This window comes from Diadema antillarum, unplaced genomic scaffold (genome assembly GCF_040938485.1).
Source record: "Diadema antillarum isolate AM-2024a unplaced genomic scaffold, OU_Dant_1.0 scf00000006, whole genome shotgun sequence".
Classification (NCBI taxonomy): Eukaryota; Metazoa; Echinodermata; class Echinoidea; order Diadematoida; family Diadematidae; genus Diadema; species Diadema antillarum.
In genome coordinates, this window is record NW_027270895.1 from 4,616,545 (window position 1) to 4,688,633 (window position 72,089).

General features: G+C 39.0%; 3 protein-coding genes across 3 annotated transcripts in view; 2 read left to right on the forward strand and 1 right to left on the reverse strand.

Annotated features, from left to right (window-relative positions):
- The window catches only part of LOC139715961 (galanin receptor type 1-like), a 2,408-nt gene extending 1,302 nt beyond the window's left edge, over positions 1–1,106 (reverse strand). The window contains exon 1 of the mRNA XM_071627513.1: positions 388–1,106. Coding sequence (XP_071483614.1) covers positions 388–1,106 — 719 coding nt within the window. The remainder of the gene's footprint in view (positions 1–387) is intronic.
- A 23,289-nt stretch (positions 1,107–24,395) lies between these two features.
- Positions 24,396–60,100, forward strand: LOC139715971 (R-spondin-2-like). Its single transcript, XM_071627525.1, has 5 exons — positions 24,396–24,477; positions 56,214–56,384; positions 58,503–58,652; positions 59,127–59,312; positions 59,895–60,100. Exons 1-5 carry the CDS (start codon positions 24,396–24,398, stop codon positions 60,098–60,100), a joined length of 795 nt encoding a protein of 264 aa, XP_071483626.1.
- Positions 60,101–66,242: 6,142 nt separating this feature from the next.
- The window catches only part of LOC139715981 (clotting factor C-like), a 7,937-nt gene continuing 2,090 nt past the window's right edge, over positions 66,243–72,089 (forward strand). The window contains exons 1-7 of the mRNA XM_071627535.1: positions 66,243–66,327; positions 67,159–67,338; positions 68,063–68,236; positions 69,554–69,811; positions 70,278–70,454; positions 71,332–71,625; positions 72,040–72,089. The exon at positions 72,040–72,089 is cut by the window's right edge and continues 106 nt beyond it. Coding sequence (XP_071483636.1) covers positions 66,243–66,327; positions 67,159–67,338; positions 68,063–68,236; positions 69,554–69,811; positions 70,278–70,454; positions 71,332–71,625; positions 72,040–72,089 — 1,218 coding nt within the window. The remainder of the gene's footprint in view (positions 66,328–67,158; positions 67,339–68,062; positions 68,237–69,553; positions 69,812–70,277; positions 70,455–71,331; positions 71,626–72,039) is intronic.

Genomic DNA, 72,089 nt, shown 5'->3' on the forward strand with positions numbered 1-72,089 from the left:
TCTTGAAAGCCAAATAGGGCAATATTACTTATCTTGGTGCAGGTGAAGAATTTCACAAGAGCTGCGCGGAATTGCGCGTTCCAAACCAAATACACGATGGGATTAGCGCAAGAGTTTAACAGGGCCAGCACCGTAAGCACACGATCAACTGGTCCATACAAAAAGTTGGAGTCAAGGACATGTAAGTTGTACAGGAAAAAAGCAGTGGAGTTCGGACCCCAGCACGCGATGTAGATAATGATTACGATGAGGAGCATTCCCAAAACTCGATTCATGGCCACAAGGTGTTTGAATGATGCAGTAGAGTGGTCGCCACTTTCACAGGTCCCTGTAAAACGTTTCGATTGCATGTAGAGAGCGCGAGCAGCTAAAAGCTGTGTTACTAACATTATCGAGGCCGGAATCAAGAAGTTGAAGACGAAAGTAACCATTGCAAGGGCGACCTGTCCAGCGTAAGTTGTATGCTCAACTTGGCAAGACCTTGACTCGTCGTCAACACCAGTTGCGAGTAGGAGATCAATGGGCATGATCGTGGCAACAAACCAAATGAGAACGAGGCCAAGATTTACGTGTTGGCGTCTCTTGTAGCGGTTCCAACGGATGGGGTGGACCACGGCGGCATATCGCTCCAGCGATGCGGCAGTCAGCGTGAAGATTGAACTCAAGATGTTTACCCAAAGGAAGAATGAGGTGAAAACAAAGCGGCAGTAGATCTCCCCAGTGGCTGTTTTCGGGACGCGAACAGCGACGGGGATTGGAAAATTAAAGACGGACGTGAGAAAATCCGCTGCAGCAAGATTCAAAACGAGAGTGTCGGCGGAACTTCTTCCCACACCGCGACGTAACAGGACCGCCACAACAAGCGCGTTCCCGCCGATACCGAGCACTGACAGGAATACCTGGATTCCAATTCGCAGCGACCACGTGATCGGCTGCCACACCCAATCAGCGACGGCATAAGGTGTCGTATTAGTTCCACTGCTGCCCTGTGTGTTAATGTCATCGTAAAGTGTTGTGTCGACCAAACCCTTTCCAGGCGTGTAAGATACAAACTCATTCTCGACTCCAAGAGACAATAAATCTGTTTGCAACTCTGAAACATACATTGTCCGTTGTACAGCGGCGGTTCCGAGTCGGTTCCGTGATGTGGTTGTTGAATTTTGTGCTGCAATACTAGCTTCCGGTGTAGTGGCTGTCTCTACTTTCGGAGAGTTGACGGATGTCAATTTTTGAGCAGATACCCTGCATTGAATTGCCATCAGGGTCACGAAAATGCAGAATGCATTTAGTGTAGCCATCATCTGCTTATTCTAGTTGACGACGATAAATCTGTTTCGTTTTATCTGTGGACACTAATTTTAATAAGGCAAGAAATTAGAAGGAGTACAAACAACTTGTTACCATTGTACATAATACACGAATAGATATTCAGAAAATACCAAAGATCAAAATTTTCAGTCACCAACTTTAAAAGAAGAAGAGTTCTTCCAAAGGAGGATCAATTTAATCTAACGTTTTTATTAATTGAAGGACTGGAATATCAAAATGGTGATCATACATGTGAGCACCGCTTGTCCTGCAAAGACCTAAACGATTTTTGTCACTGAGAAATAAAATCAATCCAAAATAACCTTGTGATGTTCATGGTAATCATAAAATATTTAGTATAGCAAAATAATATTATGGTCTGGCGTTAAGGTAATGATAATCAGAACATCGGTATGGTGAAAGACAATAGATCTACATGGATACCTATTACATCATGTTCAGATTTTCTCTATTGGGAAATGTCAGCGACACTTCGACTATAATTATGTATCGGAGATGTTAAATATATTAATGTTAAAAAAAAATGTTCCATTCTTTTGTATGGCCGTCATTGCCAGAAAACAGTGACGTATTTCACAGTACCGGTACCTACTTTGTATATTTTACTTTTTACAGTATAATCAGAAATTGTTTTCAGAGTAAGTCATTTATAACACGTATAAAAAAGGAAAAAAGAAAAGAGGGAAGATAATGAGCTACTGCTGCAACATTAAAATGTAGGTGTTGTTTTTCCGAAACATATTTTCAAATATATGAAGAATATTGTATTTCATATAAAACTCTATGAGCGTTCTGTATTTGCCCATTTTTTCTGTTTCATATTGATTTGAAAATTATTATCTGTGACTATTATCTGTTTGAGACAGTATTTCAGACATCTAGCTTAATATGTAAAGTAGGCACATCTATTTTATCTTTAATAAACATGGCATATTATCAAGGCAGGTTTAAAGTGAACATGAAATAAACACAGAAAGATGATAAAAATATCTGAAAGAAAATACCTTTGGAATCGAATTTTACAGATAAAGAGCGAGAAATCAATGGAACAGGTCGTGGAGATTAAGTTGAATACGTACCCTCAACAGAAAAGTCCAAGAAGGTACTGGTGTCTAAAATATACAGCGAACAGACAAATATCAATCTCTGGGAATCTTTGGCCCTCCACCAAACCTCAAAGATGTCCTAGAGAGTAGATGACCACCTGGAGCTTGTAATCTCTCTAATGCCAGATCTGGAAATCGAACCGTCTCTTATAAACGTCCTTAGCGTATTTTATGTTTATGTTTTAGTCTTTTTTTAAAGAGGGACTTTGCCAGGTAAATTGCTGCTAAAGGTTACTGGACATGCGACGATCAAAGCGAAAGAGATACTTCTTTTGAGATGCTATTGAATTCTCCACATGTTACGCGACTTTAGAGAAGAAGAAAATCTCAAAGTCTAAAATCAATTGAAACTCTCGTGTGCCTTTTAGTTTTATTTACGTATTTATTTTTTTTTCTTTGGTTAGCAAAACATTACAGAAACGATCAAATGAGTACCACGAAAACACCCAATAAAGCTATCATGAAGCGCCAATTATGTACAAAGCCAAAGATATCACTGAAAAGAAATATTTGTAAGACATAACAGTCGCTTGTTGGAGGGAGAGGGTAAATAAGGGACAATGCGACGATGGTCAAAATACTCAGTATTCCATGCGCTTATAACGTTGTAAAAGATGTTTGGAAGGTGGAATGCTTTTAACTCTGCGCCAAAGAATACTATAGAAATAGTTGCAGAGGTAGTAGTCATCGAGTAGACATGACCAAAAAAAAAAAAAAAAAACTACATCGATGATAACATGATACAAAGGAGACAACAAAAACACAAATGGTAACTTCAGCGTCAGAAAAACGAATCCAAGGGGGAAGTGAATCCGATTGCAAAAAAAAACAACAACAAACAACAACACAAGCGAACATATCTAGCAACAAATCTCAGTCGTAAAAATTATGAGGCTGTTTTTTAATGTTTTTAATGGTGATGATGGAGAGATAAAAGTGCTGTCATCTGTTGCAGCATTATTGGGTAATATATATATATATATATATATATATATATATGTATATATATATATATATATGTGTGTGTGTGTGTGTGAGTGTGTGTGTGTGTGTGTGTGTGTGTGTTCAAGGGAAAGACCACGCTATCGATAGTAGCACGGATTATTTCTGCTACATGTAATGGTGACATCACGGCCGCTCCGTACGTGCAAGGGTCTATAACTTCGTAACATCATACACATGGTTGTGGTATAGTCGTATTTTACATGCTTTCTCATCGAGCGTCTCTCCGTTCTTTACTCATATAGTATGGAAAAATATGATAGGGAACTATTTTGTCACCATGTATTCTATATATATATATATATATTTTTTTTTTAATGGTCCCCTCCGGTCCACGTCCAACAAAAGCATTCTGAAATGGATTATGATAATAGATATAAAGCAGAGTACCACATTAACTCCTTTTCTCTGTTGGTCCATTTGGGCCACTAAAATCTCTTCGAATTTGAAATTTTGGTAGCCCGAAAAAAAAAATGTAGTGGCAAGAAATACAAGGAAATATAAAAATTCATTTCGAATTTTAGATGTCCGATCGGGCCATTAAACCCCCCCCCCCCAAAAAAAAAAAAACAAACAAAAAAAAAACAACTGACGAACCAACATCACATTGTGTAATAGCGGTTCTGGCCACCGGGCACCACTAATATCGGGCCCTGTATAAAGAGTAATGTTTTATTATATCACAAAAAAAAAAGATAACACAGGTACTAGATTCTTAAGAGTAACAAATATTGATAATAATCTTATCTAGAATCATTATATCTAATATATAGCTTTACAAAAGCCAAAGGATAAAACATCTCTTGCCCCAAAGTGTCTCTAATGCATTATAACACCCAAGCGCTACCATATAATATTGCAAATGTATATGTTGTGATATATATATATATATATATATATATATATATATATGCATATATTGGTGGTAAATCCAAAAACTGAATATTACTTCTATCTTACAAAAGAAAGCTTTAAGCATTAATTTTGTAAGAATTCTACCTTTACAACACGTACTAATTCTGAATTTCACCAATTCAAAGTTCTCAGACTAGATTGATTGATTCATTGATTTTGATTTCATTTCTGAATTTCTTTTTTATACATAAATAAGATACAAAGTCAATTGAACGACTGATACCGATGCTTGTGTTAACAGAGACATTTATGTTTAATATACAATTAAAAAAACCTGCTACCTCAAGTTTTTAGCAATCATTTTGACTTGCAACAAAAACATTTTATATCACACTCGTACCAGCGGTAACATTCATTTAAATAACGCATGTACTCTATTGGCTCTCAGGTCTTAAAACTACTGTGGACTTGAGGCACAGAAGGCTCTCCTTGTCATTATGAAGTTTGATATTCACATCCCTCTGAAAACATTTTAAAAGACGACTATAGTTAATGATGATGGAAAAACATTGTTTTACCATGAATAATAATGTTCATTTGAAATGTTGAAATTCAGTGTAATATTTACGACTACAACAGAAACTCATTGTTTTGTTAATTATTGATGGTTGCTAAAATAAAGCATGATAATAAACATATTTTTTAAAGTTCAATCAAACCAAATAATTTGTGATTCCTGTTCCTTTTCCTTTCCCTGCGCTTGCACCTCATTCTTTTTTTTTTAGTGCAAATCCTTGAAAACAGCTCTGTAGTCCTTTTGTCATGAAGAAAGGCTGTTATCTCATTAAGCATCATTTTGTATGTCATAAAGGATAGAAAACTACAACAATTTACAGTATTTTCGATCAAATTTCTCAATTGTGTGTTTTTTTTTTTAGAAAAACTTATAACACCTTACAGACTTACTTATTACATTACTTATTACACCAAGATTTCTGTCTTATTGTTGTATTTCTGTTTGTTCAGTCTATTTTTGCAAAATAAAAGAAAGTTGCAGTAATAAATCGAAATTAGAATTGCAAGCATGATTTTTATTTGGCGACTTAATATAGACAAAGAGTGATAAGAATTATGACCCTTAAAAGAAAAGTCAGATCACTAAGTAAAACAAGACAGAAACACGAGAAAGCTATAATTGTATAGAACGCCAGAACAACGTTTTGCTTCTTCCCAATCTTGAGGTTAGAAACCAGTGCCCTTTTCACACCAAACATCATTGAATGATGTTTATAAATTTTATACAATTCCATTTTCAGTATATCTTATATCAATGTTTAAGTGACCTTGGCTTTTCTGTGGGTAATGGGAAAATAGCAAGCAAATAAACATTTGTGGCTTTAAATCACACCGTCTATAAAGCTATTAAGATTACAAAAAAAAATCCATCCGATCTTTACTTACGAAAACAAACAGATGAAAAGTGAGGTTTTCAATATATCAATTTGATGACATATGGAAAAAGACGCAAATGAATTTATCATTCACATTTTATTGACTAACCGTGAGGAGATTTTTTTTTGGTTCATATTTCAGGGAAATGGAGGCCGGTCAAGAATGAAAATAAAAGATAAAAGATATGAAATTAATTCTTTCACTTGGCGATGAAAATTGGACAACACTTTTTTTTCGCACTGTTTGCAATTTGATTCATTTAATTTCGTTTGTTAAGTTTCATCAGACAATCTCTATATTACATTAATGTATTATTATAACCATTAACAACAATAGCTCTTTATTACTATCATCATGGTGTATAAGCTATCAGCACTATCATTTTCATGGTTGGTTAGATACTATATTTCAAATGCCTGGAATCACGCACTGCCAACGACGATCTTGAAGAGCCTTTCCACGTAGTAACTCGAGTTGAAGTAAGGAGAATTTTCTTAAGAGTCGGTCTTGTGAGAGAAATCGAATAATTAAACGCTGGATAGATATCGCATTAAAGAGAGAGAGAGAGAGAGAGAGAGAGAGAGAGATAAAGAGGGTAATAAATGCAAGAGAACTTTAGCGATGAATTTCCACCGTCTTGGGTTGAATGGCAGAGGAAAGCACATTTCCCCCTTCGGAATCAGCATCCAACAAGTAATTCGCATTGCACATACAGGCATACACACCACACCACACACGCACACACACACAAACTCCTATACAAACACACGTACACACATACACACAGTGGATAATACAAATATTGTATGATACCACTACCGAGATATTGACTAATGGTGAAAAAACCCTCTTATACTGCAGATTCTCCCTGAATTTTTTCGCAGTATGCGTACAAATTTTTGTCTTTGAATCTTTGTTGTTATCTTTGAGTCTTTCTTGTTAAATTTGAGTCTTTCTTGTTAAATTTGTTTACCTTCTTTTTTTTCGTTCACGTTTTGTTTAGAATTATATAGGGTAAGCACAGTCTGTGATAACTGATTTATCGTGTATATGTAGACAGAAACGAAGTCATCAAGGGGCCCAGATTTATTTGTAGGTACCATCTTATTCGGTTGTGCGCACTTATTTTTCCTTTCTTAATTTCAGATTAACGAGCGTATTTCAATTTCGGAATAATATTTCTTCGGAAGAACGGAGAGTACCGGTAACAAACTTTCAGAATAACCAACCTTATTCATATCCAGAATTACGAACATTCAGGATAATTAACCTTCGAAATAACGCTACAGATGTTCGCATTAACGAACCCTATTCAATGCATTTTCGGATTAACGAACATGGAGGTAAATGGAATTCGTCCGTTTCGGATCGATGAACATTTGTCAGTGTTCGGAATTACAAACCGTAGTTCGTTTTCAGATTAAATAACCTTCGGAATAGCGAACATCACCCACTTTCCCCATCAGATTCCAAATCTGTTTTCCTCAGTTTCCTTCTATGAAAGTCACGTTCACGTGCTAGTTTTACGTTATCCACGGAACTCCACTTTTTTTTCTTCGAACTGAAATAGGGGCGTGTTTGTAGCTCAGTGGACTCAACAGAGATTTGACTTTTTTCCTTTAAGTCACACTGATCTGGAACAGCTTCTTTTCGTAATGAAAGCGTGAAATAAAGTACTCCTCTTATTGACTCAAAAACTTGAATTTTCTAATGTCACAATGCACAAGGAAGATGAACATCATCATGAAAACACAACAACAACAACAACAACAACAACAAAACCCGGAAAGAATGGTGTTATAAACATAACAGTATAGGCCTTTATTTTTGGTGTACATATCAATTTTCATATGTTATGACAATTATTTCTATGATATGAAAACGTAGTAATGATAATATCACGCATTCCTGGAGATAGATATCGACGTAAGTGGGCGGTATATTGAACCAGAAAATGTAACCAAATGCCATGTATTATTATACAAATGACGCACAGGTCTGAGTGCGTCAGTCGAAATTGTGTGCATAAGGTAACTATGGAATGCTTAATCCACGAGGCGAAGCCGAGTGGGTTTAGGCTAAATTCCATTCCGTCACGTGAGTCACGTGTGCGTGCATTAATTTTTACTATCATGCACGGCCTTGCAAAAAAGCGTAAAGTCACTGACGTCACAACGTTTACACTAGCAGTGCGCACTTAATCAGTTGTTACAAGTGCGTCGCGCGCTACCATACGCGCTGTCAATCCTGTAAACAACTTCTCGTTCGGGCTGCCAGCCGGCCTTTCTTGTGCACAACAATCATGTGGCGTACGTATACGCTTATACGTACAGTACTTACATGTGTGGGATTTCCGAGTGCGACGTGCGTAAATGTTTGGGACGAACATCCTCGGACGTCTTGACCCACAAAGGTACGTGAAAAACGCTGACAAATGCTGTTAGTTTTCGAATTTTCGACCCATTTTATAAAACAAATGATGCACAGGATTATTTCGTGGCGTTAGTGGAGGCGTAGCTCACTCTCGGGTATTTACAATGTAGTGCATGTTTCACAATTGTAAATACCCTCGAGTGCACTATACGCCTACACTAACGCACTCTATCCTGTGCATCATTTGTATAATGACGCACAGGTCTGAGTGCGTCAGTCGGAATTGTGTGCGTAAGGTAACTATGGAATGCTTTACCCACGAGGCGAAGCCGAGTGGGTTTAGGCTAAATTCCATTACCGCATGCACACTATATTCCGACTGACGCACGAAAAGACATGTGCGTCATGTGATTTATAGAATGGGTAATTTTCTTGTCAAAAACCCATTTTTCTATCGTGTTACCCGATGACAAAATTACTGGATGCATTTCCTTTTGGCTTGCCGTAAACGAGCATGCATCAGTTTTTACAGGACGCACGGCCAGCCATGCATCAGTATACAAATATTCAATGTTTATGAGTGCGACGGTTCCGAATATTACATGAGCGTGCAAGTTTAACCGTTCTATTCAACGACGCGAAGCGGAGTTGAATAGAACGGTTAAACTTGTACCGAATGTAATATTCGGTACCGTCGCACGAATGATAAACATTGAATATTTGTTTTTTACAACACATGATATCGAAATATTTAGGCATGGTTTACAGTTTGGACCAAAAATAGATATGCTTTAACCCTAAATAGGTAGATCGAGAACTACGTATGCGAAAGCCTACGCCTAACGTTAGGCCAACTAACTACGTAACGTACTGCCACTGGTAGGCCCCCGCCCCTAGGTCTTGAAAAAGGTCTAACTAAACCCTATATCGCTAGGTCTAGAGAGTTTGCTTACCTCTATTTAAAGCATATTGTATTTGATCACTTTCTTAGTATTTGCTGCTGCATTTCACTCATGATTAGCAATGCGCTGAGATCCTCATCAGAGACGAGAACAAAGCTCGGGTGAAAAGAGGTAGGTCTACGTAGCCATGATATGATAACGTAGTGGCATGGCCGTGCGACGTGCGTAGGTGACCGGTGGTGATGGTATGGTACACATGGTGGACTGGTGAACCGGTTGTTGCGTGCTGGCGCAGCGCAAACCCTACGGGTGCGCGTATGCATCAATGCCAGCTAGCTGTACGATACACAAGTTCAGTGTGTCCTAGGGTTAAAGCTATTGCACTGCCGGCTAGCTTGTACCGTTCAATAGTCGACTATTGCACTGCCATTGAGTGTGAGCGTTGGATAGCCGATTCCTCTGAATGTCATGTGACCAGCATTTATCCAATCAGATGGCAAGATTCCATACATGTGTTGTATAATAGTTACTGGACGCATGGCCAACCTGAGTGCTCGAACGCTTGCTTAGTGCGCAAACCTTTGTTACAAGTACGCGTACTCTTGCTACAAGTGCGCGATAACATGTTTACCACTGTGACTCAGCGTACGTAGCGTGCGGCCAGTAAAAATCAACACATAGCTCTCGACCAATCAGATCGCAGGATTCTCGCTACCCATTCTATAATATACAAATGATGCACAGGATAGAGTGCGTTAGTGTAGGCGTGCGAGTGCATGTTGCACTACATTGTAAATACCCGAGAGTGAGCTACGCCTCCACTAACGCCACGAAATAATCCTGTGCATCATTTGTTTTATAAAATGGGTCGAAAATTCGAAAACTAACAGCATTTGTCAGCATTTTTCACGTACCTTTGTGGGTCAAGACGTCCGAGGATGTTCGTCCCAAACATTTACGCACGTCGCACTCGGAAATCCCGCACATGTAAGTACTGTACGTATAAGCGTATACGTACGCCACATGATTGTTGTGCACAAGAAAGGCCGGCTGGCAGCCCGAACGAGAGGTTGTTTACAGGATTGACAGCGCGTATGGTAGCGCGCGACGCACTTGTAACAACTGATTAAGTGCGCACTGCTAGTGTAAACATTGTGACGTCAGTGACTTTACGCTTTTTTGCAAGGCCGTGCATGATAGTAAAAATTAATGCACGCACACGTGACTCATTTCAGCGCTTCCAATTGGCTACATTCTTGAACCCATTTTATAATATACAAATAGTGAATGGTCACGAGTGCGATGGTATACTAATGATGCACAGGAGTGTAACGCCACGAAATAATCATGTGCATCATTCGTTTTATAAAATGGGTCGAAAACTAACAGCATTATTCACGTACCTTTGTGGGTCAATACCAGTCAGCTACATGTAGCACTCGCTCAAAAGTCAAGATGTCCGAAGATGTTCGTCCCAAACATTTACGCACGTCGCACTCGGAAATCCCGCACATAAGTACTGTACGTACGTATAAGAGTATACGTACGCCACGTACTGTTATGCACAAGAAAGGCCGCCGGCTGTTGTGGCAGCCCGCAGCCCGAACTAGAAGTTGTTTACAGGATTGACAGCGCGTATAGTAGCGCGTGACGCATTTGTAACAACTGATTGAGTGCGCACTGCTAGTGTAAAACATTGTGACGTACGTCAGGCCAGGGAGGTGGAAGAGAGACTCTTCTTAGTGCATACCTGAAGAAAATAATGCACGCACACGTGACTCATTTCAGCGCTTCCAATTGGCTACATTCTTGAACCCATTTTATAATACAAGATTTCGCACGAGGTGAAAGATAGAGGCGCTCTATTCAACGAGGCGAAGCCGAGTTGAATAGTGCGCCTCATCTTTCACCGAGTGCGATATCTGGTTCCATCATTGCACGAGTAAAGACCATACACTATTTGTTTTATACAACACCTCGAACGTCAACAGATTTGGTACTCACAGATTTTGAACTTAACACAGAAATGGCAACCATTTTCCGTGAAAGACGAATGAGTAGCCTCACAGTCGCAGTCACCGTGTACATACGTATGCGAAACGAAGTTGTTTACAAAGATGAGTGACAAAAGTACGCGCTTGTAAGCGCGCTTGTGATTGTTGAGTGCGCGCGGCACATGTTTGCTTATTGTGACATCAGAGCCGTGCAATGGAACATTTTGCTCAAACAAAATTGCACGGCTGACAGCCAGAGCGTGCAATGGAACTTTTCACTAAATGTCACGTGATGGGCAATCGAATGTACAAACATGCATTTTATACCTTCAATTTGACATTGCATATAGGACATTTGCGAAAAAGCCCAACAACACCTAAATCAATCTACGAGAGGCTTGATTTGATCATTATGTGATGACCGTGATATCCACCCTCCCTCCAACTACGCACCCTTACCCCTTCTCCACCCCCCTCTTCTAGACATTACCATTCCCGAAGGACTCTTAACGGTGACTGATGGATGTAATACGTCGATCGACAGAAGGTGGTGAGTGATGCCTCTATTTCGGTGACGCATCGACTTCTTCGCGAGCGTGCATCCGGATGCGATTTGGCCCGGCCGGATCCTTTCAATTGTTATCACCGTGACGCCTGATTTTCCATCGAACACGGGACGTAATAACGCGTAATTTTGTCTATATCGCGATGGCTGGCAAAGATTGCGAACGTGCGGCTGGTGTTCGTGCGTAACGCGCGCTACATATGCGGTCAATCATATCAACTCCGGCCTGCATCAATACCATAGATATTCAAGACCAAATTTTACTGGAGTGCGTAATTGCCACCATCCCATCAGGAAGTGGTGATGGGTAGCGGTGATCGCCCTGATGGCCCTGATGACTTAATCTCCCATGATTCCCAGAACGACGTCGATAGAGATAATGGCTTGGCGAGGAGACGACTTCTGCTCTCTTCTGACGATGAAATGCGGAGATTTGTTCTGACAGCAGAGTGTATGAAATGATCTTTCGTCGACGTCGTGGTTTCGTTATCGCGTCATCGCTTTCGCTTTACATCAACAAACTCATCTTCAGCCAAACGTTGCCTAACGAGGAACAGAAGGATGCCCATCTGCTGTTATCAGCTTGGGGACGGAAATGTCAGATGAAGTACATACAACCAATTTACACTTGCATACAACACGTTTGTGTCCGCTACAACACAACGCACAACCTCACACACATTTACATATGTATATAAATTTTTATACATACAGGTCATAATCATACACACGTACACACACAGACAGACTTGTAGCACTTAAAATAATTCCAGGAAGCAGTTACCATAACAATGTGGTGAGCATTAAGATAAATTCATCCACGTTTGCCTATATAGGGGTCACAATGAAATAATCATGTATTAATAGTTGTGACTGTATGATTTCAAACAGTAATTGTTCACAAGAGGAGATTGATACACGCATGATGATCATGCAATGATTGAGTACATTATAAATCTAAATGAGATACATTCAAGCAGGGAATGAAGAAAGATGGATTGATAACTCATTCTATGAAGTATAATTATAGTTATCACATTTGGCCTTCATTGTATTTGCCTATTTCCTCCACACGGTAATTTCCCTCAATATACTGTCATAAACATGCTCATCGGTTTGAAGGGTATGATATTTTAATTGAAGTTTTTGAAACAAGGCAAGGTCTCAGAAGGAACCGCCACCCCCCCCCCCAAAAAAAATACTTTCACTGAAATCAGATGTAAAGCAAGACTGTGGAACAACTGTGCGAAACCGAGTTAGGTCCATTTGTCCCAACCACAAAATTTCCGAATGTGCAGTAGATATGGTGACATTGTAGTAGCATATACATTTGGTTTACACATAAACAAAATAATTAAAGGCAAAGCAAATATATAATTCTGTTGATATATCTTCTTGGCTGATAATCTGCAAAGTACGGCCCCTCCTTCCGTAAACGTTGTGTTGTTATTACTCTGTCAACGCAATTTATCTATGCGTATTAATCTATGGTGATTTTTGTTGATTTCACTTTAAAACTGGACGTTTTTATATGGATGAGAGGATTGTAAGTATATATCCGAATATTTGAAATGTTGGTCTCTTCTTTCCTTTATAACTTGTCTCTAATCTAACATTTGAATTTAACTCTGTCTGTTTCAAACCTATACCCCTCCCCTCTCTCATTTTATTCACATAGACTTTCTTTTTCTGGCAATATTCAAATGTGCGTAAGTATTCCTTACGTCCCTCTTACTAAAATGTGGTGTTGCGTCTATTTCTAATGTAATTTTCTATCTAAAATATTCCGCACAATCATAATAGGAATAAGATCGACTAGCGAATATATCTGGTTAAATTAAAAATAAGATTTTTTATTTTTTTAGGGGGATGTTTGTACCTTCATAGACATTATAAAGATATTAACCGCATGTGTCGATTGTTTTATGGAGGGGACATAACACTAATTTCCAAAGATAGGATGATGTCAGTTATCTTGTTGAAAGATGTGACTCAACTGTAATGATCAATCAGTTGATAACTTGGGTACTCTGTCTTTCAACAAAAGCAAGCTGTTGTTACTCAATTCCTAAATACAATCGCTTTCACCTTAATACATAGAGCATGATACGAGGTTTGCGAACAAAGTGCATTCCATCTTCCCATGACTCAACCGTTTTTGAATAGCTGTTGCCAATAGAAACCACGTGTGAAAAGGTGATGGAGGAGTTCTTACGAGAGAAGACACACTAATCCCATTATTTGACGTTCACATGGTTTTTCAATAGGCAAATTACTTGGGGGAATTTTCCGCAAGTTCATACCCTCCGTTAAAACATGGGTTAATGCATTCTGACACCCCCATGCGGATCGTTGGAAGGGCGTGGCACCGCGCTCCGCAATGGCGAAACTTTCTGTCGCGTGCATGCTTTTAATTACATGTACATTCGCAAGTCCCATGACCCAAAGGAATGCGATTGCCAAAGAAGAAGAGTGCAAGAGAATGAAGACATGCCATCCCTGATAAGCCGTCAAACAAAAACTGTACTTCCTTCCTCTGTGCTACTGTTGTTATTGTTTTTCTATTCAGAACATTCCAATCCCCACCCACCCCCCCCCCCTCACACACACACACACAAATCATGCAGTGATTATGGGTATTAAAATCCCAACACGGGGTTAAGCTGGCAGATCAGTCGTGTCAGACAAAAGAATTCAAAAACCTTGCAGGAGGTCACGCACCCATGAAAGATATCGACAACGGGCATGAAAACGTTGAACCATATGTTGTGGGTAGATCATATTCTTCACGAAAAATAATATTTCAATTACTTAATTATGAATATTTCGGAACAAGGTGATTTGTGATTTGTTCGATGTTGCACTTTGTAATTGTTAAAGTCGTCTTTAAAACCACTAGTAATTAAATGTTGAGTCTGTTTATGATCTACTCATTTTAAGGGGGAATTGCAATAGTTCATTTTTCGTTGTGGACAGAACGGTTTCAAAGCATTTGAAATTAAAGGACAAGTTCACCTTCATATACATGTGGATTGAGTGAATGCAGCAATATTAGTAGAACACATCGCCGAAAGTTTGAGGTAAAACAGACAATTCGTTCAAAAGGTATACATTCTTAGAGTTTCTGCTCAGCCACTGCTGGATGAGAAGACTACCACAGCTTATGATGTCACATTGTGTAAAACGATATAAGGAAAATATTAATTAAGAGTAAATAAAAAGTACACATTCCCTCGACTTGTCACCGACATGTGTTAAGGGAAATTATTGCCCCAGTCTTCCGGGAGAGGCAAGTCAAGTGCTCATTTATTATGCGAGAAAAGTGAAAATATGTTCAATTTTCTTCATACTTTCTTTATATCGTTCTGCACATGTGACATCACAAGCTGTAGTAGTCTTCGCATCCAGCGATGGTGCCACTGAAACTTGAAAAATTCACAACTTTTGAACGGATCCTCCAATCATTTTCCTCAAACTTCCATTCATGTGTTCTATTAATGTTGCTGCATTTTCTTTACTCACATGTATATTCATGTAGGTGAACAATATAGCTGATACAACTCGTTAATCTTTGAGATATTCTTTTTTTCTTAAAATAAAACATCAGCATGGCATCTTCCTTATTCTTTACAAAATGATACGGTTAATAATGTTCTCCCGTCATCAACTACAATTAATTAGTAATCAAACATGCTTGTGCGGATTATTCTTTACAAAGTGAAAGGGCTCGGGCTCATCCACTGTAACTTCATGGCACTTCGTGGTTTAACTTATATTATTGAGGGCGCCAGCTATTGGCTATGCACAGACTCTGCGGAGCGCAAAAGGTGCAAGTGAATTGGCAAAACTATATTGTTACATTGACTTCATTTCGTTGGGCAGCGGTGTGTGTGTGTGCTGGGGGAGGGGGAGGGGATGGAGGTTGTTAATGCTGACAATTATATGCTTACCCACTGAGGGTGGCTAGCTTCCATTCTTAGTGGCGTTTTTGATAACAGACGAGTTTCTGTGAAATTTATTAGCTTTGAAGAATGATTTCTTCTAAACCTGCAAAAGTTATTCTTCTCGCTCTGAGTCACTGGTGGACCTCTCAATTCTTTTTTTTTTCTCAACTGAAGCATAACTTTGTACTTTTTTTTTTTTGCCAGCATGCATTCTTTGGTTTATCTGCATCATTTGTCTTTTTCAAAGTCGAATGTTTATATTTATGATGTAATTCCAGATTTGTTATGTTATGTTTTGTTGGAAAAAGAAGAATGAAAATAAATGAATTGAATTGAATTGAGCTGGATAAGAGGGAATGTGTACTACAAAACAACAACAGCAACAACAACAACAACAACAACAACACAACACAACACAACACAACACAACAACAGCAACAAAACAACAACAACAGCAAAACGATAAAGCGGTATTCTGTAAAACAGTGCAAGATGTGCAAGGCTGAGATTCAACGCTATATTTTGGGCGTCCTCAAGACCTCTAGAAATTTGCACAAACTATTCATTACGATATTTGAAATTGGGATAGTGGGAATTAATTGTCTGTATGATAAAAAGATGTATGGGTATGTGAGAAAAACAAATGAAATCTGTCCTTTTTTTTTTTGAGGTGAAGGCTACCACTGGTCTGGTACAGGCCTTATAAGGTGAACCATCTTGCTTGTTCTGTTGTGTTGCACAATGACCCGTCCGTACAAGTGTCACGATAGGTATGTAAAGCTGCATGACTCATCTATATCATAAAGCTTCCATAAAAGGCTCATTTCTATTCAACACCACAACAATTTTTGTAGAAAGTAGGCGATGCATCTGCACATTTTTAAAACAACTGCAAACGTCCTCACAGCGGTCAAATTATTATTTGCTCTCTCTTTACTATTTCTCTCGCTCTCTCTCCCTTTCTCCCCTCCCTCCCCCTCCTTTCCTTCTTGCCTCGATCTCCAACACACTCACACACACACCCTCACACACTCATGTAATAAATGCATATAAATAAGGAGGCACACACTCACATACACACAACTCTGCACACAATTATCAACTCTTCATAGAAGCTTTTAAAGTCTCCATGTTTTCTCTTCTTAAACACGCAAATGCATACACACACACACACACACACACACAAACGGACACGCTCACACAGACCATCTCTCCTCTTCCTCTTTCCCTTTCTCTCTCTCTCCCTCTCTCTCTCCCCTCTCTGTATATTTCTTCTTTGAATCATGTGAGTCATCCAGTTTTATTACTCAGGTATTTGTGTGCCCTCAATAGGTCACCGTTGATGACTTTTCATAAGCTTTTTAGGGTTCACCTAGTTGCTAATCAAATTAAGTCACAGGTTTTCTGTTTTAAAGGGGGTATTGTGTCGATTTTTATGACTGTTTTTGGCCAGCTAGATTAAGGCACGGGCGACTAGATGGATAGACGTGTAAACGAAAAAAAAAGTCGGCAAGTAAAAGGAGCACGACGTGTTACAGACAGTTAATAAATAGATGTGTGGATATATTTGATTTAAAATGATAAACCTTACAAAAAAAAATCAATCATCAAATATAACCTGACGACGTCCTACGGTAATTCATCTGAAATCATATAGGAAAGTGAACAAGAAAGAAGATTACCACTTAAGTTGATACTGGTTTATCATGTCTTCTTTCCTAATTTGAGATTTGTTATGTTTGATGTTCTTGCAAACTATTACTCAAATTATCAAAAACGGTTATAATACGTGTGAGTACATTAATTCGTTGTGTGTTTCATTTTTGGAGGTGGACTTTTTGTTTATATTCATATTGACAGAACATGATAGATAATTTTACTGATAATATTCAAGTTTTATGCACACCTTTTGATAAAACAAAGAATTTCTGACCAAAAAAAAAAGACCCAAAACCCAAAAACAAAAATAAAACTTGCCGAATATTCTCTATCAAGAACTGATGCACGTTAACTGGATTCTAACAAATTAATTCAATTTTCAATTAAATTCAATCGCATCTTATTTCCATCTATTAAAGGGGATGGCTAGTAACTGATCAGTGGGAATCAGTGGGAATGCTGAGCGATGATTGTTCCAATCCTTGTGGGATTCATTTAAGAGTACATTATATATCTATTCTTGTGTGAAAATTATTTGCTTCAGAATGGTCTCATATTCAAGTGATGTGCAGTTTAATGATTCCAGGTAAGCGTTCCTGGTCAGTGACGGGGCATTAATCTGCACATTACTTGAATATGAGACCGTTCTGAAGCAAATAATTTTCACACAACAGTAGATATATAAAGTACTCTTAAATGAATCCCACAAAGATTGGAACAATCATCCCTCAGCATTCCCACTGATTCCCACTGATCGGTTACTAGCCATCCCCTTTAAAACACAGAAGGCAGTTCGTATAAATACAAAGTATACATTTGACAAAGTCATATTGTTTAATGATAAGTAAAAAGTGCGGTACTAACAATGGTTGGACCATATCTTGTTACTAGTTCCTCAGTAGAAACTTTTCCGTAAATTTGGAAACATTCGTAATTAAGCCTACCGGCATTTTCTGCTAGAGACTTGGGGAAAAAAGAATGTTAAACTTGAAGAAATTAAAATATGAAAACATGACAATTTTTCTTTAGTCTATCAATCATTTACCCGACTATTAATTCATGCGTTCACTCATTTATTCATATTCTATTCACATATGAATTCAGTTATTTAGTTATTCATAGATTTATTGAGTCATCTATTCACTTATTTACTCACTTGCTTGATTATGTATTCATTCTTTTATTCATTCATCTTCATTCATTTTCTGTCATTCATCATACAGCTGTGATTCGTTTATCAGTCTACTACATAATCATATCCATGAATCATTTAATTTGTTGCAACTAAAATAATACCATAGTTAACAGATGCTCATAAGATATACACACAGTAATGTCAGTATACGTGAAGACATGCCTATTTTGATGAAGTAAAAATAAATCTTGAGTCTAGACTCTGCGTGTCCATTGGGATTAGGAGTTAGTTATCCATGCAGATGCAGAAACCTCGTTTAGGAGTTAAGCAATTATTATTCTCGTTTTAGTTCTATCTTTGAATAGTAGATGGTTAAATGACGCCAATTGTCATGAGGATTGTGAACATTGTGTTTCGAGAGGAGTGGATTCATCTGAAATGAAAAGTCTTCTTTTTGCTTTATAAAGTTTTGAAGCATACATCAGCCCCTCAAGACGTATTTATAGTATATATAGACTATTCCATCGCATCTCCCTAACCGGGAAACCATTTAAGTGGGGCTAGCCTCCGTTAAATTACAACACTGATACACAAATAAAGCAGTTTCTTCTCGGATGACGCGGTGTCTTTTTCTAAGTTGACAAAATAAGCCTGGCTTCAATTAAGCTAAAATCTTCAAAGAACCTATTAGAATCGGTTTCCCTTTCTCTTTTCTGGGCAGACACTACTTAAGTTGCGCATTTTCTTTTTCCCCGGGAGTAAACCGTATAATGACGTTGAAAAAACACGGTATCAGTTCTTAGCCCTTTACAATTGCCATCATTACGTTAAATTTTATCTCCTTTTTCCTGGGATTGCAAGATACAAGCGTTTATACAGTTTAGCTGAAGAGAATGGCCGACCTTTTTTTCTTTTCTTTTTTGTCAGAACCTCCCACAAAACACTGCTTTTGTCGCACAAGAAGACGGGACAGATGTAAAGGAAAAAAGGGGAATGAGGTTGAAGAAGGCGGGCAATTTACACATGGCGCTTATACGGGGATTTATTTCATGACTTGGGATATCGCTCTTTGAGTGGGCTCATCCGCAATAGAAGCGGTTTTAGTGAGAGAATGCAGATCATTGTTGAGCTTGTCATTGGTAACCGGTGTGTAGAATCGGGCTTTTGTTGGGCGGAGAAAGAGGACTAGAGGAGGCTTAGGAACGACTGTTTGCGTTTCATTCGACTCTCGACGGGCAGAAATTTTCTTCTTTTTTTTCTTTTTCTTTTCAGACTTTCATCGAGCATTCAAGCTGAGATTCTATCATGAGGGAAATTTTAACATGCACCTATACACGAAGTCTTGCCATTTCTATCATGGTGCAATTTTGAAACTCTTGGAATTAAACAAACTTAGTATGAATTTTATAGATAACATTCAACATTCCTTACATGAACCAATAGTAATAATGAATAAAAATCACCGGAAGGTTGATGAAGGGTGGACGGGAAAGGGAGTAGGGAGAAAGGGGAAAAAAGCGGTTGACCAGAGGGTAGCACTACGGAGGTAAAAACTTTATCAATCAACTACTAAACCGTAGTTGTCCTGTAGGCGCAATGAGGTTTTAGGAATTATCTGTAGTTTTAGCACCGTTGATAACATCCGTGTTCATTCCGTTACATGACAGATGCCTTTACAATCTTGACAAGAAAATATACAGAATCAAAGTAAATTCATGAAAGAGAAACAAAAAGTATGGTTTCTTCATGTCTACCGCCAAGCCATTGCAAAAGGTTAATTTCCTCGCCGAGCCTATAAGGAGAAGTATAAGTTTGACACCTGCTCTTTGCAACAACCAACAACAAGTTCCGATGAGCTTTGATGAGACATTTAGAAAGGGTTGAGCGAGGTGGAAAGCGACGAGGCGGGGGGGGGGGGGGGAGGGGAGGTTCACAAAAGGGAATTACTCTTCTACTCATATAGAGCCTGACGAAGATTATGATACTGGCAACATAATCTTTTGAGCACCCTCATAACTGTCTGAAGAGACTGAAACTCGATTGGTGATATAGCCGAGCAATTACGAGATAATCTCGCAGAAATCGGAAAGGACATCCCAAGAGGTAATTTCAGGAGAGAAGAAGAAGACGAAGGGAAACATGAAGAAGAAACCAATGTAAGATAATTGATTGATTGTGTTCATCTATAAAATGTGGTTCTTCCAATGACTACGCTAGTAAATGTAGGGAAGGGAGTGTACGTTGCGGAGATGCATGAAACTTGCTAACTTTGAAGGTATTCCTGGTATTACAAAGGTATTACCATGTACTTATAGAAGGCTTACACGTTAATCGCAGCAACCAAAATTTAGAGTATATGGAGCGAGACCCTGGAACTAGTAAAGGGATCTCTTCAAACCACAGGCAATATGGAGGTAGTTTGATAGACAGATGGAGAGACAAGTACGAGATAGATAGAGAGATTGAGAGAGAGAGAGAAAGGGAGAGAGAGAGAGAGAAGCGTGAATGAATTCACAGAAGAATTGTTAATAGATAGATTAAAAGATATTAATAGAGACATAAGTGATAAAAATATAAAAGTGGGGAGGAAATCAAATCTTTGCTCACTTTGGGTCATCTTTATGGAAATCACTCCTCCAGTCGATTAAGAACATCAATTCAGCTGAGGTATTAATTAATTAATAATTTACCTCAAGAAGTATTTGTTTAACTTGGCCTACAATATGATTACCATTATCTTTATTCAATGTACTATATTGTTTCACTTTGTCCTTTTCTTTTGTGCATGTAATTCAAGTCTTACATAAGTTGAGCCATGCACGAACATGTAATCATGACATGGATTTGGCGCCTTATAAATTCCATATGCTGTCACTGTATTCGCAATAAAGAGAGAGTAATAGATAGCAAGATGAATAGAAACATGATAATCATACAGACGATAGAAGGATATGAAAGAGAAGAAGAGAGGTGGGATTAGAGAACAAGAGGGAGAGAAGGAGAGAGGGAGAGAAAGAGGGGGGGGGGGGTAGGAGGAGGTTAGAAGTTTGTCTTTACATAAGAGTCCAATTCTTGGCAGAGTCCTAACTTTCCAGCGACTCTTGTGACAGTCTTGATGTGGATAAGTCTTGATGGGAGTTGATGCCAACGACTTGCATCACTTGAGTCACACATCTTTGGAAGATAGAGGAAGAGGAGGGGTAAGGGGGATGGGGATAGGGGTAGTTTAGGATGGGGAACGGGAGGGCTTCAGACAAAATAGACTTCAGATACAGTAGCAGCCCGATTGGTATGAGCTACGATACTCCCCCCTCCCTCTCTCTTTTTAAGGGGGACCGAAAACACACAGACTAAAACACCCACCTTTGTTTAAAGGTCTTCATACCTCCTAAAGAACACGTTTGTCATTGCGTTCCTGAAAACATTTTAAAGTGTAAAGTTTATTGCAGGATATCTAAAGTGTTAAGATATAAAAACGAGACCCATAAATATATAGACTGGGTCAGGAACTGTTTGGTCTGTCCATCAAAGACTCATTATCCTTACATACATTTGTACAAGCGAATACAGTAGCAATCAGCGCTCCACTTTCGCACTCATGTTTTAAAGATCAAACCATTCAGATTACAAACGTGCACACGAAATAAAACAACAACAGCAAAATAGATATCGCTTGGGGAAAGTACTTCCGGAAAACGAGTGGCCGTAATACTAAGTTATGCATGGAGAAGCGCGTTTGAGAGGAACGTTATTCCAGTTTGAGTTTAGTCTTCTAAAAACATCTTTCAGTATCATCGAGCGAATGACACGTTTCCAAACGAGTTCTTCTCAAGTGTGTGAAAGTTCTCTGCTAATCATTTACCCCCTCCCCCTTCTCCTATCACCCTGTATGGAAGCGCGATGCCCGCGGGCGACTTAACTCATCGCCGCTCAGTCAGCGCCCGTTGACAGTCTCGGCAGCCTCACGACGCGCGGAATGGTCCTCAGAGAACCGGTTGAGGATGCATCGAAACTTAATAACACAATGTCTCATAACCCTTTAGGGCCAATGTATCATACATGACATTTTTTTTTTGCTTCGACCTCTTGCTCTAAGGAAAATGTCTGCCTTTCTTCTATGTGAGCGCGTCTGCTAGTAATGGTAACGTTAACTCATCAGCAATGCACTTGTTAATTGAAAGGAATCAGTCAGTTATACATAACTACACTCCGTACCTTTCATTAAGGACCAACGAGGTGCTCGGGGTTTAAAGAACTAAGCGTGTTTGGATTTTTGTCGTTATTTTCCCTCTCATCGCGTGTCGTTTGCTAATTTAGAAGTCGTGTAAGATGCGTGCGCACTTGTGCCTTCACTGAAGTGGGCGGGGTCGAGGGGTTATTTACAGGCTGCGTGCTCTCTTTTGCTTTGACATCATTCACGCGCTTGCGCTCGCCGCCGAGGCAGCAGACGACAACAAACCCGAAACTTTGCTCTCAATTAGGTGGGATAGAGGGCGAGAGACGGAAAGAGAAAGACTGGGGACGCAGGCTGCCGAGATTACAATGTCCGAACATGCACCCTGCCATGCTATCGCTGCAAGGATTTACTCACCATGCTCACGTCTGTCATGTGGAGAGGGAGATAGAAAGATTTAGCAATCAGTAACTTGGCAGGGAAAGGACTTTCGACGGACATATCTCTCTGGAGACAACATTTCATTTGGTATTTTTTTCGAGGGAAGTTGGCTCTCCCCACCGCCGATACATGAATCGACAGCTGGTTTTACTGCAATGTGACGCACTGGGTCTCAAGTACTGAAAATTGTGCCCGAAAATATCCCGATGGATGTACCACGTCACTGATCTGTCTGCAAGAAGAAGAAGAAGAAGCAAGTGATCAAAGTTCAGGTTCTTGGCTTGTAGTGGTAGCTGGTGTACCCATGGTAAATTTCACTCCTCATCCGGACTCCAGTTTAAACAAAAACAGCCAAACGAGCCTTCAGAGGAGCTGATAGGGCCATTCTTCTACCTCATTTCGTTCTCTCTCTTTTTATCCTCCCTTCATCTTAAAGTCACCGATTTCGTGGCTTACTACCATCTGTACTTATTTCCTTTCAATTTTCCCATGTTCTTTTTTTCCCCTTTTTGTCCTTCCTTCATTTACCATGAGGGTATAAAGGCTCTTGGCAGGCGTGGACTGAGTGTTTCGTGTCCTCTCAAGTGTATGGATTCAATCGAAGTTGATGGATGACGCTATCTCAACTCCAGTCCCAGCACCGAGTTTACCGCCTTTGGAGAATAAAGTTTCCGTGAAACAGATATTCCGAAACCCGACCAGCCGAACGACGTCAGCCAGTCGGTGAAACGTAAAGGAGAAAACGCGAGGCGTGTTTAATGTGCACTCAATGGCATCAGGGCAACAATTGAGCGTTTGTTTGCGAGGTGACTCTGTTATTTTTGTTTAATTTATTGATTTCTCCTTCTTTTCTTCAGAGGAGGGTATTTTATCACACCTCTTTGTCGGTCAAGTTTGTAACATGCCTGACCGTTTTGGATGTTAGAAACATCGACAGCCGAACACATCTGCAATCGCACGTTTTCCCCACAAATGTGTTCTTGCGGACCTGTATACGCTAAATATAGAGTGATTTACGCCCTGTTCAAGTTAAACTTCACTGATCCCCCATTCTTCAATGGGTTTGACTCTCCAGACACGTTTTCGCCAGGAGAAGATCGCTTTGTGAATGTGTAGGGGGGAGAGTAACGTCGTTATAGAGCGATGACTCCAGAGTTTTAAACCATTGAGGGCATTGACTGTATCTTCCCGTACGTTGAGTATCCCGCAGTTCACCTTCCAAATGATGAGCCAAGCTGATCTCAGAAACCTGGCGGGTGTTATCAGGACGCCAGGCAGCGGGTTAGGGAAGTCTTAGAAGTGTTCCACGTCAATGTTTACTCCAACTCTTGGGAAGCGAATGAAACAAAGAAAAAAAGAGAACGGTAAAAAACTACTACACAAACAGGGACCAGCCTGCCTTTGTATGATTTTTATCTCCTTCCGTGCTCCCCGCCGTGAAAAGGATACAGTTATCCAAGCAAGATGTTACCCGAAGGCTTCATCTTCGCTGTCACGTTACTATTGGGACTTATCGCATCACTCGAAGGGAGGCATAGAGGCAAAGGTAAGACGTTGCTATGGTTACCATGTTACTCCATTCCGTCCTTCTCCCTTCATCTTTCTTGTACCTGACTGTGTCCTTCATGTGTTAAATTACCCGGATATACCTTTACATAGGACCTAGAATATTACATAATTTCATGTGCCGTGCCCTGGGCTGCATTATATTCATTTATACGCCCTGTCCTGGGCAATGTATTGCTGTAATGATATTGTTATTTCTATTGTGTTGTTACGTCTTTCAATCTTTTCTTTTGTTGTTCGGTTAACATTGAGTAATTGATATAATGTACTCACTTTTGTATAATCTATCTCATAAAAAATACGAATATTTTTTTTCTCTCTCTCTTAATTCAACTCTCCCTACTAACACAGTCGTGAGAACACAACAAAAATTATTTGATGGGAAAACATCTCGTACATGAATCGGTGCTTACTTGTAAACATACACTATTCTCTATACTTTGAGGTACATTCAAAATGCCTGTACTTCTCAAGAATATAACTGCTAGAAACAAAAGTAATAACAACTTGCTTTTGGGACCCCTTACTACCTACCATCACAAAGGGTTTTCCTTAACATTTTGTAGTTCTATAAATGTTGAGACTTTAGGCTAATCAGCTGCCTTTTTTTATTACACATTGTTCTCCATCAAGCATGTAATGTGTGTTCTCCCTGGAATAACAATATCTTGCCTACCTTTGAGGTTTCATTCATTCCTCGCATGTAAGGAAAACTTGCCTAATTCCGTAAGGGGCATAGGTACATCAACAAAGACGGGTTGTTAAGTTCTCTTAGACATACCGATCACTCAATCGAGTAATGGTTGTTTGACTCAAAATTCTGTTTCAGACGAAAGACGGGACATTGTTGGCCACCGCGCATACCCTAGAAATTAGTTTTGCTTCGTGCTCCTCTGTATTTTAGTTCTAAACAGTGCCGGAGTTTCAGGTCCCACAAACATCTTTGCTGATTTACCAGGTTTTCACTATTCTGTTTACCACCACGACTCTCCTCTGTGACGTCATATGGGCTCCACGTCAAATACCGAGAGTGCGTGAAATTATGGCCTTTTGTTAAGGTGCGCGAAATCGTGGATCAAGCCATCGAGTGCGTGTGGAGTGCACATGTGTATGAGGCTATTTTCGTGCAGGTCGTTGACACATTGGTATATTCTGTGTGTGTATGATATCCTGCTATGACCATTAAGAAACGAAGCTATTCCACTCAGAATTCAAGTTTAATTCGTTGATTCAACCAGACAGAATAAGAGAAACTTAATTTGTAAAGAATATAAAATATGAAAGATGATAGAGAATTTGGGAGTTTATATGCTTTCACCACACAGCGATGTTCTTCACAATGAAATATGCAAATTAGAGGAGGTGACGACTTTCAACGCCTCATTCCTTGCTTTTAGTGAAATAAAACACAAGCGATTGCATCCCTATATTGACTCATATGTAGTAACAACAATAGTCATGATATTATGACGACTAGGGGATAGGATGGGAAGACAGAAGAGGTTGATGAAATAGTTGCTAGATCATCAACCAATACTGCAATTTTCTGGTATATGTTGTATGCCATTACAATTTTAAAGGCATTATTTACCATTTGCAGATGAAACAAAAACCCAATTTTAATGCTTCAAAATAGTTCTAAAATGTGAGTTCGGGATAGAAACAACCAATGTAAAAAAAAATGTTAATCAGTATAATCAATGTTAAGGGTTGTGAAATATACCAAATGTGAACAATAGCTATTATAGAATTGTTTCTACAATATAAACCGTCTATATGTTATGGTTTAAGGAGAAAAATAGTGATATCTCCTTATATTTTAGGCTTTATTGCGAATTGTTTATATGGTAAGATGTTTTGTGATACAACTGACCTACACATGTGCATCAAAATGTGATAACTTGAACATTCTTTAAATCACTGCTCCCTTGGTAAACAATACCTTTGATTAGAACAATAACTTTAATTAGAGAGATGTCAAGTGATGACATCGTTACCTTTAACCCTGTATGTTCTTCGAGAGCCGATTGACACACACACACACACACAAAAAAAACCCCATAGTATAGAGTTGTACACACTGACCAAAGTCTCTGGCGCTCAAAGGGTTAATACTGCATCTTTGGGACCAGCATAACTGCCTCACGAAGACGTTCTAGGATTGAAAGTTTCATTACTTCATGTCAAAGGTTAATGAGCGCGCAACCAGTCCTTTATTTGGATTTACTGATTATCTTATAGAGTCACCTTGAGCATGGGACTGAAACGCACTTTAAAAACGGTAAAATTCAGGGTCACCGGCTATTACAAAGAAACAAGTCCACGTGGATCGAGACAATGAATTCGAACTCTGTTATTTGATTAATGTTATGTCTGGATAGTACAAGGTTTGTCATAATGATCCGCCGAACGGAATGAAGCGGTGTTTTGATATGATTCTACTCTAATAGAAGACCAAGTCCTTGTAAAGATAGCGGTGCCCTTTTGATGTCATAAATTTAAACTTGGGTCTCCACACACGAATCTCCTACCTGTGCTTTCCTCAATGTCCTAATCATGCCTCTCCGCTACAGTTATTGATCTTGTAAACGCAATCCACGTGTTTCAGTTTTTTTTTTTAAAAGTACCATCCTTCTGTTCACAAATCGAACTGCTTCTGCTAAATTTCGATCTGTATGTGTGTGTGTGTGTGTGTGTGTGTGTGTGTGTGTGTGTATGTGTGTGTGTATACGTGAGAGAGAAAGAGAGAGAGTGTGTGTGTGTGTGTGTTTGTAGTATAGTGTATGTTGAGGAATGTTTGTGGACTATTCATGTGGAAGACTTTAAGGGAGATTAAAAGCAAATACTGTATATTGGTATCAACGAACACAGCGTTTCAGTTGAAAGAAAGTACGAGGTCGTCTGTCCCTCTGCCCCGAGCGGATCTCCAGCTCTATAAAGAGCGGTATGCCTTTTAATAAACAGACGACACATATACTCGTATACGCTCACGATAATCAATTAGCGACGATTGCTCCTCAGCACTAAGGGGTGATCGCGGGGAGGCTAATAGACTTCCTCACTTACTTTCACGCTGTCAGAAAGGCCTGACAAATTGATCTCAACTACCTGAATGCTATTCGACCAACCCATCTAGTAAGATATAGGCCTAGTTCGAAACTTATACAACCTTCACGTCTGTTACATCTAGATGTTACCTATCCTTTCTTTCTCTTCTTTATTGTCTGATTCCATCTATTGGAAAAATGTACATATTTCTGTCCGTACATACGAGTATATATTATATTAAACTGCAGTGTATATTGTATTATATCAAATTATATCATATCACATTGTCTTGTATTATATCATATCATTATCATATCATATGATATGATATGATCTTACATATATTATGTTATATTACATTATACTATGTATTATTATATCGAGTGTATATATATATATATATATATATATATATATAAATAGATCTACATATATATATATATACATATATATATATATGTATATATATATATATTATTTATCATTTGTATGATCTTACATTGCTGGTTTCACAAACGGATAGAAAATTAATAACTTAGAAAGGAATTCAGAGGGATGATATCAACACAACGCTTCTCCCTTTCGTTCGAAGCAATAACCCCCGGGACTCTGAACATATAGGGAGGTAAAGAAAGTAGATATATGAATATATCTATGTATACTGTTCAGGAGGTTCAGAGAGGATATACAAAACAGGCCCTCTAAACGAAAAACACCCATTGCCGCAGAAAATGGATACACCTCTTCCTTCCACTTCTGAAATGTGTCAGACAGAATGTTGATGAATAAGCGAAGCATGGTAAGCCAACCACATATACTCATATTAACTTCTACAAAGAACACTTCCGGTGAGAAGGAAAAGAGAAGAGTTTCTTTATCTTTTAAACTTCAGATGAAATTTTACCCCTTTTCTTCACTCCTTCTACAGTAATGGATTACATATCATCTGACTCTTGTTGTGTTTAACGCGTTCCCTTCGAGATTTCCAAATCCCAATAAACACTGAACGAGAACGCGCAATAAAGAAACTTCACAGAATACTATTAATTGCAAACAAATGTTGTCGAACAAGAAAAAAACCCAAAAAACAAACAAACAAACAAAAACACTGGCAATCTTGAGTCCATTGATTTGTTAGTCATCGCGAGTTTGCCACACCCGAATGCCACGCGAGGATTCTACAGAAGGGGGAAATGGGAAGCACAAATGTTATTCCCCCATTTTGGCTATGAACTTTAAAGATGCATTTTGTTAACGACTGTAAAGAGCGTGGTAACTCTTTAGTGTACAACAAAAAGAAAAAGGCAGTTGGAAGAAATCTACCGATTTAATATTTTCAGTATTAGGCTACGTAAATAAATAAAAAAAACGAGCGTAAACATAAATATCAGATTACGGTTTTGCATTACATTCTCATCACATTGCTTCCTAAATTTGCAGATGATTCAATTCAATTCAAGTCATCTATTTTTCTTTTTGAACAAAGCATAACATAGGGAATAGAAAATATACATGCAGACCGACAAATGTACAAAGTTATGATGAGAGGGGAAAAAAAGAACTGAGAGGTCCACTGAAAAACATGCTTGTATATTGTAAACCACTGAAAGAATTCTATGAGACTATGCTTCATTATTAAAGGGAACCCAAACCCAAAGAGCAATGTGGAATTAGTGAAAGCAGCAACATTAGTAGAACACATCAGTGAAAGTTTGAGGAAATTCGGACAATCGATGAAAAAGTTATTAACTTTTACAGTTTTGGCGTTGGAATTGCAGAATAAGGAGACAACCAGAGGTTATGACGTATGTGAGGACAATAAAACAAAGAAAATATAAAGGGAATTCCACAAAAATTTATTTTTCTAGCATAATGAAAAAGCACTTGACTAACCGCTTTCAGAAAGCAGGCGGAATAATTGCTACCCTTAACATATGTCAGTATCAACTTGATGGAATGTGTAATTTTCATGAAAAATGATTTCTTTTAATGGAATTCCCTTTTATACTGTTGTCCTTACATACGTCATAACCTCTAGTAGTCTCTTCATCCGGCAGTTCCAACAGCAAAATTATAAAAATTCATAACTCTTGCATGGATTGTCCGATTTCCTCAAACTTTTACTCATGTGTTCTACTGATTTTTCAGTGACACCAAATTTAGCGCATCAGGAGGTAAATAACTTGACAGTGTGGAGTGACACTCTACGACATATGGCTATAATCTCAATTAACAGGTTGAATGACACGTGCCATTATTGCGTGGCGGCAGATTACTCTGGTTTGACTGTTTAAGTAGGCATGGAATGTACAACTACAAGGTAACATACCAGTCTATTATCAACGGCGTTAAGAGATGCAAGATTTCTTTTCTCCTTTCTTCTTTTGGCAAAAAGGAGACCTTTATGGAGCGGCCTTTTCACTCTGACCACCCTTCCACCAGTTTTTATCTTTTGGGATAAGAACGGCGAGGTGTGAAATTCGCTCGTCTGAAATGTACTCGGGAAGGACGACGTCATTCTATAAACAAGATATAATCATGTAGTTACGTCTGAATTCAAATCGGTCGTAAGGATCCCAACCCACAAACACATCATGACGAGGGGGCAGAACAGAGGAGAACAGAACAAGACAAAAACCCAGTCATTCACCGAATTTCGTTCTTTACTCGTGCTGCTGCTACGACTGCCTCAGTGTAAGAAGATTTTTGTCGCAAAACGAGCTAACTCCATTCTGTTAAGTTGAGATATTTGTGATGAAAGCTGCTAAAAACAAAGAAAATAATAAGAGAAAATACAGAATATTATCAATCATAATTTCTAGAACAATACTTGTTACGTCACAAGTGAGATATTATTGGAAAGGTGAAAAATAAATTATTGCTCTCATTGATGATGGACTTACTTGGAACTGTTTAAAAAAGGGCGCTAGGCTAATTTTGCAATAAAACTCTTCAAAAACAAGAATTATGCAACAGAGAACGTTTTAAATCAAGAGAAAAAAAAATTACAAAGTATACGCCAGTCAGAGTAAAGGCGACCAATAGCGACAAAGCGTCAATTTGACTGTTAATAACTCCTTGGTTCAATCGACCCTGTGGCCGTCGACTGAATCACACATTGGTCAAATCTCTTACGTGACTGTGACGTCACAGATTCAATCTTAGAAACAACAATGGCAACAAAACAATCATCTGTGACTTATTTGACTGATTTGTAGTCATTTGCAGGATCATGCATCTCTCTGTCAGCAAAGTCAGGAGGATGTGTTGAAAATCTGTAGAAAAGTTACGAATGCGCACAAAGGTGAGCCAGTTAGTCCGGCGCAGTCACATGACCAGAACGAATAATGTCGAATTGCGACACTTTGAGCAGGGACGAATTTACGTCACTTCCTAACAGTCTCTCTCCGTGAAACAAGGTTAGATCCACCCCCATGTTTTTGCTTTGTTTTTGTTGTTGTTGTTGTTGTTGTTGTTCAACGCTTTCAAACCCACCACTGCAAAATGCCATTGACATTCTGTACACACATGTCGCCCACGGTAGCAACAGAGTTTAAATCATTCAAGTAATACACATCATTCAGGGCGTTAGTAAGAATTATCTATACCCGATGGCAACTTCGGAACAGTCGGAAACACTCGAGGATATAATCAAAGCCGAGTGTGTTTTTTAGACCGTTAAACTCTGGTCCGTTCAAAAGTTACTTCGACAGCTTCAGACCCGAAAGGGGGAGGGGGAGGTGGTATCATCTTGAGTTGCCCTTTCAGCATGAAAGATATCATTTACCATTTGCAGATGAAACAAATACCCAGCTTTGGTGCTTCAAAATAGTTCTAAAATGTTAGTCAGGTATAGAAACAACCAATGTAAAAATTTTAATCAGTGTACCGACGTAATCATTATTAAGTACTGGAGAATATACAAAATGTGAACAATAGTTATAACAGAATTGTGTCTATAATGTACCGTCTTCAGTTATGGTTTAATGAGCAAAGTATAGTGATATCTCCTTCTATTCTAGACTTTATTGCAAAAAATGTTTATATGGTAGGATGTTTTGTCATACAACTGACCTACACAGAATATGCATCAAATGTAATAACTCGAACATTTTCTAAAAATCACTGCTCCCAATGGTAAATAGTACCTTTAAGCCCTTACTTGCACCTTCTTCGGATTGTGTATAACCTGCTCCTCTAACACGATGGCTAATATCATATTGGACATATCCATAAGATGTGGATGACAATTTTTACGGTGTCACTGAACTGTCCAACGCCCATCCCCCTTTTTTTTCTGCATAGGCTCAACATTTCCTCTAACCCAGTAATCCAAGGAAGTGTTTATCTATGGTATGATAATGCATATTTCTTTTTATCAATTCTTACTTTTCATTTCTTTCTTTCCTTTCTACGAAATATGTAGGGCCTACATTGTATATGGCCTTTTCTATGCTGAAAAGAAATTTGATTAATGTATGAAATTATATTGAAGAAAATAAGATCAAACCCAAAAAATCGATTCTAGTGTTTCATATGGTATAGAATATGATATTATCTTTTATTCAAGCCATATTTCGGCCACATGCCATCTTTAGTTTTCGTTGCAGGGTTTTCATATCTCTCTAAATTAACAGATTTATAAGAAATCCTTGATTGGGTAGTTTAGAATATTAAAGTCATTATTTCTGTCCCAAATTGGCAATATCGTTTTATCCCTGAATTTTTGCAGATCTAGTCTTTCTCTCACATGCTTTATAGAATTTACATACAACTTACAGTTGCCAGTTTAATCAAGGACAAGCTAATAATCCCGGAAGCAAAATCAACCCAGTACACGATCGGTTGATAGTGGATGATGTACAAATTTCCTTGGACACATCCAGATCCACAGGGGGTAGATAAGAGTCCTGCAGGACGTGTCGCTTTAAATCTGGACCTGTTCTACACGCATGCCCTTGTGTTACCTCTGTATCAAAAACATGTTTCTTTAACACGATGGAAGTGTTTCGTGGACAGATCTGGGTCTGGCGATGTCGATAACAATCTTGACATCAATGACCATGTCCTTTCAATATTCAACGTCTCACTCCCACTCCTGTGATGCTTAACGTTTCATCAATGAGTTCGTCGGAGGTTTTCACCGACGAATTTGCTATCAGCCAATCAGACGCAAGGATTTCAGTAGCTTTTAACAGTTGTCAGTGTAAATCACTGACAAAAAGTTTCATGAAACGGTCCCCTGGACGACACGACCCCGTGCCTTTCCAGGCTCCCCTGAAATATTGTAACACCCCTCCTCATATCTGGAAAGACAGACATTGAAGAAAAAGAAATATAAACCATAGCACAACCTATTGATATGCCAAAGGGTTGGTGCTCCACGACTTGTTCGGTATCATGGTCGATGCTTGTCCTTTGAAGTGTTACTTGGGGCCTGATGTTATTCTGCAATAGACTTTGTAATCACTTGTATTTGTTTAGAAAAGTGAATCCTTGCAATGATAATCGTTTGGGAACAACCACTGGATATTGAATGAGACTTGTTTGGAATCTGTTTTTGCTGGATTTTGTTAACACAGCTCGTGCCCTTCCAATATGACGGGGGAAAATATGCGGATTCTTCGTACTTATCATGCTCACGATAAAGTTTGTTTTTCTCTTTTCTCGTGGGTAACACCTATGTGCAAAATGCCATGAGAAGAAAATGCATTGTTTACCTCATTCTTTGGCGTCAGGGGGACTTAAATGATGATGAACGACAAACACATCATAAAACGATTTTTTATGATTCCTAATGGGGCGTCATAAAGTTATTACTCGATATTAATCAGCTTCCATTCGAGGTCGTTCTCTCGCACTTCCCGCGAAATCAATAGATCGTCGCCCTTTGCAAAATATTTGAATTCCACAGTTTATGGATATGTTTTACACGACGGGCGACACAAAGAGCGCGATTAAAGGGATGGTACAGTTTCGATTGAGATGGGGCTTAAGGTTTTCAACGTTTTTGATGATGATTTTTTTGAGATAATGAGAAACCTGTTGTGAAATATGAAAGAGCATATAATTCTAATAGGAATTCAAAGTTTATTTGATGAAAATTAGTTTTGAAATGACCGAGAGATCTCGAACAAAGCGATCCGAATAAAAGGTGGGACCAAACTTTTATTAGGATCGTTTTGTTTTACTTTGTTTTTTGCATATCTCAGCCATTTCGTAACAGATTTTTATCAAATAAAGTTTTAATTCCTAATGGAATTGTATGCGCTTTAACATTTCATAAAGTGGTTTGTCATAAAGTGGTTTCTGAGTATCTCGCAAGAAGTTAAACGCTGAATCCTCACCTAAATCGATACTATACCAGATCCCTTTAATGGCGAGGTGTGTATCATATCAAACGAGAGTACGAGGATTTTGGCCTAGTGGTTTGCTGCTGTGCCATAGTTTACATTTCCACCGTCAGAACGGAAATGTATCGAGATGGTGTGCAAGACGAATCTAATAAACGGAGCCCACTCACCACCCCGAGAGTAAAGGCTGCCAGGGCGATCCGATGTGACAACCAGTTTCATTCCTTGTCACTCCCACTCGAGGTTAGAAAACACTGTTAACCGCATGTGTGCCGATTGGCTCAGAAAGCCCCATAGCGTTGTACACTCTGTCCAAAGTCCCTAGCAAAGAAGGGGTTAAACTCTTAGGTAAGAGAATTTTGATGTGCGACATCGTAGGGGGAGATGATTTGGCAAGAATACTTAAAGGGGCATTTCAGACGATGTTCATAATTTCACATCATACAGTACATAAATCAACAGCTAAATAAATAGATTTGTGGAATTTATTGTGGTTCTTCAACAGAGAAACAATACTATGAAAAACCTTAAACAAATTACACTGAACAAGGATGATGACATAGCAGGCTCACATATTTCAAAGATGTAGCCATGTAATTTCATTACAATACCGCTTGCTTGCGAGTTCACCTGTGTATAATCTATGCATGCCTTCTTCTTTTGTTCTGCTTCCCTGAGCCCAAACTCATGCATTCTTATGGTGAACCTGCCATGTCCTCATCCTTGTTCATTGCAATTTATTATAAATTTCAAAAATATTCTTATTCTTCATCCCAATTATCATAGATTCTGAAACTATGTCCTCAGTATAACTAATTTATAGTTGTTCAAATGTAAAAATCTGAAAATTATCCGGTGGGCTCCTTTAAGATCATTGTTACACAGCAAAGATTTTAGGGGTTGGGTTCTATAAGATGTGTCGCACTGTCACTAAACTCTACAGAGGTAACGCAATTGATAAAACATTGCAATGCACTCTGTTTGTGAAGTAGCTCAGTTTTCAAAAATGTAGATGAAGTCATTGGCAGGAATATTTTCTTTTTTTTTTCAACGTGTAGTTAACACGTCTGTGATTTCGCTGAAAAATATCAAGAGATGAACTTATTTTCTACGTAAAACAGAAAACACATGGTTTTAGAAGCGTCCCGCCCGACAGCAAAATTAGATAGCATCCAACCCAATCTGGCAATAATTTAAGAGGAGAACACTATAAAGATCTTAAAACATCTTTTAACAATCAAAATATATTCGCTCTCGACGTACAGAAATTGTTTTTTGTTGTCGAATTTCAATAATTGGGCCAAATTGGCTGAATAGCAGATCGCTGGTGGTTGCAATTTTTGGAAGAGTAATAATTATGGTGAGTAAGATGTAACACTGTGTAAGGAAATATGCATAGTCATGCAACCAAACCTTGAAATCTATACCTGCCCTACCATCTAAAACGCTGTAGATAGCCGTAAAGACTTATTAGCCCGTGCCTTGATTATACAATCAAGGTAATTTGGATTGTGGCTGCAACGTGCTGTTGATGTGCGCGTAGGCATGGTAGGCAAATATATACGCTCTTAATGTGACTCTCTGACGGTATGTTGATTCTTAATGTAATGAAAGCCATTCTTTCCTGTAATTCTTGAGAGTCATTTAAGCAGCGTGCTCAAACACATTAAAGTTCCGTATACATACATTCCCGAGCAATGTACTTTGAATTAAAAAAAAGCGAGCATCAGTTTCCAAACAGTTTCTGCACACTAACCAAACACAGGAGTCGAATGTTTGCGAGGGTTTCTTCTGTTATTTTCTCCCCCCTTACCAGTACTTTTAAACATTATTGTAGAAGAACGTACTGGGCGGGGCTGGGCGGATACAAGACTCATATTTGATTCCATGGCTAATTGACGATAATTCCGGAGAGAGGAAAACCGCTGATTTCTTTTGTGTTCGATGTTTGTCCTTGGTCATTGTCCGCGGAGTGTAGCGTGTAGCGGATTGGCACAGGCCGGCCGGAACGGCGTGACCGAAGGCTGCGAGTCCCCCGTGAGATCGCAGATTTCAGCTGATTTGAGATGACTATCATAGTAGGATAAGCCTGCGTCATCCTCGGCATCAAGAACACAGTGATAAAACTTCCATCAAAAATTTAGGGACATTTCGCGAAGGTGAAGCACTTCTTTTTACCCGTACAATATCAGGTCATGAGGTACATGTATAAGATTTTCATGTCAATAGTATAACCCATTTGTACTAATCTTCATTTACGCCTTGGTCCGCGAGAGACACGGAAGGAGCAATTTAAGAAATTTTCCGAGAAGCAAATGATAATATGACAGACGATGAAAAATTAGTAGCTAATGTAGGATTTTCAAAATGGTTTACGAGTACTCTATTCTATACTTTGACTCAACTTTTGCATAGAATTGAGTGTCGTATTGTGATAAGACATCGAGCAGTTTGTAACGCATCTCTGTTTGAAGTATTTTTTGATACATTGAAAAGAAAAGTTTATCAACGGCGTTCTATACATTTGCACGGTTCATTGAAGTCTGCCAAGTTTTAGTAAGAGAGGAAGGAGGGGGAAAGGTTCTATATATAACTATATAATTATAAGCATTATGTCGTGCAACAAAGTGCATCTCCACGCTCTTAATTTATTTTGGGACAACTGTGCGAAATTCGATGCTAATAATGCTAATTAGAGAGGAAATTTCCTAAATTTTGTTAGTTCCTGCTAGACAAAAGGTCGCAGCAGTCGTAAAATCTATTCCCCCGAATCATCGTGAAACTTGCATCTTGAGGGTGAGCATTTTGTGTCTCATATACCTCATATACAGAGAAGTAAAGTACCCAAAGCATGTAGGCTAATACAATATCCTGAATATCGCACGTAAAACTGTGTCAGATAAAAAGCACTTTGAGAAATGTACAGTTCATTTTTTTTTCTTTAAAATCTGTTCAAGGAAGGAGGATTATTATCTTTTTATACTACATGTATTTTGTACGAAATTGTGTGTTAACAAAATAGACTTTCAACTACCCCCGAACCTCGCAAAACAGTGGTTGAAGACGGTTAGTCACTTAAGCACATGAAACCTGGTGAAAGTAATTCGTAAACTTCTCGTTGGGAGAAAAAATAATTAAGATTTACTCCTTTGAAAAACCTTTAAACTAAAATAACAAGAAAATGAAGATTGCAATATGTTTTTAGAAATGCCGGGGTTTGCTGGTGTTAATTATAGTATGAGAACATCTTTACTTCAGCCTTTTCATTGTGATAGTGATCTATCTCTAAGACTATGGTAATGCCTAGACTTTTGATGGTAGTTTTTCTCCCAACGAGAAGTTTACGAACTACTTTCACGAGGTTCCATGTTATTAAGTGATGGAGTCGTCATAATGCAACAAAATGAACAATAATTGATAATCATCGATATGATTATGTTAAAAAAAAGTACAGGACGTGAGTATAAAGACACGTATAATGAAGCTGCATAATCACCAATCACAAAGTTGATCTGTCGTCATGTTTGAACACCCTATAATTCGTTTGTAACGTTAGAGTGATTGGCGTAATATAAGATTGATGCATAATGCTCGAGATCACAATCTTACGCAGGTGCTCGAATGGGAGGTGACCTTGAAATTGCGCCCTTTTTATTTGGTGCTCCCTCATGTGACAACAGAATACTTCGAGCCTCCGTCTGAATTGCTTCTTTGGTTGTATTCCTCTGTTCTTTTAGATGCTTTTAGATGCTGTGTGTCACTATCATCTTTTAGGGATGTAACTTCTTGTTTTTCAAGAGACAGTGACCTATTTTATAGCTTCTCGAAACATTTCCTAAAATCGGCCTATATTAGCCCAAATACGTACGTTGTTGTGCCCTCCTGCTTTTAGCCTTTGTTTCTGTTTGTAGAATAATATTTGCCTTTTTACAAAGCTTAATCGAGGCTGCAACTTTATTTTTTTGAACACACAACGAGGTAGGCCGATATCTCCCCCTTTCTCCAACAGAAATAGTGCATTAAGCCGGATAGGTCTAAGTGGTGATTGTCTTCCAATATGCACAAGCCACCTCAAGTGCCCCCAGCCCTGGAAGCGAATGACGTAAATGACGTAATGGACAGTATTTGCTAAAAGACAATTGACATTTCCTTCTGATTTGTTGAGACGTGAAGACTTTTCGTCGAGAGCTCACACGACCTTTTTCTCTATGCGCTCATTTTGACGTCATATCGAGTTTTTGGCTTGTCGGGGTTGACGTACTAGTCGGCCTACAGACGGGGGTGGGGGGGGGGGGGGGGTATGTAATCGATCTTGAGTAGTCTGAATAGGTGCTCCCAATCAATTTGTACCCTTGTCTTCTCAATCGGTTTCCGAACATCTATGAAACATGTTTAAAGTCTCTCTCCGCTCTTTCCGCTAACAGGCTAACAAAATGACTAGTTGATATCTGTATATTAAGTACTTGGCCATAATCTGTTCTTTTCATTGCTTTTCATTTCACGCAACCCTTCAATATATTCAATACAACACCATTTAGTTGTTTTAGATATAGCGAGTGTGTAAAATTCTATGCTTCCAGGATGACTTAGACAGTTTTCGTCAAACTTTGCGAATTGCAAACTCACTGGACTGAAATGACATGATATACATGCAAAATCAACTTTAACGTTAAGAAAAAAGACCATCGAGTTCGTTTGATTGTTTGTTTTCATTTTCCATTTGACAAGATGGCTGGACAGCCCATATTCAGATGCACTAGCTGGTCTTCCATGAGGTCAAGTTGTTAATACCACTAGTTCACCCAATTAGCCATCATTACTGATCAAAATGCCTATCGGCGCTATTCTCTGTGGAAATAATAAAATGTCTCCGGTCTCTGACACAAGGGTCAGAATATTTATGACGCTATTTGATACCTCATAACTTTGACCGGATTCATTTCCATGATATCAAACGGAGACGTAGCAGGATATAATGCAGAAGTCGTTGAAACCCTTTAGACTTTATAGACGATTATTTAAGAGCAAAGAGAATTGTGTGCATGCAACATGAGCCCGTTGCAGCGTTGCGAACTGCAAATTTTCGCAATATAATGATATTAGTCAAGGATATTGAAGGAGTCATCGAAAAGGGGAGAGAAAACTCGGTGAGTCTGGGCCACACCTTCCGCACACAGAACGCTGACTAGCTGAACTGTCGTTAAATGCCAAGTCATTATCATTGGCACTCCACCTGCGCCCTGTAACTACCTCCTTAGCCCCTCAACCTCTATCCCCTACCCTCTCCAAGACACACAGGCACACTTCATCACTTTCAACTAAATTTTGTTCACTTCACTTCAATTTAACTGAATTGAATTGAATTGAATTGAATTGAATTCAATTCAATTCAATTCAATTCAATTCAATCCAATTCAATTCAATTCAATTCAATTCAATCCAATCCAATCCAATCCAATCCAAGTTAATTCTATTTAATTTACTACAATTTAATCTAATTCAATATAGTTCGTTTTGCACATTTCCCCAAAAGAGAGAATAATTATTATTCTTAAAATATTTGTAACATTGCAGGGTGACATTATGTTAAACAGGAAAGGCGTACATAATCATAATCATATTCCCCTTATGTGCTCTACCATGTAAGGCGCGTGCCAAGATAGATACATAATGCCTCTATCCTCCATTCCCTTCCCCGTTCCTACATGAAACTTAAACGAGGACTCCCCCCCCCACCCATTCGCTGCTGCATGTTGATACAATTTTGTTCTCTGACGACAAAAAAAAAAAAAAAAAAAGATGTATCATCCATTAATGCTGTGAGGGAATAGCTTCAGTGCAGTTAACTGTAGGAACAAGAAGAAAGTGCGATCACATTTACTACGTGTAAGACAATATCGCACACAATCCGCAAGCAGCCGTTGTGTGTCTTCAGCAGCCACGGGCGATTTCCCGTTCAGGGGAGTGACGAGCGTTCACGAACGCTTCCAATCATGAGCTTGGGCGTCCGTAATTCACGGTCAACCCGCCGAGCGGGAGGAGGCAGGAGGGTGCATTGCATTGCCTTCCACGCCCATCATTCCGGGACGGTCCCGTGCCGTGGCTGCTAGCGTTGCGTTGCGTCAGGGTCGACCTCGAGACGACTCCCTTCTTTATTCATCTCGCTAATCATCAGGTTTTAATTTTTGCCACTTATTTTATAACTCCCACTATTCCTATCATTTTGGATCATCAAATCATTTCACACTGTATTCCTCTCCTTGAAAAAAAAATCCACAACCATGTTCAAGTAAGATTTGATAAGTACAATAAAATCAGAGTAATAGACGTTACACTAAAATTGTCCAAAAACAAGAAAGAAATATGGAATTGTGAATTTTCACATGTTTTCAGCCTATACAAATAAACTGAAAGAGGTTAAAGTTTCATTCCTTTGGAACAAGCAACACATTCAAAATGCTCAAAGTGTAGACAAATCTAAATCAATGCTCAAAACTCAATTATTCAATCGTAATTTATTTTTCTTATGTTATAAACATATCGCATTTTTCGTACCTGGTAATCGTATTCTGTATTTTAATTCAAAGTTTCTGATCTGCCTCAATGCGCTTAGAAACGTCGGTATTAATGACGATAAACATATCTGTAAAAGGAACCACGTGACTCGAACCTGTCATCTTCTGCAGTAGATGACAGGTTCGAGTCCCGAAGTACCCCCCCCCCCATCCCCGAAATGTTTGTTAGATTACAGATCAGCAGTTGCGATTTTAGAAAAATAATTTGCAGAGGGAAACAAATTGAAGAAAATTCACACAGCAGCCTTTACCCCTCTGATAAATATTCTATTGCTTTCATGAATGCCTTGTCAGCCTTGGATTATTTAACATAACAATATCGGAATTTCGGAGCTTGGGTATTTTGTTCCAAGTTCATCGTGTTATAGCCGGCAACCAGGGACAGCCTTGTGGTTGTATCGCTGCCCGGAAAGCAGGTTCGAGTCCCGTGTCCCGTCTCCTGAGTTCGAGTCCCGTCCCGTCCCAGGTTCGAGTCCCGTGGTTCTTTTTTTTTTCCCCGACATGCTTGTTAGAGTACAGATCAGCAGTTGCAATCTTACAAATGTAGAGGGAGACAAATAGAAGAAAATTCACACCTCAGCCTTCACCCCTCTGATTAATATTCTCTTGCTTAAACTATCTTAATCTTTATGTATTATTAGTATTGTCAGTATTATCGTCATCATCATCATCATATTGCCAACGGAGACGCTTTGATGTCCAAAAGAGCAAAGAATGGCTGACTTCTTACGTAGTCCTGATCACGTGTATTATTCAGCGCCTGGAGACTTGTAGGGGTGAGTTCTCGTGTGCTCCTGAACAAGCGTCCCATGACGACTACATTCGTCTGCAAAGGGGGGAAGGGGTCCGACACCGCCGTATGTCATTGCCAGCAAGAGGTTAGACAAACACGAAATGGGTGCTGTCCAATGCCCTTCTGGGGGCTGAGGGACGATGTAGGAAGAGTGCATGGGGAGGCTTAAATGAGACTAGCCCTCTTAGTTACATTAATTCACTTAATGCAAAGAAATTAAGATGTGATTAAAATACAGATGTATATGATTATGTAACGAAAATTGTTGAAATTGTACAAAATGATAATATTTATGAAATCGTGATAATGATGCAGTGTTAATGAAATTGCTAAAAATTGATGTAAGTGTAAAGTAATACATGTACCAAACAGAGAATAAATCAAATCAAATCAAATCAAATCAAATCAAATCAAATCAAATCAAATCAGTTCAGTTCAATTCAGTTCAATTCAATTCAATTCAATTCAAATCAAGCCACTGTGGCCATATAGCATGTCTCTCCCAGATATAATCTCCTCGACACTCCTCCTTGACACATCGGGTGCTGAGCGCAACCATGACATCTTTCTTGTGAAAAGCAAGGAATGCTCTCTTTCACCAGGACATTTCAAAAGTTGTCCTCAACAAATTGACATTAACATCATTAACACAAATCTTGAAGTCCGATGAGTTTTGTTTTAAAGATTTTTTTTTTTTTAAATAAAAAAAAATGCACTCATGTATGCGTATAGGTCATCATTTAAGTATCAACTCGATTCCGACTTTGAATACATCAAAAATAGCCTGGAATCATGCATTTTCATTTTTTATATATCGAAAGATTAAACCAAAAAAACAAAATGGTGAATTCATCAAGAGAATTTTCTGTTCTTTTCAAACGTCTGATAGCCTAGAAAACAATCACGAAGCGGGGAATTGCTGTACCATTTTGTTTTACACAGAAATCATATAAAAAGAATCGTCCCTTTTTTCGTAACCGAAAGTATTATTGGTCACATTTCATCTCTTCTTCAGACGATTTTCACTTTCTTTTATTAATGTTTTTAATCAAATATTTGTCGAAAGTTTACGTGTCCCTTCATATAATTCTAAACGTATAGGCTGGATTTTGATACGTTATGTTCAAGTAAGTCAAACACTTACATTTCGTATTCTATTAGAAGATGATCGTGTCTCAACAGGAGAAGACCGAGTAGGCGGGTCATATACGTTGATATAGGTTCTGATTGAGCAGAGACAAACAGGAGGCGGAAATATTAATATTCATGGTTCCCTCCGGGCATGGAGTGAGAAGGGCGCGGGCGGAACACCCCCCTGGGAGAAATGGGATACTCCCTTATTGCCTTAAATGGATACACGTTTTAAATGTGACTTTTGCGGATTTTTTAACCCCATGTGACTGGGGGCTTTTATTACTAATACGTAGTGATTGATCAAGCTGTGATTCAAATAATCAGTGCAACGAAAAACGGTAGGTCAAGACTTGTACCGTAGTTATGTTGATTCTAATCATGATCACTGCTTCATTGACCAATAATTAATGATGTAAGGGGCATGGTAATATATAATAACAATGTGTCTATGATATGATTCTATACGTAATCACTACTAATATCACGCCAGTTACCATGGCTACAAATCATCATCTTTGCTTCGATCGTCATCATCATTTGTATGTTTAGCATGTTCTTTTATCATTGCCGCATTCCTTAGGATTGCCTTCGAAGCAATAATAGTAACCACGGTAACATCATGAAAAGAGTTCTTAGAACGTGTATTTTTAAAGGTTTTTGCGTGTTATAAGTTTCGAAGCTATACTGAATTCGAGAGGCTCGTTGAGGTTTCTTCCTCTTCGACAGTCAAACCAGCAACCACATCAACAACAACAACAAAAGAAATTTCATGGCTGGAATCAAAGTAACAAGTCTGAATATGTTTGCCCAATATCGGACAGTTGAGAGCTGAGGGCAAGTGTGTGTTGAAAGTCATATTTTCAGCGGATATCGACGTAGTCATGTCTATTCTCATGCACGTATCTTGTTCATGATGCTGCTGCGCAGAGAACTCTTCACTTCTGGCATACGCCGAAGGACCAAATTATCATGTTTTTTTCGTCGTGAGTTTTGCAGAATGGAATCAAGTAACTTTGTCTGAGAGGGATGTAGTACCATGAATCACCCTTGACATTCTACTTTGGCAGATTCACGAACAACTCTCGGCGGTTCGCTGAAGAGAATGAGCCCTTGTCTGACATTTTAGGAACTTTGCAGAGTAGGAGTATTGCGCAAGGCAAACAATGACAAGGTTGAAGTACTCTCACGTGACTGCTATAACATTTTCGACGGGAACATGGACTGCGGGATTAAATTACGACAAAACAACATAATCGTGGTCCTCTCTTCTTTACTGCCATTTTCTCTCCCTCCTTTCTTTATAAATATGTATTGTTTGATCCAAAAAGTAACTCTATTAAATAAAAAGTTAACTCTATTTCGTTCATTTGAGATATTTGCAATTAAATTTTTTTAGAAAAAGGTGAAATGATAATTATACACTATGGGATATTTTGATCATAACTTCATGAATTTTTCTCGTTATGCAACAAGTGAGGTATCATAGGAAAGGTTTTAGTTTCTTCCAATGGATGATGTACATACCTAAGAATGCTCCTATGGTGCTTAACCATTTTGGCGATTAAAATCTTCGTATTATATATGTATATGTATATATATATATATATATATATATATATATATATATACATATATATACATATTATATATATATATATATATTTATATATATACATATTATATATACATATGTATATATATGTATATATATATGTGTATATATGTATATAAATATAAATATATATATATATATATATATATATATATATATATATGATAATTCATAACGTAGGACGAAACGAACAGATTGCAAGAGAACGTCACGGGTTTAAACTCCTACCTATAGTCTATTTATGCTATAGTTTTCTGTCCAGAACCCGCACGCGTACCTCGGTAAGATCTTAGAAAACATCTTTAAGGTCGAGGGAAGCACAGGAGTTAGTAAGCCTGGAGGATGGCATCTGCCCGACGGTTGCTTGTGTGTCTTATCAACGCGTCTCCGCGGACGCGGGATATCTAGTGGCCAGATTGGGCAACCGGAAGTGTCGCGGTGACGAAGTGTCATTGAGAACGCGCTAAAGAGCAAGGGTGCACTTCCGGTACGCTGAGTGATGCGCCGCAAAGCGTCTGGGCCCGGCGTTAAAGGCGACAGCCCTTCTTCTACGCCTATGCCCTCCCACTTGTTCAAGACATTCTATCCATAGAGGATGAGCTGGAAGTTCGAAATCTACGTCAAACTCTTTCGATCTAATTTCTCTCCATGTCAAAGCAGGAATACATTTTGATTAAACAATGCCCTTAATTTGATCCCCCCCCCCCCCAAACCCAATGATGATAACAAAGGTAAGAAATAAGCCAGAAGTAGAAGTATTTTGAGCAGATAAAAGTGTAATCTGAACATTGTTTGAAACATGCTAATAGCTTTAAGCCTACAAAATACGTATTCCTGTAAAGCGAACAGAACGCATAAAAAAATGAAATGAAAGACAGGGAAAAGAAATGAAGATCCGCGTCATTTCCTTTTAACAGAATCTTACCAAAGTTAGGTCGGAGAGCTGAAATTGTGTAACCTGCGCCACCACTCAAAATATTGTATTTGGATCATAATCACGGATATGGGATGAACTTTACTGCAATTTTCTACATCCCTCATCCTCAAACCTGCCAAGTTCATGTTGAGACATGCACATTTTTATTAGATTGTGAATCGGACAGCTACACCGGATGAGGTTTCCATTTTATGTTTCTTTGAGTGTTAATGGCAGGCGCCCTCTTTTCCTAACTCCTTCATACATTTATTGGCTTCTAAACAGATACGACATGTGTTAGCTTACTTCAACAACAACTCATTGAAAATTCACGACATTTAATAACTCCTATTTGTTTCTACTTTTTCTTTCTTTGACTTTCACAAAAAGTGCATGTCTATCTGTACGTGCACCCAATTGAAAAATATTCAGAGCATATTAAATTTATCTCTATGAGATTCATGAAAGCTCAATCTACCTCCAGTCTTCGTTCCCTTCATGGTTTACATCAAACTATTTCCTTCTTTTGTCAAGGCGGTTAAAGAGTGTTTTCATAGCTTCTTAATGATTATAATTCGTTTTGTGTGACTGAGACACTATTACTGTAGTTATGTCGTTTTCGTGGGCATCTATTCACCGAACGAGTGTGTTTAGCCAAATTTTTTTCAGTAGCTGACGTCGAATTAGTATGATTTTTTTTTCCTGAAGTATTCTTCATCTGATCCTTTGCATCTTATACACATGATCATTATACATGCAAATATTTTCTTTAAAATATATATATGTATAAAGTATGGGATGTATATGTCAATGCATATATATGTATACACACATAATCATTAATCATACATACATGTTTGTAGGTATACATGTGAGATATTACAATGTGTGTATGTGTGTGTATGTGCACATGTACTTAGAATTAGCGACGAAGCGTACGTTTACACTTCATTTGTGCCATTTATGATTCGAGAGACATAAGGCCATAATGATTCATAGTTTATTCTTGTCATTGTAACTCGTATCAACATCTTTAAACTAGTATGCCTGAGGGTGGTCAATAACTTCACCTTTTCAACATGTTCAAAGTAGCACGAACAGGTACTTTTGTCAGAACATGGAGAGCTCCTTGGTCAGAACAAGGACTCACAGTACCTCAGTTAAATGCATGTTAATCATGTTCATACATGTATCTGAGGGGGTTGTTTACCTCCACCCCTCCCCACCCTGGAAATGCCATGACTCTTTAATATGAGCAGACTGTAACTCTATTATCCCCTATTTGGTATATATTTCAACTATCCCTGAGTGGCTATTGTTCAATCGCGCGTGTCTGACGTCTCTCGCACTGTTCATGTGTAAATCGGACGTGTAGTAGATTAAATGCAAACAGCGGATGTTCCGACTGACAGGTGCGAGTGTACGTGGGTATTAGGAATGATACAAAGTGTCCCCTCCAATCAATTACGGCGCGGCGAAACGCGCCACGCAAGTGTGCGCGCAGAAAAACTGTGCAGCAGGTGGAAGTGCTGTACGCGGGATGACGGACGGACACGCAACGCGCGTGGCTAATCTTGCTTATTGCTCAATACAGCGAGCTGACTTTTACGACCACAAAGCCTCCGCCGACATTTTAGTCTCATCACTTGTGGATTTATCATTCATTATTACTATTATCATTCTCAATATCGTTCTGTTGTTGTTGCTTTTTGTCAAGAGTTTGGCACAAAAGCGGCTGCATGCGAAATCGCCAAAAACGGGCTGGAACAGAGATAACATAGATTATAAAATGGGTTCAAGAATGTAGCCAATTGGAAGCCCTAAATGAGTCACGTGTGCGTGCATTAATTTCTCACTAACATGCACGGCCTGACGTCACAATGTTTACACTAGTAGTACGCACTCAATCAGTTGTTACAAGTGCGTCGCGCGCTACTATACGCGCTGTCAATCCTGTAAACAACTTCTAGTTCGGGCTGCCGGCCGGGCTTTCTTGAGTGCATAACATGTGTAGCGTACGTACACTCTTATACGTACAGTACTTATATGTGCGGGATTTCCGAGTGCGACGTGCGAAAATGTTTGGGACGATCATCTTCGGACATCTTGACTCTTGAGCGAGTGCTACATGTAGCTGACTGGTATTGACCCACAAAGGTACGTGAAAAATGCTGTTAGTTTTCCACCCATTTTATAAAACAAATGATGCACAGGATTATTTCGTGGCGTAAGTGGAGATGCAGCTCACTCACGGGTATTTACAATGTAGTGCATGTTTCACAATTGTAAATACCCTCGAGTGCGCTACATCTCCACTAACGCACTCTATCCTGTGCATCATTTATATTCATAAAATGGGTTCAAAATGTAGCCAATAGGAAGCGCTGAAATGAGTCACGTGTGCTTTGGTTATTCTAGTCCCATCGCACTGCGTGTTAAATCCTATTGCCGATCGTCTGTGCGCGCGGCGGCTCCTTTGAATTGCATGCATACGCGCTGTCAATCCTGTAAACAACTTCTAGTTCGGGCTGCTGGCCGGCCGGCCTTTCTTCCCTTGTGCATAACATGTGTGGCGTACGTATACTGATACTCTTATACGTACAGTACAGTAGACCAAGCGTTGTGGGACCGGACGCGTACATGGAGTCACTTTGAAGGGTAAATCCAACGATTTAGCAGGTTAATTCTCACGCCGTTTTCAGAGTATGTTGTCTAGTAGGCCTATATGAGGAGTCTATATCAAGTCTTTAAGGTAAAGGGTGCATATTCTATGGAAAATAAGTAAGTTTTCATGCGGGAACTTAAGTGTCCGGAAACCCAACCCCCCATCATACTTATACTGTATGTGCGGGATTTCCGAGTGCGACGTGCGTAAATGTTTGGGACGAACATCTTCGGACGTCTTGACCCACAAAGGTACGTGAAAAACGCTGAAAAATGCTGGTAGTTTTCGAATTTTCGACCCATTTTATAAAACAAATGATGCACAGGATTATTTCGTGGCGTTAGTGGAGATGCAGCTCACTCTCGGGTATTTACAATGTAGTGCAACACGCACTCGGCTTCGCCTCGTGCATGTTTCACAATTGTAAATACCCTCGAGTGCGCTACGCCTCCACTAACGCACTCTATCCTGTGCATCATTTGTATAATTGATTATAGTTACAGTTATACATGTAGAAACGAATTATTTTGTGTCAGCATGCGGATGTGTTCACGGTGTCGGCTATTAGGAAATTAGATTTGTAAGTGTGACATATAAAAAGAGCGTCAACAAAGAATGGAAAAGTCAACGATATCAATCGCTTTAAAGGAAATTCGTTTCGAAATGTTTATTTCAATGTCTTTTACATGTCCAGTAGAAAGACAGTGATTCGAAGGATCACGTACACTTTTGGCGTACTCTCAGGCGTAGAGTTACTATTGAATAGAAAAGCGTACTAGTACTTTTCGTGTAATCAAGGCGAAATAATTGCACGCTTTCAAACTAATAACAGCGCGTGCTCAGTAGCAGTACAATGTGCGTTGCCAACTCACGTCGCTGTAGTGAATGCAGAGTGACGGTCTGATAGAAGGATCTGCATGGATATGGGGATAATACGCCGTCATGCAATACGGTAAACCCGATAATTATTTGCATAATAGATCTGTAATAATAACATGCCTTATTCACCCAATATAGCCCCTTCACTGTCGACTGTCAGTTGTCACCGCTCCACCAATGACCCTAGCAATCTATCACCCTAGTCTTGCCATGAATATCCATTTTTATATCCTGCATCATAAAATTCTCGAACTAGGGTTAGCCGTGAACTTCTCCTGTGACTTGAAATAATTTCACCATTAAATAAAGTGGATGTGGCGTGACGTCAGACCTCAATATATTCTTTTGCCATACCAATATTCTGACGGTGATTGGCACGGTTATTTTTTTTTCTTCGGTCTTGCACCTCTCAGAATATAGTCCTATGCAAGTCGCCTCAGAATCCACAATTAATTTGATTTAGGTGTATCAATAGATTAATACACCTGGGGCCTGTTTCATAAAGATTGAGCGTAAGTCATACAAAATGCAATCAACCGCAAAGTGCATTTCATATACAACTTTGCGACTGATCGCAAGTAACGCTCAATCTACTGAAAGTTACCTTGATTTCTTGAATTCAAGCGTAAGTGTCTTTATGAAACAGGACTTACGCTCAATATCGAACTTACGCTCGATTGAACGAGTTACGCTCAATAAATCGAGAGTAAGATCAATCGCGATTCTTTATCAAACAGGCTCCTGGATGGAGAGGACAAAAGTGAGTGAGAACATAATTATAAACATGTTGTCCAAGAACTTTTAAGTTCTTGGCGAAATTCGTACTCTGGGGCTCCGATTGAAAATTAAGGGGTTTATCCACTGTGTTGCAGTGACCCCACTGTTAAACTGCATTGAAACGAAAATTTGATTCACATCTAATCATCTAAGTATCTCTAATCAGGGCTTCAACATGTGCATATTCACAGAAAACAAATTTGCCTTTCGTCCTCGTTTCGAAGTCGAGTGTATAATTACACAAACCAAAAGCGTGTGGATGACTGCGATGATGTGGAGTTGTCGTTATTCAGAAGTTAGAAGAGAAAACAAATGCAAAGACCATGAAGAACGAATATACCATTCATTTGGCTTTTGAAAGTCTTCGTCCAACAAATATATGAGTTATTCCCGGGAGTAAAAACAAGTCCTTCCTTCCGGCTATCCGGGGAAAACAGACAAGACAACCAGATTTTAGATTCTTACAACAAAGTCAGACTGTATAATGAAGAAAAAAAATCTTGCAATTTGTCATTCCCTTTCAATACCGAATTATTCTCCTTCTTCACTTTTTCGCCTTCTCCAGTTCGCGCTCCTCATATTTTTTTTCCTTATCCGTCCTCCTCCTCTTTCTCCTCCTACTCTTTTCTGTTCTCCTGCAATCCAATTCTCTTTATATTATTTTCTCTCTCTATCTCTTCTTATAGAAGATGAAACTAATTATGGCTGGAGGATGCACGTGGCAAATGGGAACAGAATAGGGTATATATAGCTTCAAACATTACGAATGCAATCGACGGATAATCATAATTAAAGGTAGATACGCTGGATGGTGATGCAACTGTGATACGGTAAGCCAAGCGAAACGAGCTGTAAGCGGAGAAGTCCATCGGGGAGTGATCGGGAGGCTTCCCGAATCCCTCCAAGGAGAGCGAGGGGCGAGGCTATGTGGGTAAACGTCCGTCGGTGCTTATTCTCTGGCGGGTTTGGATACACCCCTCTCCTTGTACAACGTTACGAAAGAAACCTTCAGTCCCCTCGCCAATAACGGAAACCTTTCGACAACAAAGCGCGTCAGAAGTAATGTGAATAAAGGAGGGATCTAAGTGGCCCTCGATTTCGCCCTCTTCTCCCCCCGTCTGCACTTTTTCGATTGAGATGAATCGGGCTTCCGAAGCAGCACGCTGCAAAAGAGTGCTTCTTAACTTTGACAGCAAGTAATGATAAATGTACCCTGCTAACAATGATGAACATTGTGCGCCATCTCTATGATCCGAGACCTCTCGAACTGTTGTTTTCTTCTCACATGATAATGTCGTTTAATTCAATAATGACTCGAAAGTTGGTAGCCCTTCAAGAAAAAGCTTTGCAGCCTGAAGAGTGATCACCTGAGAATTCATTGCCAGAAGGGTTCATTCGTATGACGCCAAATTGAAAATAGGTGCAAGTTGCACACACCGAAAATGCGCTCGCCTATCAGTTCATTTTGCTCAGTTCATTATTATTTCCACATCTCAATAAAAGAATCACATGTTGACAAATGACAAACATGAGACACATAGGAAATATAAAATATATAAAAAATGCACATTATTACATAAAAGACATAAAAATAACAAAGTAATGAGTGTGGAGGAGGCTACATAGGCCATTGGCCTTTCGAGGTAGCTCTCCCAATCAAACAAAATTATCAGTTATCACAATATACAAATAACAATAAACAAGTACAAAATTCAAAAAGGCAATGTAGAATGTAGTAATTTCAAGTGGATGGCTAGCAGTGATGGGGAGCTCATCAGAATGAGATTGAAACATTTATTTCCAATAATATAAAAGTAAAACTACATATATATATTGCATAAAACATCATCATCAAAGAACGAGCATCCCACACACACTGCCAAACCTACCACTTGAATTATTCATTCTATACGTTTATCAGGCTTTTAATAAATAGTCCCTATATCTACGTTTAAAAGACTTTAAGGTAGGTGATTGTCGTATTTCTAAAGGCATTTCATTCCACAATTTTGGTCCGGTATATTTTATAGTTTTACGAGAGACAGCACATTTCAATAACAGTAAATGAATGTTTTGAGAGAATCTAGTATCATAATTATGAAATGATGCATTATACAAAAAGATTTGATTAAATACAGGTGGTAAAAGATCATGATAGAACATGTATATAAAGGATCCAGTTTGCAATTCATGAACTTGTTCGAGCGTTTAATTCTGGTCCGTCATATCATCTTCGACAATCTTGTAAAATTTTTCTTTCATTGGCGTTTTTGCGCGTGCGCACTGGGCGTGTGAATATATAACAACATCCAAATGTGAGTTCTGAAACCTGTAGGTCATAGTTTACAATGTATAGATAGTATACTTCCCGAAGATTTGTCAGTTTTCAGATGAAATAATGCATTGATATGACAGCTCCAACAGTAAGATCAACATTGATGACAACGCGGTGCAAACATGATGACAATGTTCATTCAATTGCCACTATTAAACTGAAAAGAAAAGGTGGCTAGATGTTCGAGTGGATAAGTCTCATTCTCACCGGAGGAAATTATTCTTCGTGTACAAAAAACAAGAAAAAATCTAGGAATAGTGATTCTCATTATCAATATTTACAGAATTCGAATTAAAAACACGAAGATTTGATTCTTTTGATTTGCAACTTTTGGCAGAAGAAAAACTTCGGTATGTAAAACGGACCATATATGTATTATATCAATGTAGGCCTATATGGAAACTCAGTGCTTTTGGACAAATCGTATTCCTTTACTATTGTGATAAGCTTGATTGCTATAGATAACGCATTATTAGTATTTGATAAGAAAACCGAGTTTACGTCATATCGATTGGAGTTACCTTTGTATCAGAACTTTCCCTGTAAATACAAGGATTTCGTTTAATGATGTTGATGAATACACGTACAAGTTCCATGTCATATTATTACATATAATTTGATAATCGTGTGCAGCGCACATGGCGCAAGGAAATTTGTAACAAGTGAGCGAATCGTCAACGCCCACTCCGCCCTGTAACATTGTGAAATAAATGTTCACCGTGTGTGCGTGTGTGTATGTGTGTGTGTGTGTGTGTGTGTGTGTGTGAGTGTGGAAGTGTTTAAAAATGTGTGTGTGTGCGTGCGTGCGTGTGTGTGTGTGTGTGTGTGTGTGTGCAGGGCGATATTTCAGAAATCGTGTTGGGTGTGTTTGTATTGCGTCACTGTCGCTCGGGGGGAGGGCCAAAAGTCCCCCTTTCCGGCGCGGAAGATTGTTATGTAGCGTCTGTCTGGACTCGTCACTGACAGATTGTACCAAAGAGATCTTAGATACCCTTGAACTCCAAGACATGAGTATATCTTGTGATTCAACGTCACTGGCCGACATTTTGTATAAATACTCGTCCTCCATTGGCTAAATTTTACGTCCGGCCCTGGCATACTGCTTACCATTGAGATAAAGCAAATTCCATTGAAATTTCTCGTTTCAAATAATTATACATGTGTATATAAAAACGAAACAAATATACTAATGATGGCCTGGGATACGAAAATGAAAACAATGAGATTTGAAGCCATTAAATGAATTCACGCACAAATATATGTAATCTCCCTCTCTTTCTCTCTCTATCCGTAATTTTGATGTGGCAAATAGAAAGATAGAGAGAAATATTGAGCATTTAGTTGCACAACTATAACAGATAATAGCTCATAATACCTTGCTGAGTATGTCATGCCTAGTATCAAGGGAATTTCCTTTCTTTACTTTGTTTGTTTGTTCTGTAGGGTTTCATGTGATTCATAAGACTTCATGGTTCTGATGCCTAAGCTGCATTTATTCTAAACTTCTACTAAAATTACTCTATTTCCTTATCAACGGGTATCGCCCTTGAGATGAAACACCGATAAAAGACAGAATGTCGTGAGTTTCTTTATGACTTGAATAGCCTGCACCAATCATGTTATTACCGGATAAGTGTAAGACGGATTGAAAGTTGAGGCCTGTCCCATTCTTACTTCTAAAAAGTACGCCGATTAGCCTTTCCAGTTTGGATTAGTTCATGGGTTGTAATTGCCGCTTTTGAGTGTCTTCTTTCCAGAGACTTTGTGCTAATAGAACAGTGTGTTTTTGTGGCACAGCTTGAAGAGGATAAGCTCGTACCTATCACTATCATTCCACTTGTATACTCATCCGGTGACGGGGAGTGGGGGGATAAGGATGAAAATGAGACTGTATGAACGGTTTTCCTCTTCTCTTTTGAAAGGAAGACTCGATCCTCGTCTTTCCGAATTTCGTAGGCGTTCTGATGATACAGAAGTAAATAAAAACGGCATCATTATGGTCAATGTTATATTATTTTCACCATTCCCATCATCACCATCACCATCACCATCACCATCACCATCACCATCACCATCACCATCACCATCACCATCACCATCACCATCACCATCACCATCACCATCACCATCACCATCACCATCACCATCACCATCACCATCACCATCACCATCACCATCACTATCACCATCACCATCACCATCACCATCACCATCACCATCACCACCACCATCACCATCACCATCACCATCACCATCACCATCACCATCACCATCACCATCACCATCACCATCACCATCACCATCACCACCACCATCACCATCACCATCACCATCACCATCACCATCACCATTGCCACTACCACCACCACCACCATCACCATCACCTCCACCATTACCACCAAGATCGTGACCCCACCACTATCACCGTACTGTCACCATCACTACTACCATCATCGTCACCACACCACCACCACCGTCATCACTACCATCACCACCATCACCATCGCCATCGCCATCGCCATCACCATCACCACCAACATCACCACCAACATCACCATCACCATCACCACCAACATCACCATTGCCACCACCACCACCACCACCATCACCATCACCTCCACCATTACCACCAAGATCGTGACCCCACCACTATCACCGTACTGTCACCATCACTACTACCATCATCGTCACCACACCACCACCACCATCACCATCACCACCATCACCATCGCCATCGCCATCGCCATCACCATCACAACCACCATCAAATATCGAGAAATCGTGTCGTGTTTTTTCTTCTTTCGTCATTTCTTTTATCTCTCTTTTATTCTTCTCCTCCATTCTTGTCTTCATTTTCTTTTCTTACCCACCTATTCGTTTTCGTTATCTTCCTCTTCCTCTTTTGGTTGACTCATTATCTTCATCTTTTTGTTCTTGTCTTCGCTTTCGCCAATTTTCTTCCCCCTCGTTTTTTTTTTCTTGTCCGTGTTTAGTGGTGCAGTTGTGGTTCTGTTTCTCCTCCTGTACCCTCTTGTGCCGAACAGCTTAAGAATAAAAATTATACCCGTAACCGAAATGGGACTGGTATATAATAACAATGTGTCCCTCGGAACAACGAAGTCTGTGAATGTTTCCTATTCTTGTGAAAAAAACAAACATCTCGGGAGGTCGGTACAGATTCGGCCATCGCCGTGAACCATTCGGCGGAAATCGTCAAAAGGGTTGTTGACAAAACTCGTCCAAATCGACCCACAGCTCTTTTTGAGATGTTAAACCCCTGCCTTGATTTGACGGAGGTGCCCCTTCCAACTCCCCCAAAATAAAAAAGAAAACAGGAAATGCTGTAAGATGTGATTGTCCTTTAAACCCACGAGACTAGCATTTTGTGTGAGTGTGCCTATGTGTGTGTGCGCGAAAGTGCGTGTGCGTAATTTTTTCCATGAATGATAAACATCAATGCTTCCCTGTTAACAAAATATCATTCCCGTTTTCTGCAGCAGATTTGTCTGTCGTTAATAATATCGCCTTTATCATCTGTCAAGGTGATATGATGAATACAGGTGGAACTAACTCAGCGTAGCCTGCGCAAACAGTTGCCCGCCAAAATCATAACCTCGACTGGCCTGCTTGACGCCCGGAGGGGCAGAACTGGTCAAAGCGAAGCTGACGTCACGTCTTTATTTTTATCTCGTCTTGTCGCCTTCTCGAGACATTCCACAACACCATCGCAATGTGAATATGACGAGGAGATAACAATATATTAATCGGGCCTATATGCGTCACCTCGCAGTCATTCTTCCATTGTTGGTCGAATAGACGGGAAAATGGGACAGAAGACTAATAATAAAACTGTATTTGACGAGTCTCCCGCCATTTTAGTCGTGTTCCATCGTTCATTCACGGGCAGACAACATTTTCAGCACCAGGTCGACAATCCAGAACATTTAATCGTATCCTTACGTGTTTCCATATGCTCCTTGCCTCTTTCCCACTTCCCGGCCCTTTATAAACTTGCTCTCCCCCTCCCTCCCTCTCTCTCGCTCTCTCCCCCTCTCTCACGCAGTCTCTTTGCCTGACATGTGCTTACAGTGAATACTTCGTGTTTTTTTTTTCATCTCGTAACCCCCTTGGCTCTTTTATAATAATTACTATGTTGTTCTTATTCCTGTTGAAGAATCCAGTCTTCACTCATTATCTTTCATGGCGTAATTTCTGTTTATTTACGATGTCTTAACAAAATAATGATATGTTCACGAGAAGAAAGAGGAGGAAAAAAAAGGAACAATGAGAAAAAGGAAAATTAAAACATTGCTATTATCATGTTGTTGTTATTGTTACTAACAAGGAAAAGTGTACGAAAGTCGGCACAATCCCAAGGCACATTTTCATCAGACCAGGAGGGGAGGGGGCTCTTGACGCGCGGCAACGTTGCCCATTCTTCCGATGCAGCGCTTAAGTTTCATTCTTAGCTTCAGAGATTGGGCAGTGTCTTATCCCGGTCAAGCATATTTTCATATTGTCAAATATTTTTGTCATGTTGATTTTGTTGACATTATTTTCTGTAGCTCGATATAGAAATCTCATGTTGATACATTTTTTTTTTCATCTCTCTCCTTCTACCTTATGCAGGATGCCCTCTTGGATGCAGTTCATGTTCCACCTTTAACGGCTGCCTCACGTGCAAGCCGCGATTCCACTTTCTCCTCCACCGCAGCGGTATGAAACAGATCGGGCTGTGCACCCATACCTGCCCCGTCGACTTCTACGCCAACAGCGCCGGCGGCTACTCACGATGCTCTCGTAAGTTATCAAGCACTGTCTTCGTGAAACCTCAATCCCTATAACAGGTCTATTTACCAGTGCACCCACCTGCATAGGTATATTTTCCTTTTAACACAACATTGTGTACAAGGTGCTTAACCCTTCGGCAACTGAAAATTCTGTACATAATGGCCTCTGGTTCCCTGGATGGTACCGCAATTTTTGCTCTCATTTCGACAACTTTCTACATGATCAACGATGATGTAAGATAGCTCACTGCATGTTCATTTTTGTCTATTATGAATTATGTTTATTTGACAGCCTGCCAATACTTCTTTCAAGAAATTGGTGTGCCTCAGAATTAATTCTGACATACTTTTGTTGACTTTTGACCTCTTTCAAAACTATGAATTTTGTACTGAGATGTCCCGATATGTTTGGATTAATGAATCATTAGAGTTTGAAGATTTGAGAGTACGATGGGATTTTGTGAAGTATAAAGAAGGGTAAGGCATTAAAAAACGGACGGGTGGTTTCGGGTATTTCATTGATTAATGGGTTAGGAGAGTATTTTCCTCTATTCTAATTTGATCCATTCTTTAATGATAACCACTGTTTCTGACAATCACCAAGCATGTTTGAAAATTGCCCGACATGACAAACTATTCATGCAGGTTAGCTGGATTCCAAAAGTTAAAATCCAACCATCCATCCATGTCAACATTTCATTTCATTTCATTTCATTTCGTTTATTTCATTTCCAACAATGTCAAACATTTTCATACACAAAATAACACAATATCAATACAATACAATACAAGAACAAGAACATTTATTGGTGATGAATCCATAAAAAAGTATTATTTGATGCATAGGGGCGAAATTTTGCAGTTGATAAGAACAACAATATTCTTATAAGAGTTGGAAAATAAATAATAAGTACATTTTACATGTAGCATGTGTACATGCATATGATAAACACGGAATGTCGGCGAACCTATTCAAAGTGGCCTCCTGTCTATTAAAGGTCACGATTTTCGTTTCCCTTAGGTGACCGCTACAGACAGGTTTGACTGTAGATTGATATTTGCAGTGCCTTAGAATGTTTCACGAATATCATTTTCTCGGAATAGTTTACGGAACGTACTGCTGCTTGCTAGCTTAAAGCAAAAATGCAAATTGTTTGCAAGCATATCTGAATCGACATCATAAATCGTTTGAAGGGGGTGGGGGGAGGGAGGGACTCTTCTTGGATTAAAGTCAATGGAAAGATTTAACTCGAAGAACAAGAACAACCACAATTTCCCAAAATCGTCACAACACAAAAGGCGCCACCTTGAGTCGTCACGGAGGTCAGCGCACTTGGCGGCGGCATCGGCTAAATGAAAGCGTGCCATGATTCTGACACGTAATTGGGACTTTTACAACCTCGCAACCCCTCTTCCCCTTCCCACAACAAATTGTAAAGAATATACCTGCTTTCTAAAGTCTCAGCTAATCGGGACTGAAATGCAGTGACCGAAGGAAATCGCATGAGTCACCCTCCTGTCGCGTTGGGACTCCGAAGGTGGCAAATTCCATTTAGCAAAACGTCAAAGACGTCTCTGAACATTTTATCGCGACTCATCGCGGCTTTAAGCGTGAGAATGAAAAGGCCAATTATGGTGATCATTTTCAGCCAGTGGTTAATCTTGAGGTTAACTTTCCTGGACACCCAACATTAAATCTTACGACCCATTCATTACCAACAGATCATTAAATGGATTATAAGTGAAAAACCCAAACCTACACAGCAAACATTGCAACATTAAATTTATTGACAATGAATTGTAGTTACAGATCATGAAACGATATCTATGACAACTCAATCAGACCTGCTGTCTTTTTGGAACGGACTTGATCTGCAAATAACAGTCCGTATCTTTCTTCCTCTTGTTTCTTTAAGTGCCAAAGGATCACACTGATGAGTGTGTGACATTTGCTGTACGGCGAACGTGTGCCGAAATTCTGTATCAATATACGTCACAATTCGGCCATGTTAATTCAATATGCCCCTCAAATCTTTCGTTGTCTTCAAGAGTGCATATAAAAGGTTGTCTTCTAACTCTAGGTGTTACTTCGTCTCTATTTTTCTGTTTGTTTATTTCTTCCTCGCAGGGTGCAGAATCGACAACTGTGAGACCTGCGTCAGTCGAAACTTCTGCGCGCGCTGCCGGCCGCCGTTCGTGGGCGTCTACGGGAAATGCATGTTACAGTGCCCGGAAGACATGTACGCCGACGAACGCACTGGCCGTTGTGAGGTCAAAGGTGGGGATCACAGCAGTCGTCTCTTGACCTGTATCGTGTAGCTTGGACGGCCTATATAATCTTTACTCTTTTAGGAAAAAAAAACAGATTTGTATCAAAGTATCACAATTCATTTTTTAAAGGCAACTTGGGCAGTTTTTTAGTTATAGTCTATTACGAGATTTTTGTAAGAATTCACCTCGGTAGAGCATCCCTCATACAAAAAAAAAAACCCACAAATAAATGATTTGTTCATGAATTGATATGAAAGTCCATTGGTCTGGAGGTCATCAGTAAATATGCAGATTTGAGGAAATATGCAAATGTGGATATGAATATGAAACGCTGTCTCTGTATATCTTGAAATTTTCTCAGCCATATCATCGTCATCATTGTAATGATAATTGTAACCTTCCTTCTCCTTTTTTCCTCCTCCTCCTCCTCCTCCTCATCCCTCCTCCTCTCCTCATTAATATTCTATTGTCTTTGCATCAGTTGATTGTGAGGTCACGTCTTGGTCTCCATGGGGACAGTGCGCGAAGAAGGGCCAAACGTGCGGCCACAAGTGGGGCAAGCGGCAGAGACAGCGAGAGGTGGTTGTGAGTGCCACCCCGGGCGGCCAGCCGTGCCCCGAGCTGGTCGAGAGCGAAAGGTGCCGAATGAGTCAGCGATACTGCCCGGGTGAGGGCGACATTTCGTTATGACGACTTGTTTTGTGCTCTGCGACATCTTGTGCCAAAGATAGCAATAATGAAACTGGAATTATTGCAACTTGATAGATATAACATTACAAAACAACGATAACAACAGTTTAGATACTGCTGCTACTAGTACTATGATAACAACAGTGATGTAAATATCAATAACGATGATGAAAATGACACAGATGATAATGAACATTTTTGTTCTTTAATTGTCAGAAGTTTGGCAAGAATGAAACGTAATTTGACAGTCCTTATCAAGAATAGCTGACAGCTCAAGATTCTGTTAAGGTCGAGTGTGCGCAGGGGGGGGGGGGAGGGGGTTATCATCAGAACTTTATGTGCACCCCCTCCCCCTTTGAAAATTTTGTTAGAAAATATTATTGAAAACTAATCATTGGCCTATACTAATTACAGTCAATCACAAAATGTATGTGAGTGTCTACAGGTAAACACAGCAGGAAAATGATGAGTTAAATCTTGTGTAAGAAAAAAGAGCAAACATTCTTATTAGAGTTTATAATTCGATTGTTTATATTTGCATATTTGTCTGTTTTTTCAGGCAAAAAGCCGCGGCGGTCAAAAAACGGCAAAAAGAACAAAGAGAAGGAAAAGGGCCAAAGAGAGAACGGAAAGGCAGACAGGGAGAGCAAGAAATCCCAACGAACTGACAATGAGAGATCCGCGAGGAAAGAGCGAAGAAGAGAGAAGAAGAAAAAGGAGGCTTTCGTTCTCGAAACACCGCTTCATCTTGATAGAACGATTTGAAAAATCAAGCGTGTCGTTCTTCTTCTGATGTTGATGATTTGTAAGTTGTCGTCTAGCAAGCGCGATGTGCCTCCATGCTTGAATTGCTGTTGCGCGACGGGTGTGTCCCAATTTTGACAGATCTGTACGCATCGTTGCTGGTGTGAGGTGCTGTCACTATTTTCTTCCCAATGACACGTCCAGACGCCACATAAAACGGGAAACCTGTGGACATAGACAAGGACAACATCTGTATGAACAGGGAGTACGTGTGGGAACCTGTCACCTCTGAAAGTGTGGTGCATGAGATACGTGGAGGCTCCAAGTTTGTTATATGCTCGACGACAGGTGGCGCTAGAGCATTTCGTCAAAAAGAGCTGCTTGCGCAGACGATCAACCAGACTCTGCCGTCCTATGATAATGACGGTGAAAGGGTCCATTATGAGAGTGCTGCCGTGGTAGAGCCGATGTCTCGGACCGCGCCTCGAACAAAAATCCGGAACGAACATCAGTGACTTTTGATGCTTCAAGGTGCATATTTTGGGATCGTCACGGACGACGTAAAAATGTGTATAAAAATCCTCGTTTTTCTATCATTCTGATTCCTGCCAGATACTCTCTTTATGAGACATGACTATGTTTCTACCCACGATGGGATGCCTCTGGTAATCCAGGTGTCCTTGTGAAACTAATTCATTGCGTTCCGGAAATCTGATGGTTACCGTGCAAGCTTATGAAGATTGAAGAATCTCAAAGGAAGAGGGTTAATGTCAGGGTCCTTTCATGGCGAGCAATATACTAATGAGCTTATGAGGTTTACCTTAGTATATAATATATCAAATAAAAAAACCTTCATAGGTCAAATTATCTGTAATAATTATCATTAAAGCAAATCAAATTTACACATAACGTTTCTGCGAAAAAAAACCCCCTCATATCTTACTCTGAACTGTGCGGATTGAAATTTCTCTGTTGCCAAATAAAGACTTTCCTGATTGCATACATGCGACACAGCGTTCCAAACACTTGCACGCTTGCATGTACTTCATCCATCCATACGTCTGATCAATGTTGCCATAATAAATGATATGAGAATCATATGAAAATATGATATTTTTCTTTATGCGTAGCATGTGATAAAGCTAAGCTAAAAAGTGATGTCAGGAAAAGTATTGATACAATTCATGTGCTCCCATCCAGTTGCTTCCATTCTTATTCTTTTGTGGAACGACGTGCCTTATGGTTTGGTGAAGAGACTTGTTGTCACTACTGTTAACAAGAACTTTCTTGAAAGAAAAGATATTATTCAGAGGGGTGAAAGGTTCAAGTGTGAGTTTCTTAAATTTGTCTCCCTCGTCCACAGTTAAGAAACTCACACCTGAACCTTCACCCCTCTGAATAATATCTTTCTTTATGTAGAAGGAAACAAATCGATGAAAAAAAAAAACACCTGAAGAAATCTCTTGTGGCATAAAACTGGTACAGAGAATTTAACAATTATTATTAGTATGTGCCTGTTCAAAAAAAAATTCTTGAGGGAACTACAATCGATAGGCGTGTACCTATTTGATATTTGTATGTCATAATCGTCAGACAATGATCCTTTGCTGTGTGCGCAGCATATTCAAATTGTGCACATGACAAGTGAAGAGAATTAGAGTAATAAATACTACCGAGGGTTATTCTGAAATCATTTCTTTCTTCGGAAAAGTTTCTCGTTATCAACATGTTTCTATTCAGTCCCTGCCATTTTGATGGCCAACTCAAAGAGAAATAATATATCCTTTAAAATAGCTATAAAGGTAACTTCGGCGAACTAGCGACATTACAGAAGGGCATAACGATAAACATTTACGCTTATTATGAAATAGTGCTGTCACAACTCTATTTTTAAAGCTGGGAGCACATTCTAATGTTGCCTATCCACGCCATGCACGCACTAACTTTGCAAATCAATAAACAGAACTCCAATAGGACAGTCATTTGCCTGAGGCTCTACAGCAGCAGCTACGCACATACAGAAATGCAAATAATAAAGGGAACTTAATGTAACCTTTGCGTTAGTCATTGCCGTGTCTTGGTGAGTTGCCTTATGTTTGCAAGGGTTATTGAACCTTGAAATGATTTCCATATGACAAGCACCAACAGAATCAAAACAGGAACTGTAAGGATCTGCAGGGTGCACGTCACAAGCCCGACACCCACGAGTCATACAGCCCACGAGTTCGAGTTGGAAAACAGGTCCATGAGTAATACATTTCACAAGTCGTACAGTCCATGAGTTATACAGCTCACGAGTCATACAGCCGATTAGTTCGACACTAAGCCAACAAGGCCCACGAGGCCGACACATTAGGCCCCGTGTTGTATCTGTCGAACTCGTGGGCTTTTTTTTTTAACCTAGTGTCGAACTCGTTGGGCTGTATGACTCGTGAGCTGTGTGACTCATGGACCTGTGTTCAATGTCGAACTCGTGGGCTGTATGACTCGTGGGTGTCAGTCTTGTTGGATGATCCCGGATCTGAATATAAAGATGGCTGCTGCTGCTGAAGAACAAGAATACTTGAGAACGTGCTGTCATTGTCTCGCTTCACTCCGGGACCTCAAACACAACATGGCAGTTTGATAGAATATAACATTAAGCCTTAAGGGACCAAAATCTCAACACGCCACTGACATTGTGTCAAGACGCATTGCCGCCGGCAATGGCAGGGTTAGCCCATACAGTCTACTCTGACTCTGCCGTGTGCTTGTGAGAGTAACCTCAAGCAAAGGGCAAACAAGTTTATTATCATTGCTATGATTTTCTCGTTGTACCTCTTATCTTTAAGAAGATTAATGTGACCATCGCTTCACGCTTATTCTACCACGTCTTTCAAAATGCAGCAAGGCCTTTTGCTTGTACAAGTACATTATGAATAATGATTTGTCTAATGATGCTCCACAAAGTAACGTGCTTCTTTTGTGATTATTTTGTGTGTTTGTCGTGGTGAGCGATCATTGCTGTTCCTCAGTTGTTTGTGTCATGTCCAATAATAATTTACGCCCTCTAACGTTGAGATTTGGTTACGGTAGTTTAATGCAGTCGTTCCCTCAAGTGCACTGAATTTAATTCATTTCTTTTATTTCCCACAAGTAAAAAAGAAAAGAAAGAATGAACAATAGAAAACGACATGACAATTATGCAATACAGAGTGTGGAGGAAGAAGCGAAGGTCATTGACCTGTCAAGGCTTCTCCCCTAGTAAAAGTTAATTATAATGAACACCAAGCCAAGACAATGTAATACGAAACCAAACAAAACAAGACAAAAACTATTAGTATATATAATGGCATCAATAGTAATGGGACTATTACAGGAAGGCACTATTACACATATATGATTTTACAATATATATATTTTTTATGCTTTCTCTTGAATGAAGACAAAGAAACACACTGCTTAATATCATCTGGAAGATTATTCCACATCTTAAGCTCATACTTAAAATTGGGTAATCTATAATCTTCCCCCTGAATGATGGATGAATCTTCAGGAAAACGCGCTTTCCTTCCTCTTCCGAAAACAATGTGGCAGAAAGAAATCATGTCTAAGAATGAACATAAACGAAATTAGGAGAAGTTCGACTTAATTGGAAGCCTCTCTTTTCCTCTCTATCTCTCTTCATATACATAAATATGCAGCATTCTTATGCCGATTTTGCGTACATTTAGTTTGGCTGGTTAAGATACTAGGGAGATTGTTTGAACGAAAACAGCGTACAACAGATTATGAAAGGTAACAACAATAAATAAAGATGAAGACACCACACAAAACGACAATGCAATGACAAACTGTGTAATACTCAGTACACGACACAATAACAGGCTGCATAGGGCGTTATGCACCCAAGTACGGTGAGCGATCGAAACAGGAATCACCGTTGCAGAATCAACGCAATTTGCCGAGATTATCTCTTTTTTATATTTGTCCTTCTCTCTTTCGGTTATTGAGGAAACAACCTGATTTAGATGGTAGGTGGAATCAGGTTGTGTATTTACACGATTGCTTATCACTGAGTCCGTATCTGTTCGGTCAGTCGACATGGCCAGATAATCGGAACATTAGCGAGGTTTACGCCCCCAATCCGTAGTTTTGTGATTGATATTGTTTTTGCAATCATTCCATGTGTTTAATTCGTCGGTACGTGAAGTCAAGAAAAAGTCATTGAAATCGTGACCGAATCATAACACACAATCCTCTAGATACACGTATTTGTAATCAAATGTTATGAAGGTTATCAGAGATTTGTTTAAAAAGTGCGAAACAATACCTTGCACCGACTGGCCCAAGGAGGTTGCACGCTTTATCGAAGTAGCGAGAAGATAACTCATGTTGAAAACCCCAAGTTAGATTTACTTGAGGGTCTGCAGCAACATTTCCCAGTTTTTCGGCAAACTGTGTCAGCACACTTGCAGCCCAGACTGGATATTATGTTGGTCTAACATGCTATTATGCACATTTATGTCAATACCGTTTGATGAGTAAATTAATATCTACGAAGTATCCGATTTATGATCGTAAAAACGATGATAGTAGAACGGTAATAAAACAGTAATACGGCTAATAAATGATAACAAGAAGACTTATATAAGATAAACTACTACTGATAATCGAATGATAATTGGAATTATAATTACAGAAATAAGGTCCACTTCCGTTATTCATTCATTCATTTCATTTTATTTCATTTTCGACGAAAGTATATAATAATCATGACACTTGCATATAAACAAAGAAAAGTACAATGTGACTTTTGCATATTCAAATGAGATTTAAATGCACGTAAGAAAAAATGGAGGGGACTGCTAAAAAGCCTAATTTGTAAAATGCAGTCCCCTCGTGAGTGGTAAATTGTAGTAATAATGAAACAAAACGATAAGACATACTAATATTGTTTGGGGAACATAAAACAAGTACGCACACAAACGCACACACAGACAGAAATAAAGCAGCTCTCTTACCTACGCGTGAACTTCGTAATAACGAAGTCCTCGGGACCTGCTGTTTTATTTCGTTACATCGAAATTTCGTTTCGTAAAGTGACAGGAAAGCACGTAAAGAAATATAGACGAAAGTTTTGGTACCTGAATTGTTTACTTCGTTGTAACGAGAATTTCGTCATAACCGTGTTCGTTATAACGGGGGTGCACTGTACTACTGCTACTACTACTACTACTACTACTACTACTACTACTACTACTACTTCTACTACTACTACTACTACTACTACTACTACTACTACTACTACTTCTACAACAACTACTACTACTACTGCTACTACTACTAGTACTAATAATACTGATAATAATAATACTGGTGATAATAGAATGATAATGATAAAGCACGATAGGAAACATGCATGGAACTGACAAATCAATGAAAAAAAAAAGAGAGATAGAGGGAAATAGAAACAAAATAGAGAGGGAGAGCGAGAGAGAGAGAGGGAGAGAGAGAAAGAAGGAAGGGAGAGAGAGAGAGAGAGAGAGAGAGAGAGGGAGGGAGGGGGAGGGGAGCCATAGGCTTTTTGCCACGTATTCGATTGATTTACAGTAACTTCCTAGATTAGATATGCGTAATAACTAGATATTCCGGGTTTTGAAACATGAGTATTCTTTCCATTTGTAAATAAATTATGTGCGGAAATCTTTTGACAACGACTGTACAGGTGACTTTTAACTTTACACATTCTATTTGATGAAATGATCACTCCTGATTTTTGTTGCATTTACAATTATAGATTTCGTGGTGTTTGCGGTGTTCGGCGGTGTGGCTTACCATGTGTCTGTCTGGTTATCTGTCTGTCTGTCTGTCTGTCTGTCTGTCTGTCTGTCTGACTGTCTGTCTGTCTGAATCTCTCTTGTCGAAAGCGACTATGTGTCTGAAGTTGTGAATTGTGACCATCTCGTACTGTTGGTTAGCTTTGCAAACACTTGCCCTGCTCTGTCATACGTCAAGATTCGGAGGGACTAAGAGCCACGTACATCGTATTTTGTCAACTTGCACTCACTTAGTGTTTCACCAAGAATGTCGATCAATCAACAGTTTGTATGCCGTGGATGAACAAGGCGTAAGTTCGGCTCATTCACGTACCGGGGGCCTTAAAGAGCATAAAGTCTACGTCATGGCGAACTGGCAATGGATCGCATTATTGGGTTTCTTCGCGATGTGCGTGACACCAGACGGAAGTGAGGGACAGAGTGCAAAGAGTAAGATTTAGATATAAACATACAAAGCAATTATTATTACCCAATAAATGATCAACATAAATATTATCTATATGCATATATATACATATAATATATGTATGTGTGTGCGTCTGTGTGTGTGTGTGTTCATGTGTGCGAGTGTGTATTATATGCGTATCATTTGCGTCGATGTAGGCAACTTGTTAGGGCCATTTGTCAACCGGTTGCAATAATAGAAAATACAATACGTATGTACACTAGATACAACAGTAATAATGATAATCATACTACTACTACTATTACTACTACTACTACTACTAATAATAATAATAATGATAATAGGGGTATTTATAATGCCCCTTACCACTCAGTCTGAGTGGGGCACGAGAAATATATATCCATATATGTCATGGTGACTGAAGCTCCGTGGTAGATTGACCTTTAATGAATTTTGGCATTCATTTGCTATAAATTACTTAAACTTCTATAACTTGACTATGGTCGAAAATTCGTTGAATATTAATCTCTCACGGAGTTTCATTCACTTTGGCATATATATATATATATATATATATATATACATACATAAATATATAAATATATAAGTTTCATTCACTTTGGCATATATATATATATATATATATACACATACATAAATGTATAATTTACAAACTTATATATAACACATATATATATAATATATATTATATAAGAAATATATATGATTTGATCATATGATATGATACATGTCATATGTACCTGTTTCCATGTATTTGATGAGAATAGTTGTGGCAGGAATTAAGATATTAACAAAGTATCGTTCATGCAAAAATATAAAAATATTCGGTGAAGCAACATGCGACAATACTCCGTCGTACGACAACGTCATCGTGAACGAGACGGTCCTTCCCGGCTACGCCGTGTACTCCTGCGAAGACGGTTATGACCTGGCCGGGGACGAGGAGATTTTGGTAGCCACCTGTAACTCATCGACGGGTGAATGGGAGTTAGCGGCTACCCCTATTTGTGTCGGTAAGGCATAACTTTGTATTTTTGATTTGCCTTTTTTTCTCTCTCTCTGTAATGACTTTGATTAAATTCTAAACTTTACACCTAAATTGTGAACAGTGATGTACATTGGGAAATATCATAGTAGATACAAATATCACATTGTGATGTAAGTTCAGCGCTTACGTCTATACTTGTTATGATAAGTCATTATATTCAAATGTAAGCGACAACATTTATACGGGGGATGAGGTGATTCGCAAAGAATTGAAGTCGATAAACAATTTTAAGTTCAACTTAAAATCATGGCAGGCTGTGTGTGACATCATTATTTCAATTTTCATATAAGAATTACAATTTTTTAGACTTTTTCATACCGGCATTAATTAACAAAATAAAGTAAGGGACAGCATTTTTTTAAATTCTTATTACAACTTGAATTGGATTCTGAAAACATTAGCTAAAACTGGAACAAGAAATGAAGGGCCTACCATGATTTTAAGTTGATTTTAACTTATAGATTCAACTGAACATTTTCGTGAAACTCCCACATTTGGTTTTCAAATGAATGTCACATATTCAGTCTTGTTTTTTTTTTAATGTAAAATAATAAGGTATAATTGAGTAGATTGAAATTGAAAATGAATTGACAACTCTTCTATCATTTTGATCGTCCCATTTATTAAAAAGGCAACTTGAACAGGATGTGTAATTGCACTTTAGATATTTCTTCTTTTTCCCTCACCAGTCATATCCTGCCTATCACCACCTACTCCGGCCCGTGGTGAGTTTAGCCGTGATACTCGCGAGTACGGGGAAACGGGGAACTTCTCCTGCCAGGATGGCTACGAACTCAGAGGGGAAGCTTCGGCGACTTGCAGCGCCGACGGCTCGTGGAGTTCGTCTTCACCCAACTGCAGAGGTAAATAAGGAGGTGGGGGGGGGGGGGTGATATTCGTTATTCCGAAGATTCGTTACTACGAAAATATTTTTTTTTATTCTGTTGCCTTGTCAACAATATGCAAAACAAACCAACAAAAAATAATGCTAATACAGTAATTATAATGATAACTGGTAGAAATAGAAATGGGTTTCCGTTCAAAGAGATGTACGATGTGACCTACATGAAAGCAAGCTTTTTTGGCTGTAAGCCCCGAATAATCAGTGATTGTGAAAGAGAAAATAAGGTTCATTTTTCCGAAGGTTTGTTAATCTGAAAATGAAAAAAAAAAAGTTCGTTACTCCGAAAGTTCGTCAGTACGAAAACGGAAATAAAAATGGTTATTCTGAAAATCCGAAAATGAAAAGAGAAAGATCATTATTCCGAGCAACTGCCAAAGGTTCGTCAATCCTAATATGAAAAAAAAATACTACCAACGAAGCTTCGGAACTACGAAACTAATATCATTTTGTATCATTTTGAATAAGGTCTTTTGTGCTGTTTTTATTTTCTCATTTTTTGATGTCATCCTTACCAACGGTTCGGATTTAAATGAGGATAACCCCACCTCCCTCCCCCCTCAAAAAAAAAACACCAAAAAAAAAACAACAACAACAACAATGGCAAAGAATAACTGCCGTTGTCACAATGGACTTGGGTTTTTCCATCTATGATCGTCGTGATATGAAATGTATTTGAAAGTATCAAATCGATAGATGCTTAATTGTTCCATTGAAATGATTGAATTGATACATTCCATATGCCTGGTTTAGATCATGCTGCTGTAAAGGTATAACAAAACAAAACAAAACAAAACAAAACTAACAAATTAATGTCTCTTGAATGGCCCAGTCAGGGAGGGGTGTAGGAACGTTGACTCATTCATTTATCATGTCTCAGCTTTACGACCTCCGAACTGAATCATGATGCAGAATACATTTTAATTACTCATTTGAAAGACGTGTAGTTACGCGAATACTGTATGTTTCATGTCAATAACAAAGTAACGTGATTTATGAAGTATTACACAAGCTAATATGTTTAATACATATGTATATGTACTGTATATAATAATGTATACGTAATTATACATATCTATATCTATCTATGTCTATCTATATCTATCTATCTATCTATCTTTCTCTCTATATATATAATGTATATATATATATATATATATATATATACGATTTTATGTTTTTTATAACATACATATAGATTCAAACCACACAGTTGTCTATCAGAGTATTTCACAAGGTCATAAAAGTGCTTATATTGACTCCGAATCTCTGTATATAGTATCCTGCCCTGGGGTGGAGGGGTCGGCAAACCAGCGATTCTTTTCCGATGACGTGTGTTTCGACTTCGTGACCTCATCAGCCACGTGGTCGACAGCGAATTCGACCTGCGTTTCGTCGAATGGTTCCCTCGCCGTCATCACGAGCAACGACACACTGGGATTTCTTCAAGACGGCATCAAATATCTAAACACCTCCCAGGGCTTTTGGATCGGAGCATACGAAGAAAAGACGGAATATTCTTGGAGATGGAATACCGGTACATACCGTAATAATAAGTTACCGAAATTATATTTTGTCAACGTTCATTACAGTATAATCTTGTCAGCTCTTTTTGCTGTTCACACAGTTTTACTTTTGCATATGTTTTGTATTATAGAGTGGCTAAACGTTGAGTCGTTTGTTTGCTATGGGCAGAAGGCAGAGATAGAGATAAAACCAGTCCTTAGAGAAAAATAAGATTGTGATTACGGTAAGAAACGAGGAGAAAATTGAATGATAATGATAGTGACTTTGTGACAATTATTACATTATGATGAGGGGAGAAAAGAAACAATGACATAGATAAAGATGATAGTGATGATGATGACGATGATGATAATGTAATAACCTATGAGATGTGGTACGCGTCGGGGATGAATTTACCAACTTATTTTATGCAGAGTTAAACAGACACGAACATTCACACTTTTCATAGTATCTACCATGATCTTGTTTATCTGAAGGTGGAGATGACGTCACATTTTTCCCCTGGGAGTCCGACGAGCCGACGAATGGCGCCGCAGAAACTCGCATCGTTCTGAGCGGGATGACGAATAAAGGTCATGATTTTAATTGGGCAGACTTTGAAAAAGATCGCAATGACCTTGATGGATATCGGATGGGCTACATTTGTCAGTTCAGTAAGTTTGTCTGTGTGTGTGTGTGAGGGGGGGGGGGGTGCGTGTGCCTGAGTGTGTGTATTGAAACTGAAATAGAATGTTGGGTCATCAGATTTCATCATATTACGGAAAGGCTATGTTTTTCTGTGTTTATATGACAATATTTCAGGTATAGATGATTTAAACATATTATTGATAAACTATTGGTTAATTTTAACTTGAAATCATCATAATCGGAAAAAGAAAAAAAAAGGGTACATTTCTCGAAAGATTAGCTTGCATTTCAAATAGAGCTTCTTTGCAAGCAGCCCCACTATCTCACCCATGTACATCAGCCTGTACATAGTGTTCGCGTACTCGGTATTCAAATAACAATTCTTTAACCAATACATACGGAAAGTTATGCAACAACATTCAAATTTGACAATTTTGTTTGGAACGGGAACCTTAAGTTCAACCCACTGCGACATATTTAAACACTGAACGATGGAGGAGTGTATACTTTGACAGTGACAAATACAGTCAAACGAAATAAACAGAACAGTAAATGTGTCATGGAAATAGGATAAAAAAGAGACCTTGAGGAAATAGATAATGTTCAAGTTTCACAGGTTTGCCGTAAGGTGTTCAACACAACTACACTGTTGTATGCAAAAAAAAAAAAAAAAATCATAAAGTCAGTTTCTGTTTTAGATCTTCATTTATTGCTGCTCTAATGGAGTTTGTTCTATATTCAATATTGGCTAAAAGACCATGCAATCAGCTAGAAACTACTTTTCAGCAAAGCCGTAAGACAAAGTGTAAAAGTGTCTATCAGTTGCAATGTAATGTGTGATTGGGACTGATATCACGGTATCTTGAAATCAGTAGGTTCCTTGTATCAAACAAAATTTCACAGACTCGAGCTGTACAGGAGCTGGAATCGGTAACGATGGTAACGGATTCATAATAGATGAAATCGTGGACTTCTGCTACTACGTCGAAACATCCAGCCAGTTGAAATGGGATGAAAGTTACACGGCGTGTTCTCAAAAGGGCGGCTTCCTCGCTGAGATTCGAGACCAGCAAACGCAGACGACGATCTCTGGGAGACTTCGAAGCTACCATAGCTCCATTAACAACAGGAATTACTGGATTGGGGCTGAGAGAGATGACGGAAATAACCAGGATCGTACGTGGACGTGGGTCGATGGTAAGTAACGTCTTGCTATCTTTTCCTAGAGCGCTTGCCTTTTACTTACATATCTCACATCTCTTGTGATTGATGCAATATATAAGAGATAGGACAATTACATATCTTGAGGAACTTTTAAAACTTTATAGGCAGTTGTCATTGGAATTAGAATTTGTTTTTATCATTTGGCCCTTGCAATCGTAATGAGCTGCTAGAATGAACGGGGCGAATAATTCCCAACTTTGCTTTCTGCGAATCCATATACTATCATAGGCCTATAATATATATAACTATCTGGGCCATCCTCAGCTTCAATAAATTCATTTTCCAAGAATACCGTGAGTACAGAGAAATGGAACACGTCTGCCAATATTTTCTGCTCTCTCTCTCTCTCTCTTTCTTGTTTGGTGTTCTTTTTTGGTATCTAAACAGATTCTGACGCCACAACGCTTTGGTGGGGTCCAGGGCAGCCCAGTGGGGGA

What these genes read in the sequence shown, in the direction of transcription:
- LOC139715971 (XM_071627525.1), top strand. Translation starts at nt 24,396, where the DNA reads ATGTTACCCGAAGGCTTCATCTTCGCTGTCACGTTACTATTGGGACTT. An exon ending in CGGCTACTCACGATGCTCTC is followed by an intron (nt 56,385 to 58,502) that starts GTAAGTTATCAA and finishes TCTTCCTCGCAG; the next exon opens with GGTGCAGAATCGACAACTGT. An exon ending in GAGTCAGCGATACTGCCCGG is followed by an intron (nt 59,313 to 59,894) that starts GTGAGGGCGACA and finishes CTGTTTTTTCAG; the next exon opens with GCAAAAAGCCGCGGCGGTCA.